The following is a 72,089-nucleotide window of genomic DNA, read 5'->3' as shown; positions in this document are numbered from 1 at the left end:
TGAAAAGAACACACACAGAATGGGAAAAAATAATGTCCAATTCTAATCTGATAAGGATATTATCCAAAATATATAAAACTTATTACAGCTCAACAATGAAAAGAGAAATAACCCTATGAGAAAATGTGCAAATGATTTAAATAGCTATTTCTCCAAAGAAGATACATAAATAGCCAATAATCATACGAAAAAAACCAAAACCTCAATATCATTAGTCTTCAGGGAAATACGAATCAAAACCATGATGAGATACCACTCACACTCACCAGGATGGCTGTTATAAAAAGGGTGGATAAGAACAAGTATTGGTGAGGATGTGGAAAAATTTGGAACCCTGAATACTGCTGGTGTGAATGTAAAATGGTGTAGCCACTTTGGAAAATAGTTTGGCAGTTTCTTAAAAAGTTAAACATAGAGTTATCATATGACCTAGCAATTCTACTCCTAGATATATATACCCAAGATAATTGAAAATATATGTCCATGAAAAAATTTGTACACAAATATTCATAGCAGCATTATTCATGATAGTCAAAAAGTAGAAACAAACCAAATATTCATCAACTGATGAATGGATAAATAAAATGAGTATATCCATGCAATGGAACATTATTCAGTCATAAAGGAATGAAGTACTGATTCGTGCTATGACATGGATGAACCTTGAAAACATTATGCTAGGTGAAAGGAGCCAGACCCAAAAGGCCACAGAGTACATGATTTCATTTTTATGAAATGCCCAGAATAGACAAATCCATAGAGGTAGATGGCAGATTAGTAGTTGCCAGGGAGTAGAGGCGAAGGCAAAGGGAGAATGACTGCTAATGAGTATGGCATTTCTTTTTTAGGGTGATGAAAATGTTCTAGAATTCAATAGTGGTGATGGTTGCACAACTTTGTGAATATACCAAAACCAATTGAATTGTATACACTTTAAAAGGGTAAATATTATGGTGTTTGAATTATATCTCAATAATATAAAAGTACACACACACACACACACACACACACACAGGTTTAGTGAGCCTGCTCTTTGCCTAATCCCTCTTCTGTCTCTCCAAAACAGAAAAATAAATATAGGAGTGAATGGAGTTTAAAATAGTAATTATGTTATAGATAAAGCTGAATTGAAGTGTGTCATTTATATATGTGAGCGCAATGAACTTCTAATCTTTACCCCTGAATTAAACAGATTTACCCACCCAATCATAGGTAGAGTTCTTATTGGGACACCTTCCTCAGAGATGCATTGTGGGAAAGCAGATTGGACAGCATCCTCTCTGCAGGTAGACTGAACTAAAAGAGAAACCCTGAAGGGGCTGAGCCAAGCATACTAGGTTTCTTCTTGCAAATGCACTAATTACATAAGGAGCAGAGAGAGAGGCACAAGTGCTAGCTAAGTGCTTTCACGTGGAAACATGAACTCAGGAAAATTGAGTCCTCTTTGAACACATGAAGAACAGATTTGAGAGAATGATGTTTAGGTTTTGTGCATATTGGATTTTGTGACCATAAAACTTTTCAAGTGAAGGTGTTGGTAGAAAGATGAGTATACAGCTCTGGATGTGATAGCCCCATACGACTCTGGACTCTTAAAATCTGCCTTAGGAAATGACAGGAGGGATGAGAATGAGTCTCACAAGAGCTGTCTTTCCCAAGCACCAAGTCCGGCCCATAACAGCTACGAAAGTAGTTTAATGGAAACGGCAATCCTCTGCTTAAAAGGATGGGTAGATAATGTCCAAAAGTGAAAATTTGTGATGGATGGCTGCTATAAATTTTAATAGTTCTTATTCCATGAAGTTTACTGTTTTCCTAACATTTATAGTTTTCAAAATGTAGACCTTTAATATTTGTTTTGTTTTGTTTTGTTTTTGGCAGTGAGAAGAATCCTACTATGTAAATCTGTTGCGTGGAAATGAGAACAAAAATTAAAAGTCATGATGCCTCAAAAGTTTTCTTAAAAATGTTTGTTTGAGCATTTGTAGTATAGTAATAAAATGAGTAGACATCATTTTATTACTATAAAAAAGAGGGAGGAAAAAATAAAAATTATTTCAGATATGGTCTACCTTTTCTGCAGATTATATTGTACTGAATGGACTGTTTTATTATGATAAGCTAAATAATCCAAAAGCTTCCACACACTGAGAAACTTAATCGTTTGTAAAAGAAAGGTGTCATGGGAGATGAAATAAAAACATGGATACAAAAGCAGATAGATACTTTTGCAGATAGGCCCTCACGTTCATAGGAAATTATCCAATTCATTGAATACTGATTGCCGTTTTATTATCTGAATCAATACCAATGCAGTTAATGTGGCACTTAGAATCATAAAAATAAAGATGGGATAATTGTTCCCCCAAACAGAAGCCTTGCATAAATATTTTAAACTTCATATAATGAAATCATATTAAAATTTAGAGAAACGTGGACCCACATAAATGCTACTGGCATTAAGCAACTCGAGGTTTCCTTTGCTCTTCAATAGACTTCATTTATAGTTTAATCAAAATGCAACCTATTGCCAAGGCCAAAGGGATGGAGAGTTTAACACATTATTTTTCCCTTTTGGTAAATACTTAAGAGATTATTACAATTAAATTAAAACATTACATTACCATTTTATAATTTAATTGCATTAAAAATTTAAGCATTTTTAACTATTATATCTGTCTTGCAACAACAGATCCAAAGAATTTTAGAGGTAGAAATAACCATGAAATTATCTAGTATAATTCTCTCATTTTATAGGTGAAAATGCTAAGGTCTACAAACATTAAATAATTAGATAAAAGTTATATTTTAACTAGAGTCAGGGCCAGGAATCGAATGGCTCATGAGTCCAGCTCCAGAATTCCTTTTATAAAACCCTGTTGCCTTCAAAACTTTGTGGCAGATATTTGAACTAATCGATATGTTAAAATTATCCATGAGCTGTTTGCTTTTTTAGGTTAGGATGTTGAATATCTCTTTGCATTATTTAATATGCACCTTCACAAAAAGTTTTTTTAAAGATTGGATTGAAGTGTAAGTCCATATATTACACATGTAGAGCCTGATAAATTTCCATACAGACTGCTCTCGAGTTATCTACAACTTGATCAAAGAAAGACACTTTGTGGTTCAGCACTCCATTATGCTCCTGTAATCACTCTTTTTCCTTCTCTACTGCAATTCATGACTTGCCTCTTTATGGTATAGATTGGCTTAATCAGCTTTTGTACATTGTATATATGATATTTTGTACATTATATGATATATGATACACACTCTTCTGTCTGACTTCTTTTTTTTTTTGGTGAGGAAGATTGTCCTTGAGCTAACATCTGTGCCAATCTTACTCTATTTTGTATGTGGGACGTCGCCACAGCATAGCTTGGTGAGCAGTGAGTAGGTCCGCGCCTGAGATCTGAACCCACAAACCTGGGCTGCCGAAGCAGAGTGCGCTGAACATAACCACTATGCCACTGGTCCAGCCCCTATCTGTCTGACTTCTTTTGCTCAAAATTATGTTTGGAAAATTCATCCATTATGTTGTATGCAGTTGCACATCATTCATTCTCATTATTTTATAACACTTTGTGTGAATATATAATAATTTACTTATGTATCGTACTTTCGGTAGAATTTGACTATTTTCTAACTTTTGGCTTTTATTAATAGCGGTGCCATAAATCTAGCAAATGGCTTTTGGTGACCATATGTATGCATTCCTTTTGGGAATATATCCAGGAGTAGAATTGCTTGGTTATAGGAAATTCATGTGTTCAACTGCCAGTTTTTCAAGGTGGTTTTAGCAATTTACATTGATACTGGTAGTGTTGGAGAGATCTAGTCGCTCTATTTCCTTATCCAAAATGGATATTGTGTTCTTTTTCATTTTAAACATTTTCTTGGTCACGGTGTTATCTCATGTTGCATGCAAGCACACATGTGCGTGTTTGCCTTCTCCTTTTCCATTGCATCCTATTCTCTATTAATTGATAACTTGTATGTGATAAAACGTACCTATTATAAGTATGCAGTTAAGAGTTTCAACAAATGTAATAACCCATGAAATTGTGATCTCAATAAATATGTAGAACATTTTCATCACCCAAGAAACTTTCCCTTTGTCCTTTTGCAGTCAATCTTCTCTGCCCCAGTGGCAACCACTACTCTCACGTCTATTACTATGTTACCTCTGTCTATTCTTCAACTGTGAGTGAATGGAATCATAGAGATTTTACTCTTTTGAATCTGTATTCTTTCTCTAAATGTGTTTTATAAATTCATGCATGCTGTTGAGTATGTCAATAATTTTTTTCTTTTGATTGCTGAGTAGTATTCCACTGTATGACTACTGCACAATTTGTTTTTATACATCCATTCAGCATTTGGGGGACATTTGAGTTGTTTCTAGTTTGGGGTTATGATGAGTAGAGCTATAATGAACATTGTTGTGCAAAACTTTTTGTGGTATTTTTCTGTAGAAGTAGAAATGTTAAGTTATGGAGTAGGATTATATTCAACTTTATAGGAAATAGTTTTCCAAAGTGGTTCTACAATTTTATATTCCCAACCAATACACAAGAGGACCAAGTGCTTCACCAGTTATTCCACATTGTTGACAAGGTTTGGTATTGTCAATCTTTTCAAATTTAGCCATGCTTGTGGTTTTGAAATAGTTTCTTGTTGCATATTTTATTTGGGTTTCCCAGTTAACTAATTATGTTACATACCTTTTCATACGCTTATTTACTCATCACTCATGTGTCTTCTTTTGTGAAGTATCTGCTCAAGGCTTTGGCCCATCTTATTGAGTTGCTGCCCCTTTTACTATTGAGTTATAGAGTTCTTTACATATTCTGGGTATAAGACAAGAATATTTATATATAATATATATTATATTATATGATATATGTTATATTTCTTTTACTCTTTTACTCTGTGGTTTACTTTTTCATTTCTTTTTTTTTTTTTTTTAATTTTTGTTTATTGCAGTAACATTGGTTTATAACATTGCAAAAATTTCAGGTGTACATCATTGCACTTCTATTTCTGCATGGACTACATCATGTTCACCACCAAAATACTAATTACAACCCATCACCACACACATGTACCGAATTATCCCTTTCACCCTCCTCCCTCCCCCCTTCCCCTCTGGTAACCACCAATCCAATCTCTGTACCTATGTGTTTGTTTATTGTTGTTATTATCTACTACTTAATGAAGGAAATCATATGGTATTTGGCCTTCTCCCTCTGACTTATTTCACTTTGCATTATACCCTCAATGTCCATCCATGTTGTCACAAATGGCTGGATTTCGTCGTTTCTTATGGCTGAGTAGTATTCCATTGTGTATATATACCACAGCTTCTTTATCCATTTGTCCCTTGATGGGCACTTAGGTTGCTGCCAAGTCTTGGCTATTGTGAATAACGCTGCAATGAACACAGGGGTGCATGTACCTTTGCAAATTGGTGTTTTCAAGTTCTTTGGATAAATACCCAACAGTGGAATAGCTGGATCATATGGTAGTTCTATCGTTGACTTTTTGAGGAATCTCCATACTCTTTTCCATAGTGGCTGCACCAGTTTGCACTCCCACCAGCAGTGTATGAGAGTTCCCTTCTCTCCACATCCTCTCCAACACATCTTGTTTCCTGTCTTGTTAATTATAGCCATTCTGACGGGCGTGAGGTCATATCTCATTGTAGTTTTGATTTGCATTTCCCTGATAGTTAGTGATGTTGAACATCTTTTCATGTGTCTGTTGGCCATCTGTATATCTTCTTTGGAGAAATGTCTGTTCAGGTCTTTTGCCCATTTTTTAATTGGGTTGGTAGTTTTGTTGTTGTTGAGATACATGAGTTCTTTATATATTTTGGAGATTAAGCCCTTATCCGATGTATGGTTTGCAAATATCTTCTCCCAATTGTTAGGTTGTCTTTTCGTTTTGTTGATGGTTTCCTTTGCTGTGCAGAAGCTTTTTAGTTTGATGTAGTCCCATTTGTTTATTGTTTCTATTGTTTCTCTTGCCCAGTCAGATGTGGTGTTTGAAAAGATGTTGCTAAGACCGATGTCGAAGAGCGTACTGCCTATGTTTTCTTCTAGAAGTTTCATAGTTTCAGGTCTTACATTCAAGTCTTTAATCCATTTGGAGTTAATTTTTGTGTATGGTGTAAGGTAAGGATCTACTTTCATTTTTTTGCATATGGCTATCCAGTTTTCCCAACACCATTTGTTGAAGAGACTTTCTTTTCCCCATTGTATGTTCTTGGCTCCTTTGTCAAAGATTAGCTGTCCATAGATGTGTGGGTTTATTTCTGGGCTTTCGATTCTATTCCATTGATCTGTGTGTCTGTTTTTGTGCCAGTACCATGCTGTTTTGGTTACTATAGCTTTGTAGTATATTTTGCAATCAGGGAGTGTGATACCTCCAGCTTTGTTCTTTTTTCTAAGGATTCCTTCAGCTATTTGGGGTCTTTTGTTGTTCCATATGAATTTTAGGATTCTTTGTTCTATTTCTGTGAAAAATGTTGTTGGAACTTTGATAGGGATTGCATTGAATCTATAGATGGCTTTAGGAAGTATGGACATCTTAACTATGTTAATTCTTCCAATCCAAGAGCACGGAATATCTTTCCATTTCTTTGTGTCTTCTTCAATTTCTTTCAGAAATGTTTTATAGTTTTCGGTGTACCGATCTTTCACCTCTTTGGTTAAGTTTATTCCTAGGTATTTTATTCTTTTTGTTGCAATTGTAAAAGGGATGGTATTCTTAATTTCTCTTTCTGCTACTTCATTGTTAGTGTACAGAAATGCAACCAATTTTTGTATGTTGATTTTGTATCCTGCAACTTTACCATATTCATTTATTACTTCTAAAAGTTTTCTGGTGGATTCTTTAGGGTTTTCTATATATAAAATCATGTCATCTGCAAATAGTGACAGTTTCACTTCTTCCTTTCCAATTTGGATCCCTTTTATTTCTTTCTCTTGCCTGATTGCTCTGGCTAGGACTTCCAGTACTATGTTAAATAGGAGTGGTGACAGTGGGCATCCTTGTCTGGTTCCTGTTCTTACAGGGATAGCTTTCAGTTTTTCACCATTGAGGATGATATTAGCTGTGGGTTTCTCATATATGGTCTTTATTATGTTGAGGTACTTTCCTTCTATACCCATTTTATTCAGAGTTTTTATCATAAGTGGATGCTGGATCTTGTCAAATGCTTTCTCTGCATCTATTGAGATGATCATGTGATTTTTGTTCTTCATTTTATTAATGTGGTGTATTACGTTGATTGATTTGCGAATGTTAAACCATCCCTGCATCCCTGGAATAAATCCCACTTGATCATGGTGTATAATCTTTTTAACGTATTGTTGTATGCGATTTGCTAGTATTTTGTTGAGGATTTTCGCATCGATGTTCATCAGTGATATTGGCCTGTAATTTTCTTTTTTGTGTTGTCCTTGTCTGGTTTTGGTATCAGGGTAATGTCAGCTTCGTAGAATGAGTTAGGAGCTTCCCCCTCCTCAATTTTTGGAAGAGTTTGAGAAGGATAGGTATTAAGTCTTCTTTGAATGTTTGGTAGAATTCACCAGGAAGCCGTCTGGTCCTGGACTTTTATTTTTGGGGAGGTTTTTGATTACTGTTTCGATCTCCTTACTGGTGATTGGTCTATTCAAATTCTCTACTTCTTCTTGATCCAGTTTTGGAAGGTTGTATGATTCTAAGAATTTATCCATTTCTTCCAGATTGTCGAATTGGTTGGCATATAGTTTTTCATAGTATTCTCTTATAATCTTTTGTATTTCTGAGGTATCTGTTGTAACCTCTCCTCTTTCATTTCTGATTTTACTTATTTGTGCCTTCTCTCTTTTTTTCTTGGTGAGTCTAGCTAAAGGTTTGTCTATTTTGTTGATCTTTTCAAAGAACCAGCTCTTGGTTTTATTAATTTTTTCTATTGTTTTTTGGTCTCTATTTCATTTATTTCTGCTCTGATTTTTATTATTTCCCTTCTTCTACTGATTTTGGGCTTTGTTTGTTCTTCTTTTTCCAGTTCCTTTAGGTGCATTGTTAGATTGTTTATTTTAGATTTTTCTTGTTTGTTGAGATAGGCCTGTATCGCTATAAACTTCCCTCTTAGAACCGCTTTTGCTGTATCCCATAAATTCTGGCATGTCGTATTTTCATTTTCATTTGTCTCCAGGTATTTTTTGATTTCTTCTTTGATTTCTTCGTTAACCCAGTCGTTGGTCAGTAGCATTTTGTTTAATCTCCATGTATTTGTGGCTTTTCTGATTTTCTTCCTATAGTTGATTTCTAGTTTCATACCGTTGTGGTCAGAAAAGATGCTAGGTATTATTTCAATCTTCTTAAATTTATGGAGACTTGTTTTGTGGCCTAATATGTGATCAATCCTGGAGAATGTTCCATGTGCATTTGAAAAGAACGTGTATTCTTCGGTTTTTGGATGGAATGCTCTGTATATATCTACTAGGTCCATCTGTTCTAAGGTGTCGTTTAAGGCCAATGTTTCCTTATTGATCTTCTGTTTGGATGATCTATCCGTTGGTGTAAGTGGAGTGTTCAAGTCCCCTACTATTATTGTGTTACTGTCTATTTCTGTTTTTATGTCTGTTAATAATTGCTTTATATATTTAGGTGCACCTACATTGGGTGCGTAGATATTTACAAGTGTTATATCCTCTTGTTGGATTGTTCCATTGATCATTATGTAATGCCCTTCTTTGTCTCTTTTTACAGTTTTTGTTTTAAAGTCTATTTTGTCTGATATGAGTACTGCTGCCCCAGCTTTCTTTTCATTGCCATTTGCATGGAGTATCTTTTTCCATCCCTTCACTTTCAGTTTGTGAGTGTCTTTAGGTCTGAAGTGTGTCTCTTGTATGCAGCATATATATGGGTCTTGTTTTTTTATGCAGTCAGCCACCCTATGCCTTTTAATTGGAGCATTTAGTCCCTTGAGGTTTAAAGTAGCTATTGATAAGTATGTACTTACTGCCATTTTGTAACCTTTTTTTTTTTTTTTTCCTCAGTGTTTTAGTAGTCCTTCTCTGTTCCTTACTTCTTCTATACAGAATTGATGGTCACTTTAGTTTGACCTCTGTCTGAAAGCTGTACTCTTTAACTACCCTCCTCCCTCCTTTTATGTTTTTGATATCATAGCTAACCTCTTTTTTGTGCATTTGTGTCCATTACGTTCTAATCGTGGAAATAGATAATTTTTCCTATTTGTGGTCTTCTCTTTTCCCCTTAAATCAGTCCCTTTAACATTTCTTGTAACACTGGTTTCTTGGTGACAAACTCCTTTAATTTTTGCTTATCTGGGAAAATTTTGATCTCTCCTTCCATTTTGAACGATAACCTTGCTGGGTAGAGTATTCTTGGTTGTAAGTTTTTTCCTTTTAGCACTTTAAATATATCGTGCCATTCTCTTCTAGCCTGTAAGGTTTCTGCTGAGAAGTCAGCTGATAGCCTTATGGGGTTTATGTAACTTGACCTTCTCTTGTGGCTTTTAGGATTCTCTCTTTATCTTTAATTCTGGACATTTTGATTATGATGTGTCTTGGTGTGGGCCTCTTTGGGTTTATCTTGTTTGGGGCTCTCTGTGCTTCCTGTACCTGGATGTCTGTTTCCTTCCCTAGGTCAGGGAAGTTTTCATCTATTATTTCTTGAAATAGATTCTCTGCCCCCTTGTCTCGCTCTTCTCCTTCCGGGACACCTATAACACGGATGTTAGTGCGCTTGATGTTGTCCCAGAGGTCCCTTAGACTGTCCTCACTCTTTTTAATTCTTTTCTCTTTTACCTGTTCACCTTGGGTAATTTCTTCTAGTCTTTCTTCCAGCTCACTGATCCGTTCTTCTGTATCCTCTACTCTGCTTTTGAGTCCCTCTATTGAGTTTTTCATTTCCAGTATTGTATTCTTCATTTCTGATTGGTTCTTTTTTATATCTTCCATTTCTTTGTTGACATTCTCACTGAGTTCATCTATTCTTCTCCCCAGATCAGTGAGCATCCTTAACACTCTTAGTTTGAACTCTCTGTCAGGTAGGTTGCTCATTTCTGTTTCACTTAGTTCCTTTTCTGGGGTTTTGTCCTGTTCCCTTACTTGGAATGTATTCCTTTGCCTCCTCATTTTGCCTCTTTCCCTGCGCTTGTGTCTACGTATTAGGTAGGTCAGCTACGTCTCCTGCTCTTGGATAGGTGACCTTATGTAAGTGATGCCTTAGGAGGCTTCCAGTGTGCTTCCCTCAGTTCTCAATGTTCCAGGGGTGGCCCCTATGTGGGCTACGTGTGTCCTTCTATTGTGGCCTGTTAGCTCTCCCTGTAGGCACCCAGGGAGGCTGAGTTATGCTCCTGGCCAGCTGTTGTAATGCTCAGCTGCTTGTAGTTGTTGTGGGCCCTTCAGTCTCTTTATCAGGTGTGGGGAGCCCCAGCACAGGTGGCTGTAAGTTCTAATACCACATTTGTGTTGCAGTATTTCTTTTAAGTGAGTAGGCCCCCAGTGTGGCAGGTTGTTAGGCTCAGGGCCTTACAATTGCTGTAAACCTCTAGCCTATTAGGTCTCTTGTCAGCTCTCTGAGGATTGCAGCTGGGTGGGGCTGCCCTCAGGCACAGGAGCACCCAATTGTTTCAGGCTTTGGAAGGTGGGGCAAACCTCCTATGTGGGTCTTTGAGAAGCACAAGTCTTCTGCAGCTGACAAGCCCTGCTGCCCACAGGTCCACACACACAGTCAACACAGTCCTGCCCTGTGTGAGCGCCCCGACCTCCCCAAGCGGACCCAGTCTCTCCACGGCGGGAGCCCCACACACTCCGCCACCACCCCACACTCTCCACCCGCTCCTTGTGCACACCCTGCCCCGCTCAAGTCAGCTCAGTTGCCAGGCTGCAGAGAATCCAGTCACCAATCTATGCAGGACCACACGTTGCCTGAGGGCTTGTTGTTGGGTGGGGCCAGTCTCTAGGGTGGGCTGCCTGCCCTGGCTGAGGAGGATTAAATCGGTGCTCTAGCGGGTGGGGCAGACCCTGGGCTAGCAGGTCTCAGGGAAAACTCCAATGGCGTCTGTGTCAGCACGCCCACACCAGGCCACAACAATGGCCGCCGCCAATGTCCCAGTCCCTGGAGAGGTCTCACCCCTCACCGAGACGCACTCAGGGCCTATTAGGTGAGTCTCTTGTCCCCGAAGCAGTGTGCACCTTTCTTTCTGGTGATTTTAGGATGCTTTCTGGAACGGGTGAGTTTGCACGCGGGCCCTTTAAGAGCCAGTTTTAGTTTCTTTGTGAACCGGGTTTTCTGGGTGTACTCCCCAATGCTTTAGTAGCAGGCACAGTCAGATATTATGCCGCTGGTGTCGATTGTGCTGGGCCCACAAAATGCCCACAGCTGGGGCGCTCCCGGCTCAGGACCCTGCTCCTCCAGGGAGGCTGTGTACCTGTGAGCTGCTCCCAGCGGCCGTGAAGCTGGCGGCTTGTGAAGGCGGCGTTTTTCCTCTCCAGAAGGGAGTCTCTGCCTCTTCCACCTCAGTTAGGATTGTCCGTTGTTGCAGGAGTTCCTCCTATGCAGTTTTCAGTTCTGTCTCAGGGGTAATTTTTCCACAAGTAGTTGTAAATTGGCTGTGTCCACGGGAGGAGGTGAGTTCAGATTCTGCCTACGCCGCCATCTTGACTCCGCCCCCCCTTCATTTCTTTAAAGTACAATTTGATAAACCAAAATTTTTAATTTTGAACAAATCTAATTTATCAGTTTTTTTATGGTCAGTGCCTTTTGTGCCATTCTAAAAGATCTTTGCTGACCCAAACAATGGCAAAGATTTTCTTTTATGTTTTTTTCTCAAAAGTTTAAAGTTTTAAATTTGTGTTATGTTACCCATCATGAATTAATTTGTGTGCATGTTGTGAGATAAGGGTCATGATTCATTTCATTTCCATATGAATATCTAGTTTTTTATATATTTATCTTAAGAAACTAGCCTTTTCCCATTGAATTTCCTTTGCACCTTTGTTAAAAATTTATTCACCATATACGTGTAAGTCTAACTACTATAGCTTTAAGTAAGTTTAGGAGCACAATACCAGTCCTCCAAATTTGTCCTTCCTTTTCAAGATTGATTTGGCACTGAATCTGAATTTTTTGATTTTCCACATATATTTTAGAATTGACTTGTAAACTTCTATTTAAGAAAATGCCTGCTGAGATTTTGATTAGACTTGCGTTGTTGATACATAGCTCAATTTGGGAGTAATTGGTATTTTAAAAAAATTTAATCTTCTAATCCAGGAACTTGGCATATATCGCCATTTATTTACATCTTTCTTTATTTCATTCTTGAAGTTTTCAGTGTTTTTCAACGTAGAGTCTTATATATCTGTGTTAAATTTATTCCCATGTGTTTTATGAATTAAAAAAAAAACTATTGTAAATGCAATCTTAAGAAATTTCTTTTTAAGGAGTGATGTCAACAAGATCACTGAATAAGTCATCTCTCATCATATTGCCCCTTCAACAACAATATGGCATCTATCCACAGACAAAAGTGCCTTTGTGGGTACTGTAGGATCCCAATAGGAGATTGTGAAACCCTGGCACAGTCCAAGAACAAGGGAAGAAGTTTTGAGAAGACAAGCTTACACCCAAGTGACTGACTTGCTAACTGTGGTCCTGGCTATAGAGCCAGAAACAGCTTTGTATCCCTGAGGACTCCACAATAGCACAATTTGGCTTTGGTTCTGCCACTAGCACCATATTTCAAGGAACCTGGAAAGAATCTCCCCACTCGTGCAACAGGTAATGAGTATACAGATCTCGATCCAGGCTGTAGACCCTGAAGTGCCCCATGAACCAGCTTCAGCCCCTCTCAACCATGACCCAGAAGCCCCTGGAGACACTGATTTAGACAATCATCCATGGACTAGAGAGTTCTTGTGGAAGTCCAGGAGTCCAGTGGAGAAGTTCCAGCACACAATTGGAGCAAAAATATCAGATTGGAAGCATTGGAGAAGGTAAGAGGAAGAGTTTGACTTTATCCATATCATCCCTCTACTAAAGCAGCACAACTCAGTGCCAACAGAGCCCTTCTTGGCCTATGACTTCCCCTTCAGAGAAAGTAGGAGCATGTGAATGAACATCTGGCTTTCCTAGCTATGCAGAATGCTGCCAAACAGGCACATTTATCTCTCACTCCATTCGGGGTACTGAGTCATAAACTGAATGACTGGAGGATGTGAAGAGGCTCGGATAACAGCACCCAGAGCTCAGAATAGAACACATCAAAAGGACATGAATCCTACTAACCATGTCACTTACTCCATCAGGAGGTCCATCCATGAGCTGCTGGGGATATCTCACCTGTAGATCCCCTCGACTGGTACATGGGCATCCCAAGCACTTTGCATGACTCACCCACACACCCTCTCATCCTATTGCCAGCTCCCTGTGTGTGCTCCTGATGGCAGTAAAAGCAAGCTTTTGCAGACAACTAATGAGCATGCACAGAAAGCTGGCTCTAATCTGCAGGCCTGGGACAGACCATAAACTTGAGAATATAGCACCATCTTTGGGAAAGCAAAAGGGAAGCTTTTAGCATGAAGCATGGTGCTTTGCAGGATGGAGAGAAGGCATATAAGCTCCTTGACAAGAAGAAGCAAGAAATGTGGAGCAGGCATATCCATAGAAGGCCTGAGAAAGCCTCAGAATCCCTAGCAGGGCTGATGGAAGGTATTGCTCTCCAAAAATTAGTCGGCAAAGACTGGAGGAGGTGATTACCACTTCAAATACAAAGACAGCAATGCACAACCTAAAGGAATATGAAAAATCAAAGAAACATGACACCACCAAAGAATCACAATAATTTTTCAGTAACTAACCCCAAAGACACAGAGATATGTGATTTACCAGAAAAAGAATTCTAAATAGCTGTTTAAATGAAGCTTAATGAGGAACAGGGAGCTACAAAAAATAGCCAGAAAACAATTAATATGATGGCATTAGTAAGTTCTCACCTATCAACAATTACTCTAAATGTAAATGGTTTAAATTCTCTAATAAAAAGGCATAGAGTGGTGGGATGGATTAAAAAACAACAACAACAAACATGACCCAACTATATGCTGCATATAAGGGACATGCCTCAGCTTTAAGACCACACATAGGCTAAAAGCAAAAAGATGGAAAAAGATGTTCCATGCAACTGGAAACTAAAAGAGAGCAGGGGTAATATATCAGGCAAAATAGACTTCAACTCAAAAACTGTAATGAGAGACAAAGAAGGTCATTATATAATGATAAAGGGGTCAAATGATTAAGAGGATATAACAATAAACAACCTAACTTTACACCTTTTGCTAGTTAGCAAAAGAACAAACTAAGCCCAAAATTAGCAGAAGGAAGGAAATAACAAACAAAGTAGAAATAAATGAAATAGAATGTCAGAAAAACAATAGAAAAGATCAACAAAATGAAGAGCTATTTTTTTAAAAGATAAACGAAATTGACAAATCTTAATTAGACTAAGAAAAAAGAGAGAAGACTCAGATAAATGTATTCGGAAATGAAAGAGCTGTTCAGTTTTGTGTGTTTTATTATTATTATTATTATTATTTTTTTTTTTTAAAGATTTTATTTATTCATTTTTTCCCCCCAAAGCCCCAGTAGATAGTTGCATGTCATAGGTTCACATCCTTCTAGTTGCTGTACGTGGGACTTGGCCTCGCGTTGGACGGAGAAGTGGTGCCTCGGGGCGCGCCCGGGATCCGAACCCGGGCCGCCAGCATCAGAGCACGCGCACTTAACCGCTAAGCCACGGAGCTGGCCCTGTGTTTTATTATTGTACTGGACATTTGGATATTCTCTGTTGAGAAATGTTCAAGTTTTTGGCCATTATTTTTAGATTGTTTTATTAATTTTTAATTCTTTATATATTCTGGATTGAACTTTTTCGTTAGGTGCAATTTACCCCATTTTGGGGTTACATTTTCTAGTGTCCTAATAGCATCTTTTAAAGAACAGAGTTCTTGATTTTAATATAGTACAATTTATCATTTCTTTCTTTTATAGTTAGTAGTTTTTATGTTTTGTTTAAGAAAGCTTTGCCTACATCATTTTCATAAAGATATTTTCCTGTTACCCATTAGAAGTTTTATTATGCTAACTTTTTTATATGGAAAAATGCATCACTCTGGAAAGGTTTATTGTTTCCCCACTGGGCACTAACATCTACTTTACCATGACATCAAAAAATAAATGTCCATATATGCTTCCACAGCACTTGGTACCTTCCCTTTTATAACACTTCATTTTCTTTGTTGTAATTGTATAGTGTCTCAGTTTCCTTCTAGACACTAGACTGTTTCTGCATGTTATATCTCTTTTTTTTTCACTCCTGAATTCTAAGCATGGATTTTGCATACAGTATACCCTGAATAATATCTGTTAAAAGAATAAATGGATTTATTTATTGTTGGGCACACAATGTATGTCCAGTTAATAGTTTTATATAATCTGCATATTTTATCCATGATGAAATTGGATTCGTTTATAGTACATGTATAACATTGAATTTGTGATTTCTAAAAAAAAAAATCCCATCAGGAATTATTAAGGAATTGTACCTAATTTTGCATATATAAAAACTGATGCCAACTAGCTGGGCTATTTTTGAGAAATATCTTTTCTTTGAACTTAAACAAAAAAAAGCAGTTCTACAACCATGCATGTATAAGAGTCCATTATGATAGTAGAACTCTTTCTTTGTCACACATGGTTAGACTTTTGTATATTTTCTTTCCTTTTCAATTTTTTTTATATTTTTCACTGCATATGAATTATTATATTTATTTTAAGATGATAGAACAGAAATATTTAAGATGATAAGACAATATTTACACCAATACTAGTGACACTAAAGCCTCCACTCTTCCTCTTCCTAATGGTCTACAACTTATAAAGGCAGAAAGTAGAGGGTAAGACAAGAAGGTAGTGAAGGGAACCAGGAGGAACAAGATTGAGAAGGGAGAAATGTATATGGATCTGTTTTTATGGCTGAGGTTACTGTGTAACACTGAATTTCTGTAATACACTGATTTAATTTTTCTTCTCCTTTTGCGCCTGTGTTTTCAGAAATACCTAGTAATGGATGTGTTCAAAATATATCTCAGTTAAAGGAAAACATTGTACATAATTTTCAAATAAATTTTACACTAGTTCTGAAGTTACTTGATTGTTTATATCTGCCATTTAGGATTTTTACTATTAAAGAATTTAAATATTTAACATCACTTGGTACTTTTATTTCTATTATATTATTTTTATGATGACAAATACTTTAGATTTTAGACTCTACCATGAGTTCTTTAGACGTTTTTAGCTAATTCCTTAGATAATGATATATAATTATATTTTTTTGTGATAGTTTAAAATTAATATCTTATTCCAAGCTGTTTATCCAATCATATTATTTTAATTTAAGGTAGATATTTGATGTATAGTGTTTTTTTAATTCTAGCTAAAATGTACTACAGATCATGTCTTTGTGTGTGTGTGTGTGTGTGTGTGTGTGTGTGCATGAGACTGTAATAAAGTGGTAGTGAATTTAGGAAAATGAGTTTATACTTAAGTAAGAGAAAGAAATTAATAAATTAGTACACTCTAAATTAATTTACATTGTGGTTTGTGTTGGCATCAATAAACACACTTTAAAAACCTAATACAGTGAAACAAAATGATCAGGGGTTCTTTATGCCTATGTAACTACTTATGTCAGAAAATAGGATTGTGGTTAATGTAGAAAAGAAATTCAAACCACAGAAATGCTAGGAAAAGGGTATTTAGAGGTACATACATGTCAATCAAAGCAACAACCATAAATCAAGGAGGACTAATTAGGAACATGTTTGAGAGAAAGAACCATGAAGAAAACATGGTGAATTAATTTCTTAGAATAAACTGGAATTCATACAAAAGGAAATGTGTTCAATGTGTTGATGAGCAGTGACTATTTAGTAATGCAAGATGTGTTTGTAAATCAATATATAGAAGACTATCATAACATATTTAAAGTCAGCTTTCTGGTAGAGAATATACTCCCCCCAAGGCAGCCAAAAGAAATCAATTTTAAAAGATTAAAAAGATACGAGTTTAAAGAAAAATATAATAAAAGTTTTTAGAAAAAAAAAAAAAAAACACCACAAAAACAAACCACCCAGAAAGATGGCAGAGTAATCTGATTTTGGTTGCTAAATTTGATTCAGCTTAACTGAATTCGGTTTAACTGAGTCAATTTAACTCATGTCTAAACTTGTTAATCATTAATTTCTGAAGATAATTCATTCATGTCAGTGGCTAAGAGGGGATCTGATTCCCCAAATAAATTTAATTAGAAGAAATCAACATTCTGATGAGGAGATAGTTCAACTATAAGTATACGCATTGCTATATTCCCCATGCAACCAAAACATCCTGATATTGTTTTAAAACATCACTATTCTGGTTGGTGCACAGGAGAAAGAGAAACAAGGTTGTTAAAAGGAAATCAAAACATCTGAAATAACCAAGAAACCAGAGGACTTTGTGTGAGAAAAATCAGAAAAGATAAACTATTCAGTAAGAAAAGATAAACTATTTAGTAAGAAATCAGGAAGAATAATCCATATTGCCCAAGCCTTTCCTACCAGGAGATATGTTTTGAGAGGATAACAATAACAAGCAGAATAAAATACTTCACTAAGTACATTTCTGCCTTTCCTGTAGAAACTTCAGCCTACCTCAAATTCATCCCAAATTGCTCGGGAAGTCCCCCGGGGTTTATTTGTGCTCTGGAACTAGTCTTTTTAGCTATTATGTAATAGACACCATCTTCTCTTCTTACCAATCTCACTGGTGCTTTCAAGGTAAATGATCACCATATTCACAAAAGAAGGTAGTTTTACCTTCTGCTTCATAGAAATTTTATTCTTTTTTTATCTAATGACATCTGCTGTATGCTTTAGTATACAATGTAGAACACCAATGATAATAAGATTACTAATCTGAACTGTAATGTTTTCAGGTTGGAGTACGACATCAGTAATTAAGTTTGGAGTCTAACCACACTTTTTCCACCAAATATAACGACATTTGTTAGTCTGAGATAGAAATCCTTTATCACATTAAGGATATATCCGTCTTTACTTAATTAATTTATGAGAATTGGACGTCAATTTTTAACAATTCTCTTTCAAAGAATATTTAATGAGCACCTGTGTATATACCAGGACAATTCAAAGCATTTGTATACAATAGTAAGCAAAAGACACAAAAGTCCCTGTTCCAATGGTACTAACATTCTGTTAAAATCACAGGCTTAAATAAATAAAATATACAGTATGTTAAAAGGAAAGGCGTATGGTGAAAATAAAGAAGGAAAGGAGACAGAGAATGTCTGGAAGGGTGGACTGAATTTGCAGAATCAGGGAAGTGACCAATGACATGGTGACATTATAGTAAAAATATGAGATGAATAAGGATGAATAAGGGAAATTTGAGGAAAGAACATTCAAACAGAGGGAAAAGCAAACGGAAAGGCTCGGAGGCAGACTTAGATGTGGCATGTTCAAGAAGGCTAGTGGACTTCGGATGGAAATGGAGAGAAGGTGAAGAGTAGATGAGATAAGAGAACAAATGTAGACCCTGTAGACCCTGTAGAGCACCATAAGAAGCTAGGATTTTATTCTGTGTGAGATAGAGTACTATTACAAAGTTTGAACAAAGGAGTGACATATTCAACTTACATTTTAACAAGATCACTGAAAACTTTTTGAGACGATCATGGGAATGAAAGGCTATAAGCAGAAAGACCAGTTAAGAGGTGTTTGCAATAATCCAGACAAAGGATAATGATGCCTTGGCATATGGATGTAGCAGTCAAGTTGGTAATAAGTGACTGGGTTCCCATCAGGTTAGGAATTTTATCATGATGTGAATTGTACATGAAATTCTTCAAGAGGGTTATGTAAATTTCTGTTGTGTGTATTCTTTTTCAATAGCAACATTTTTCCTCTCAAAACTAGGCATATGTTGCTAAATAATCCTCTGGTTTTCGTGTGTTTTAAGAGAAAAATAAAGCCACTCTGGATGATTATTTCTTATATGGATATACTCTGTGTGTCTGTGTGTGTGTTTAATTTCTCCCTGACAGAATATTTGTAAGATTTAAGTCTTAATAGAGTTTAATTTCTTTGGATAAAACTAGAACAATAGTTTGTTCAGTAAATTGAATCATTTGGTCTGAAAACTCAAGTCTTTTGTAAACTCGAAACATATTTTATCCTCCTGCATCTGTTGTTTCTCTATATAATTTGGAATTCTTGTATGAATCCTCCTTTTAAAAGATATTTTCCTCATATTTTTTTTTTAAATTTTTTGTTTATTGCAGTAACATTGGTTTATGACATTGTAAAAATTTCAGGTGTACATCGTTGTACTTCTATTTCTGCATAGATTATATCATGTTCACCACCAAAATACTAATTACAACCCATCACCACACACATGTACCGAATTATCTCTTTCACCTTCCTCCCTCCTCCCTCCCCTCTTCCCCTCTGGTAACCACCAATCCAATCTCTGTCCCTATGTGTTTGTTTATTGTTATTATCTACTACTTAATGAAGGAAATCATGCGGTATTTGACCTTCTCCCTCTGACTTATTTCACTTTGCATTATACCCTCAATGTCCATCCACGTTGTCAAAAATGGCTGGATTTCATCGTTTCTTATGGCTGAGTAGTATTCCATTGTGTATGTATACCACAGCTTCTTTATCCATTCGTCCCTTGATGGGCACTTAGGTTGCTGCCAAGTCTTGGCTATTGTGAATAACGCTGCAATGAACACAGGGGTGCATGTACCTTTACAAATTGGTGTTTTCAAGTTCTTTGGATAAATACCCAACAGTGGAATAGCTGGATCATATGGTAGTTCTATCCGTGATTTTTTGAAGAATTTCCATACTGTTTTCCATAGTGGCTGCACCAGTTTGCACTCCCACCAGCAGTGTATGAGAGTTCCCTTCTCTCCACATCCTCTCCAACACATCTTATTTCCTGTCTTGTTAATTATAGCCATTCTGACGGGCGTGAGGTCATATCTCATTGTAGTTTTGATTTGCATTTCCCTGATAGTTAGTGATGTTGAACATCTTTTCATGTGTCTGTTGGCCATCTGTATAACTTCTTTGGAGAAATGTCTGTTCAGGTCTTTTGCCCATTTTTTAATTGGGTTGGTAGTTTTGTTGTTGGTGAGATGCATGTGTTCTTTATATATTTTGGAGATTAAGCCCTTATCAGAAGTATGGTTTGCAACTATCTTCTCTCAATTGTTAGGTTGTCTTTTCGTTTTGTTGATGGTTTCCTTTGCTGTGCAGAAGCTTTTAGTTTGATGTAGTCCCTTTTGTTTATTTTTTCTATTGTTTCTCTTGCCCGGTCAGACGTGGTGTTTGAAAAGATGTTTCTAAGACCGATATCGAAGAGTGTACTGCCTATGTTTTCTTCTAAAAGTTTCACAGTTTCAGGTCTTACATTCAAGTCTTTAATCCATTTGGAGTTAATTTTTGTGTATGGTGTAAGGTAAGGGTCTACTTTCATTTTTTTGCATATGGGTATCCAGTTTTCCCAACACCATTTGTTGAAGAGACTTTCTTTTTCCCCATTGTATGTTCTTGGCTCCTTTGTCAAAGATTAGCTGTCCATAGATGTGTGAGTTTATTTCTGGGCTTTCGATTCTATTCCATTGATCTGTGTGTCTGTTTTTGTGCCAGTACCATGTTGTTTTGGTGACTATAGCTTTGTAGTATATTTTTTTTTTTTTTTTAAAGATTTTATTTATTCATTTTTTTCCCCCCAAAGCCCCAGCAGATAGTTGTATGTCATAGGTTCACATCCTTCTAGTTGCTGTACGTGGGACTCGGCCTCGCGCTGGACGGAGAAGTGGTGCCTCGGGGCGCGCCCAGGATCCGAACCCGGGCCGCCAGCATCAGAGTGCGCGTACTTGACCGCTAAGCCACGGAGCCGGCCCTTTGTAGTATATTTTGAAATCAGGGAGTGTGATACCTCCAGCTTTGTTCTTTTTTCTCAGGATTCCTTTGGCTATTCGGGGTCTTTTGTTGTTCCATATAAATTTTAGGATTCTTTGTTCTATTTCTGTGAAAAATGTTGTTGGAACTTTGATAGGGATTGCATTGAATCTATAGATGGCTTTAGGAAGTATGGACATCTTGACTATGTTAATTCTTCCAATCCAAGTGCACGGAATATCTTTCCATTTCTTTGTGTCTTCTTCAATTTCTTTCAGAAATGTTTTATAGTTTTCCATGTACAGCTCTTTCACCTCTTTGGTTAAGTTTATTCCTAGGTATTTTATTCTTTTTGTTGCAATTGTAAAAGGGATGGTATTCTTAATTTCTCTTTCTGCTACTTCGTTGTTAGTGTACAGAAATGCAACTGATTTTTGTATGTTGATTTTGTATCCTGCAACTTTACCATATTCGTTTATTACTTCTAACAGTTTTCTGGTGGATTCTTTAGGGTTTTCTATATATAAAATCATGTCATCTGCAAATAGTGACAGTTTCACTTCTTCCTTTCCAATTTGGATCCCTTTTATTTCTTTCTCTTGCCTGATTGCTCTGGCTAGGACTTCCAGTACTATGTTAAATAGGAGTGGTGACAGTGGGCATCCTTGTCTGGTTCCTGTTCTTACAGGGATAGCTTTCAGTTTTTCACCATTGAGGATGATATTAGCTGTGGGTTTCTCATATATGGTCTTTATTATGTTGAGATACTTTCCTTCTATACCCATTTTATTCAGAATTTTTATCATAAATGGATGCTGTATCTTGTCAAATGCTTTCTCTGCATCTATTGAGATGATCATGTGATTTTTATTCTTCATTTTATTAATGTGGTGTATTACGTTGATTGATTTGCGAATGTTAAACCATCCCTGCATCCCTGGAATAAATCCCACTTGATCATGGTGTATAATCTTTTTAACATATTGTTGTATGCGACTTGCTAGTATTTCGTTGAGGATTTTTGCATCGATGTTCATCAGTGATATTGGCCTGTAATTTTCTTTTTTTGTGTTGTCCTTGTCTGGTTTTGGTATCAGGGTAATGTCAGCTTCGTAGAATGAGTTATGGTGCTTCCACCCCTCCTCAATTTTTTGGAAGAGTTGGAGAAGGATAGGTATTAAGTCTTCTTTGAATGTTTGGTAGAATTCCCCAGGGAAGCCGTCTGGTCCTGGACTTTTATTTTTGGGGAGGTTTTTGATTACTGTTTCGATCTCCTTACTGGTGATTGGTCTATTCAAATTCTCTACTTCTTGATCCAGTTTTGGAAGGTCGTATGATTCTTCTAGATTGTCGAATTGGTTGGCATATAGCTTTTCATAGTATTCTCTTATAATCTTTTGTATTTCCGAGGTGTCTGTTGTAACTTCTCCTCTTTCATTTCTGATTTTACTTATTTGTGCCTTTTCTCTTTTTTTCTTGGTGAGTCTAGCTAAAGATTTGTCAATTTTGTGGATCTTTTCAAAGAACCAGCTCTTGGTTTTATTAATTTTTTCTATTGTTTTTTTGGTCTCTATTTCATTTATTTCTGCTCTGATTTTTATTATTTCCCTTCTTCTACTGATTTTGGGCTTTGTTTGTTCTTCTTTTTCCAGTTCCTTTAGGTGCATTGTTAGATTGTTTATTTTAGATTTTTCTTGTTTGTTGAGATAGGCCTGTATCGCTATAAACTTCCCTCTTAGAACCGCTTTTGCTGTATCCCATAAATTCTGGCATGTCGTATTTTCATTTTCATTTGTCTCCAGGTATTTTTTGATTTCTTCTTTGATTTCTTCGTTAACCCAGTCGTTGTTCAGTAGCATTTTGTTTAATCTCCACGTATTTGTGGCTTTTCTGATTTTCTTCCTATAGTTGATTTCTAGTCTCATACTGTTGTGGTCAGAAAAGATGCTTGGTATTATTACAATCTTCTTAAATTTATGGAGACTTGTTTTGTGGCCTAATATGTGATCAATCCTGGAGAATGTTCCATGTGCATTTGAAAAGAACGTGTATTCTTCGGTTTTTGGATGGAATGCTCTGTATATATCTACTAGGTCCATCTGTTCTAAGGTGTCGTTTAAGGCCAATGTTTCCTTATTGATCTTCTGTTTGGATGATCTATCCGTTGGTGTAAGTGGAGTGTTCAAGTCCCCTACTATTATTGTGTTTCTGTCTATTTCTGTTTTTATGTCTGTTAATAATTGCTTTATATATTTAGGTGCACCTACATTGGGTGCGTAGATATTTACAAGTGTTATATCCTCTTGTTGGATTGTTCCATTGATCATTATGTAATGCCCTTCTTTGTCTCTTTTTACAGTTTTTGTTTTAAAGTCTATTTTGTCTGATATGAGTACTGCTGCCCCAGCTTTCTTTTCATTGCCATTTGCATGGAGTATCTTTTTCCATCCCTTCACTTTCAGTTTGTGAGTGTCTTTAGGTCTGAAGTGTGTCTCTTGTATGCAGCATATATATGGGTCTTGTTTTTTTATGCAGTCAGCCACCCTATGCCTTTTAATTGGAGCATTTAGTCCATTGACGTTTAAAGTAGCTATTGATAAGTATGTACTTACTGCCATTTTTTAACTTTTTTTTTTTTCTCAGTGTTTTAGTAGTCCTTCTCTGTTCCTTTCTTCTTCTATACAGAATTGATGGTCACTTTAGTTTGACCTCTGTCTGAAAGCTGTACTCGTTAACTCCCCTCCTCCCTCCTTTTATGTTTTTGATATCATATGTAACTTCTTTTTTGTGTATTTGTATCCATTACATTCTAATCATGGAAATAGATAATTTTTCCTATTTGTGGTCTTCTCTTTTCCCCTTAAATCAGTCTCTTTAACATTTCTTGTAGCACTGGTTTCTTGGTGACAAACTCCTTTGATTTTTGCTTATCTGGGAAAATTTTGATCTCTCCTTCCATTTTGAATGATAACCTTGCTGGGTAGAGTATTCTTGGCTGTAAGTTTTTTCCTTTTAGCACTTTAAATATATCATGCCATTCTCTTCTAGCCTGTAAGGTTTCTGCTGAGAAGTCAGCTGATAGCCTTATGGGGTTTCCTTTGTATGTAACTTGAGATTCTCTTGCGGCTTTTAGGATTCTCTCTTTATCTTTAATTCTGGACATTTTGATTATGATGTGTCTTGGTGTGGGCTTCTTTGGGTTTATCTTGTTTGGGGCTCTCTGTGCTTCCTGTACCTGGATGTCTGTTTCCTTCCTTAGGTTAGGGAAGTTTTCATCTACTATTTATTGAAATAGATTCTCTGCCCCCTTGTCTCGCTCTTCTCCTTCCGGGACACCTATAACACGGATGTTAGAGCATTTGATGTTGTCCCAGAGGTCCCTTAGACTGTCCTCACTCTTTTTAATTCTTTTCTCTTTTACCTGTTCAGCTTGGGTAATTTCTTCTAGTCTTTCTTCCAGCTCACAGATCCGTTCTTCTGTATCCTCTACTCTGCTTTTGAGTCCCTCTATTGAGTTTTTCATTTCCAGTATTGTATTCTTCATTTCTGATTGGTTCTTTTTTATATCTTCCATTTCTTTGTTGACATTCTCACTGAGTTCATCTATTCTTCTCCCCAGATCACTGAGCATCCTTAACACTCTTAGTTTGAACTCTCTGTCAGGTAGGTTGCTCATTTCTGTTTCCCTTAGTTCCTTTTCTTGGGTTTTGTCCTGTTCCCTTACTTGGAATGTATTCTTTTGCCTCCTCATTTTGCCTCTTTCCCTGTGCTTGTGTCTACGTATTAGGTAGGTCAGCTACGTCTCCTGCTCTTGGATAGGTGACCTTATGTAAGTGATGCCTTAGGAAGCTTCCAGTGTGCTTCCCTCAGTTCTCAATGTTCCAGGGGTGGCCCCTATGTGGGCTACGTGTGTCCTTCTATTGTGGCCTGTTAGCTCTCCCTGTAGGCACCCAGGGAGGCTGAGTTATGCTCCTGGCCAGCTGTTGTAATGCTCAGCTGCTTGTAGTTGTTGTGGGCCCTTCAGTCTCTTTATCAGGTGTGGAGAGCCCCAGCACTGTTGGCTGCAAGTTCTAATACCACATTTGTGTTGCAGTATTTCTTTTAAGTGAGTAGGCCCCCAGCGTGGCAGGTTGTTAGGCTCAGGGCCTTACAATTGCTGTAAGCCTCTAGCCTGTTAGGTCTCTTGTCAGCTCTCTGAGGATTGCAGCTGGTTGGGGTTGGCCTCAGGCACAGGAGCACCCAATCGTTTCAGGCTTTGGAAGGTGGGGCAAACCTCCTATGTGGGTCTTTGAGAAGCACAAGTCTTCTGCCGCTGACAAACCCTGCCGCCCACAGGTCCACACACACAGTCAACACAGTCCTGCCCCATGTGAGCGCCCCGACCTCCCGAAGTGGACCCAGTCTCTCCAAGGGGGGAGCCCCGCACACTCCGCCACCGCCCCACACTCTCCACCCGCTCCTTGTGCACACCCTGCCCCGCTGAAGTCAGCTCAGTTGCCAGGCTGCAGAGAATCCAGTCACCAATCTATGCAGGCCCACATGTTGCCTGAGGGCTTGTTGTTGGGTGGGGCCAGTCTCTAGGGTGGGCTGCCTGCCCTGGCTGAGGAGGATTAAATCAGTGCTCTAGCGGGTGGGGCAGACCCTGGGCTAGCAGGTCTCAGGGAAAACTCCAATGGCGTCTGTGTCAGCACACCCACACCAGGCCACAACAGTGGCTGCCGCCAATGTCCCAGTCCCTGGAGAGTTCTCACCCCTCACCTAGATGCACTCTGGGCCTATTAGGTGAGTCTCTTTTCACCACAGCACTGTGCACCTTTCTTTCTGGTGATTTTAGGATGCTTTCTGAAACGGGTGAGTTTGCACGCGGGCCCTTTAAGAGGCAGTTTTAGTTTCTTTGTGAACCAGGTTTTCTGGGGGTGCTCCCCAGTGTTTTAGTAGCGGGCACAGTCAGATATTATGCCACTCGTCTCGATTGTGCTGGGTCCACAAAATTCCCACAGCCGGGGCCCTCCCCAGCTCAGGGTCCCGTGCCTCCAGGGAGGCTGCGTACCTGTGAGCTGCTCCAGGCGGCCGTGAAGCTGGCGGCTTGTGAAGGTGGCGTTTTTCCTCTCCAGAAGGGAGTCTCTGCCTCTTCCACCTCAGTTAGGATTGTCCGTTGTTTCAGTAGTTCCTCTTATGCAATTTTCAGTTCTGTCTCAGGGGTAATTTTTCCACGAGTAGTTGTAAATTGGCTGTGTCCACGGGAGGAGGTGAGTTCCGAGTCTGCTTACGCCGCCATCTTGACTCCCAACCCTCTTTCCTCATATTTTAAATTTTATGCTCCTTTAGGATTTCTGTGGATTTTTATCAAGTTTTTCTTTTAATTCTCCTGTTTAGTTTTCTGTTATTATCATTATGGTGTTTTCTGTTAACCACTGTGTATTTTCCCCTAATTTTTATTATGAAGCATAACTTATGTAGATAGAACAATGAAACACAAATGTCCAGTTTAATGAATAACTAGGAAGTACTACTACTCTAGTCATATAGTAGATATTTCTTGAATGAATGAATAAATGACTGAAATATGTAAGTTTTTTTTCTTCTCTGTTTGCTGGGTGTTACTTGGGGCACAAATAGAAATCTAAGTAGCAGGCTGCCCAAATGTTCCAATTCCAGACCACCTTATACAGGTCATCAGGACAGTGGATCTCTGCAGTTACTCCATCCATGATTCTTTCTGTGGATTTTTAATGTGGTGAACTGGAACAGGTGACACAACATGGATTTGCACTTACATGATTCATAGCCTGTGATGATGTTAACAAAGTAAGTGGGAGAATCAACAGGTCTGGAGAATCCCAAAGCTCTCTCAAGCATATAAGCTTAAATCAACCATTTGATGTATCAAATTTTCCATTTTCTGGAGTGTGGAGCTTCCTAGAGTATGTCTGCTTCTATCTCAGTCTAAATATTATTTAACTCATTTACGTGTATCAGCCCAGCCATTAGGGAGTCTAATTCCATTTGGGTAAATTTTTAGGGTTGTTGATTCCTTTTACTTTAAAAGTTGAGGGAGGGGCCGGCCCCTTGGCTTAGTGGTTAAGTGCCCGAGCTTCGCTACTGGCTGCCTGGGCTCGGATACTGGGTGTGCACCCATGCACCGCTTGTTCGGCCATGCTGAGGCCGCGTCCCACATACAGCAACTAGAAGCATGTGCAACTATGACATACAACTATCTATTGGGGCTTTGGGGAGAAAAAGGGAAAAAAAAGAGGAGGATTGGCAATAGATGTTAGCTCAGGTCCGGTCTTCCTCACACACACACAAATAAAAGGTTGAGGGAACCATCCATGGTTCTGTTGTTTCCCCTTCTTGAGTTATTTCTTTCTCTCCATAAGTTTGTGGCAGAACTATATGATTTCTTTTGAATTTACTAATATATCCACTTGTACTTCTACTCACTGAATTTGATACGTAAATTCTTCCAATAAATTCTCTCTGTCCCCCAAGGTCAATATATCTCACACAACTGATTGAATGCACGAAGAATAGCAGAGATGTTTTAGTGTGTTTGATTAAACTCTTCTTTCAACACAGCACACTGTTTACGACAACTTGCACAAAGTTACGTTCAACACTGTTGAAGATTGTAAATATAGTGGAAATGGCCATTTCAACCGCCAGCGTTGTAAGAATGTTTGACCCCTCTACTTTTTGATGCTCAAGACCTCTGCAGATTGCACAAAATGGAAAGTAACCATAAAATCCTGATGTGACTAATGTAAAATAACATTTAGTTCCCACCGAGAAGACTTTCTTCAAAATCTCTGTTAAGGTTAAACGTCTTTCAAAAATTCAACAAAGAACATGGCATGAAAATTGACTCTTAGTAACGCCTGTTAAAGGGAAAAAAGAGAAGAATATTTTACACGAGGGAGTGAGAGGAAAAACTGAAAGTGTGACTAAAAAGCAATATGAAAAACTCTTCTGTTGATGCCAACACTGATTTCACACTCCTGTGTTAGCTGTCAATTCTATTTTAAATGATTGGGCCTCTGCTGTTAAAGGAGTAGATGGAATCAGTACTGCGGTATCATGAATACTGCAGTCTTACATGTTGTTGGGAGTTGATATATCCATGATGTATACTACCGCTGAATGTCACTAGAAATTGTCCTTGGGGTAGAGATGAATAAGCTGGTGAGATGTTGGAAAAATAGGGCTAAAGTATGATTATTGCAAAAAGAAGACTGAGCTAGAAATGAGGATATTTCGAACTACTTTGAAACATTTTATAAATACGGAAATCTTTATCTTTTCTTTAGCACATCCTAAAAAATTAACAACAGGGGCTTGCCCAGTGGTGTAGTGGTTAAGTTCGGTGTGTCCGCTTTGGTGGCCCAGATTTGTGGGTTGGGATCCCAGGCGCGGATCTACACCACTCATCAAGTCATGCTGTGGCGGTGACCTACATACAAAATAGAGGAAGAGGGCACAGATGTTAGCTCAGGGCCACTCTTCCTCAAGCAAAAAGAGGAAGATTGGCAACAAGTGTTAGCTCAAGGCCAATCTTCCTCACCGAAAAAAAAAATTAACAATTCTTGACTAGCCTTCTTGGCATGTTCTAAGGAAATTTATATTTCTATAGATCAGAGAGAAGACATTAGCAAATAAACTAGACAAATACTATCTTCCTATAATATTTAAAATATCAGGACCAATTGTCTTTCTCTCACTCTTTCTCTTTACGTATTTTACATATATATGTAAAGTGATATAAAAACATATGGAAAAATAAGAATTAAGCTCATAACTCCAATGTTTCCTTAGAGGAAGAAGCTGGGGTTGGGGTGGTACAAATAATAAGGATATTTGATCTTTAATCATACACTTCTGTATTATTTGCATTTTTGTAGTTTAGGTATGTTCATATATTATGTATGTAGTTTTTAAGATGAAGCTACTCAGCTGCAAAAATGTGTTACCCCTCATGAAAACAGAAGGATGACTCTGAGGGCAGAGCCATGGGCCCAGAGGGTGGTGCCCTGGCCCACAGAGGATTATTCCCAAGTCTTGAAACCTAATAGAGTTAGCCCTGTTAGATTCTGAAATTGCTTAGGACTGGTGATTGTGTTGTTCCCTTCATGTTCTCCTTTTGGAATGAGAACATCCATAACTATTATTCTGTGCTTGTCCCACACTTTTATTTGGGAAACAAATAAATTATTTTTTAGCTTCACAGGTCCACAGATGGAAAGAAGTTTATCACCAGGATTCAATATTCCCAGAGACCACCTCCCTAACTTGAATAGTTAAGATGGGATTTGGGACTTTTGACCTAATGATACCTGCGTGAGATATTGGACCTGATACTGTGATGTGTTCAGATTATTTGGGACTTTAGGATGGAGAGAATGTATTCTGTATGTGAAATGGATGTGAATGCTTGAGGGCCAGAAGGAGGACTGTGGTAGGTTCAATAATGGCCCCCCAAAGATGTCCAAGTCCTATTCCCTGGAACCTATGAATATGTTACCTTATGTGGTAAAAGGGACTTTGTGTATGTGATTGAGGATTTTGAATTGGGAGATTTTCCTGGATTATCTGAGTAGACTCAATGTAACCACAAGCGTCCTTATAATCACATGATTGCCTCTTAGCTTAGTCAAGGAGGGGGAGATTTTGCTGTAGCAAACACTTCTCGCTAAACCTCTTGAAGTAATACATGTCAAATAGAATAGCCCATGACTGGGCTCAAGGAAAAATCCACCTCTAGAAGAAACTCAGCTGGATTTTCAGACGTGTTTTCATTGCCATTTTTGATCATCTAGTTCCCTCATTTTGGGGCTTTTTACAAGAACTAATACAACTATTTTCTTTCTGATATTGGCCTGTGTTGCAGTTAGCCTAGACATCCTATCTAGAGCCTTCAATGCAACTGCACAGCCATTGTCAAGTCATATGAGTAGACAACATCCTGCAACATAAGGAGCAGGAGGGACTAACTCCAGGACAAAAACAGACATATTATCTGTGCAACCGCCTCATCAGCAAAATTTTGGCAATGCTAAAGATGTAGATGTCTTGTGTTAATGTCCTACATTCTGACTTTGGCCTCAGACAAAAGAGGGGAACTGGAAAAGGACAGGGTTGAAAATAGCCCACAACCGTGCTCGGCAGGAAGCTGCCCTGGCTCTAACAGCTAGGATATAGTGTTCTCTTGTTGGACATAAATGATTTCACAGAACACCAACGTTAGGCAAGGTTATTCTAACCAAGATAAAGCAAGGCAGAAACAAGAACATTCTGTAATCATGTCTGAGCACAGAAAAAAAAAAAAAAACTGTGCAAACCATGCTCTTACTCAAACATCCTCCTCACTTGGCTAGCTATGTAACTCCTGCTTCTTTACCCATTATAGTTCCCCTCTGTTCCTGCCTTCTGAATAAAAAATACTGAGATACTAAATGATAGAATTGCCCCTGCTTACTGAGAACACCCAATCCAGAGCAAAACCTGCTTGCTTACTTGAAACCTTCCCAAAATTACCTAACATGAGTCCAAATTCTACAAACAGGTCTCTCCTAAACCTCTGTACTGACATTCCCCAGAGTTCTCTGTTGTGTATGGTCTCCTTTTTTGCAGAAAGCACCCAAAACCCCAACTTCATTTAACTATGGTGGGTCCTCATCATCTTTGACTGGATGGCACTGACATAACAATGTCAAAATTTCAAGGATGTCAAAGAACAGATGTTTATTTCTCATTTATGCTACATGTCTATTGCAAATTGACCCAGAAGTTTGCTTCACGTTACCCTCAATATGGGCAAAATGATAAACTTGCCACTCTTTTACACATTGGTGTTTAACGTGGAAGGGGGAAAGAGGAGGTATTGAATTGTGCATTGGCCCTTTAGGCTTTTGCCTGAAAGAATGTACGTCACCTCTGCACACATTTCATTGGCTACTGCAAATCCCATAGCCACACCTAACACCAAGGGAATGGAGTATACAATCCTACCACTTGCGTAGAGAAGAATCTAAAATATTTGGTGGACTGAACTCACAACTATCATAGGTTTGCTTTTTGTGGAAAAAAAAAGTAATGTTAGGTAGGAGGGTTTCTGAGGCATGGCACTCTTCCATTTCTGGTCTGGGTCTTACTTTCATATATACTCTCTTTATTATTGTTAATTATAATGTACATTTTTTACACTTTGCTGTATGTATGCTATATTTCACAATAAATAAAGTAATGACATATAGGATAAAACTTACTTAAATATATAACCTGGAAATAAAAAAATGGAAAACTGAACAAATTATTTTATTAGAGAGTTTGGCATCCTTATGTGTCCACCATTATTTATTATCTTATGAACACATCAAACAATGCATAAAAAATTATCTAAACAGTTCTTAAAAACTGGAATCTTAATATTTGGGAATAATGATAATTTTTACTTCCAAAACCCGACTGTATTTTAAATTTTGTTAAATTTATCTCTACTAATTAAAACTCTTGCTGTATCACTATCCACCTTCCATTGCAAAGATGAGGAAGAAGACAGAGATGTAAAATAGCAGAGAAACAAAAGAAAAATAAGGAACAGTTTAAGATACCCAACATCCAACTACTATGAGTTCCAGAAAGAAAAAGAGAAAATTATAAGAGGAAATTACCAAAGAAATGATAGAGAAACTTCCCCAGAATGGAAAAATATTAATCTGTACCACAATGAGTGAAAAAAGACCTATATCAAATCATATAACATCAAAGTTTTCTAAACATCAAATCAAAATAAAGAAAATATAGCAAAACCTTTCAGAAAGAAAGAGTAAGAAAAATATGTTATAGGTATCTCATATGTGTGGAAGCAAAAATTCTTAGTAAAATTACAGCTAATTGAATATAACAGAATATTCTCAGAAATCAACCAAAGAATGGTTTACCCCAGAAATGCAAAGGTGCTTCAATATTAATTAAAACTATCAATGTAATTTACTTAAGTTGAATAAGAAAATTATCTTAATAAATAGTGAACAATCATTTTAATTTCAATATCTGATTTAGGACGATTAGAATTTCTCTAGGAAACAAAAGCAGATTTGTGAGCAGGAGTTTATTGGAGAATCATTTCAAAAATATACCTGAAGTAAGTGCAGGCATTAGGACTGGGCACATGGAGAAATTGAATTGCAATGTAATTGCAAAAGACTCCACAGCCACTTCTCTGGGAAGCTCTGGAAGTGGGATGGCCATTCTGAGTTGAGACAAGGGGCCCAGGTTTTGTAGCCCTATATTCAGCAGTCGTAAATGATGCATTGGCTCCTCTTGGCTGAATCCATTCCTAAAGAGGGAATTAGCTGTTAGCCATCAGTAGCAGCTGAGGAAATGCTTGGTTTAGTCCTAAAAGCGGCATCTGGTTGGTACACCATAGCTTCTGCTACATTCCAACCCTTTTGCCACTCATACAGTAAGTTCACCTCATCTGGGAACAGCTCTTCTGGGAGTATGGTTGGTTTCTTGCTTTTGCTTTGAGGAAGCTAAGATGAGAAAGGCAAGTAAGATGAACTACAACACTCACTACTCCAACTGGTTTCTAGGGGTGGTGTCTTATTCAGGTCCTGGAATTGGTTCCAGTTGCTAGAAGTTTGGACATTCGGCATTGGCAGTAGCTGGTGTAGCCTTGGCAAGTGAGCCGATATTATTAAGCCCATGCCTAGCCTCCAGCCATGTCACTACACCATGACTACTCCATTTAAGAAGAATTTGCCAACACTGGCCATGACTGATGACAGAGACTGGCTGACATCAATTGACCAAGTCATTTTGTCTATTTAATGCTGCTTTTGTGGTGGATGCACACTAGTAAGTGTTAACATGCAGTAACAAGATCTTCCCCCTTTATGCTTACTCTCATAAATCCATTTACATGTCAATTGATGCAGTTCATATAGTTATATCTTGTCACAGACTAAGGTTGAAAGGAATGGAAAGTATATTGGAAGGGGCAAATGAAAAATACAGAACTCAATTCACCCCTTTTCCTTTGGCATCCGCTCTTATCATTTCTCGAGGGAAAAATGTGTCCCTCTAATACAAAAGGTACATAAAGTTCTAGAAATTACCTGGAATGTGAAATACTAGCTACCACTAGAAAAAGGAGAGAAAAGAAACAATTACCATAAATACAGATGCTGTCGTCCTCACATCATTAGGTAGTCATGAGGTCTAAGTTGGTAATCAGAGGTGCCTCCTTCTACCATAATTTATGTGCTCCTAATCTTTAACCTCACCCCATTTGAATGGCATAGTTTATCTGGTGGAGTAACTCTAATCCTGATTGCTATAGGATTTGTCTTGGGTTATCCTCCTGCATCTTCCCCTTGACCTGAACTATAGGTCAAGGCACTGCTAAGGGGAGCCTGTGTGAATCGTGAATCACTTGGGTTCCTAACATTGTCCTTCTTTCCTCCATTGTGTTTCAGCAGGACATTTTCTCCTCGGAAATCAAGATCAGTCACTTCATGTAACACATGATCCCTTCTCTGCCTCTGGGATCAAAAGAATAGGAGTGAACACAAACTGATCAGAGCACAGTCTCAGCTTCCAGTATAATGAAATCACGATGGCGTTTCCTGGTAGAAGTATTCCTTTTGTGAGTACAGAAATCTAAATACCCAGAGAGCCCATATTAATGGAGATGTGGAGCTGAAATCCTTCTAATAGGTTGTGATTTTGTGTGTGTGTGTGTGTGAGGAAGATCGGCCCTGAACTAACATCTGCCAATCCTCCTCTTTTTGCTGAGGAAGACTGGCCCTGGGCTAACATCCATGCCCATCTTCCTCCACTTTATATGGGATGCCGCCACAATATGGCTTGACAAGCGGTGTGTTGGTGCGCGCCCGGGATAAAAACTGGCGTACCCTGGGCCGCCGCAGTGGTGCGCACGCACTTAACCGCTTGTGCCACTGGGCCGGTCCCAGGTTGCGATTTTAATAGTGAGAGAAATCACTCCTAACTCTATTCTTTGTTTCTTAAACACATGAATCCCATCTATGGCATAAATTGCACCATATATTGGCCACTGATTTAAGGCATACAGTACATCCTTTTGATTGACTCCCTGATCTTACAGACTACTAAATATTCTATCAAACATGTTGTGGTGATGAAAGATGTGATAAGACCTATGAATTCTGTGTGCCATCTTTGCATTGTTACAACATGTGTCTCTTGATCAGAGGATATTTTGTATGGGATACCACGGCAATTGATAAGGCATTCTGTAATTCCATATATGGTAGTCTTAGCAAACTGTGGGTAGAGATGGTAAATATGTTTCTAGAATATATGTCTATTCCTGTGTGTATGTACGGGGTGGGGTGGAGTGGTTTCCTCTCATTTTGTGGAAGACTACATTATTGTCACAGATATCAGCTCTTTTCCTTGTCAGAGGATTGTATTCCAATGCCCTTTGCTTATGTGATTTCCCCATCCTCTGAGAAATATGGAGTATACTTTCCCTCCCCCATTGCTGGGCTTAGTCATGTGAATTGTTTTGGCCAAAAGAATATGAGTGGATGTGATTTGTGCCATTTGCACACAGAGAGAGGAGACTTTTAATGAATTCTGTGATTGATTTGTTTCAGCTTCCTCTGATTTTGTCCTCTGTCACAATAGCAGGATGTCCCAAACTGGAGTTGCTCCATCACCATGGGTCCCAGAGTAGAATAACAGAATAGAAGCCAAATGGAGCAGACCCGTAGTCAACACAGGTAACGTGAACAAGAAGTCATTTTTGCTACTGTTGTTATTGTTTTAAGCCACTGATAGTTTGAGATTGATTTTTACTGTAATAAAATCTATCTAATAAATGCCTCTATGATATAAAGTATCCAAGCTAATCATGTATCACCAGGTGGCCAGTTAGCACCCCCAGGGAATGAAACAAAATTGGGGATGAAACACTGGCGTTTACTTTTGGGAGGTTGACCACAATAGTGGTAGCCAAGTCAGCCTGGGAGAGGAAATACCTCTTGTTCTATCCATACACAGCCCCAGTTCCCACTGTCAATATCCACTTTGTAAATAGGCCCATTGAGAAAACACCTGGATGACTGGCAGTCACAAGGTAGTCCATATTCTCCAACCATTTTTGAGAGTGCCATTCATAGCGGCAGGCCACTGGTAGGCATTTAGAGGGGTCAAAACTATTTTCACATTTTTTGCTTGTTTTGAAATGTCCATACCTCGCTACTAAATTCCTTGTCACTAATCTTCCAATTTTATTCCTCCCAAGTCCCTGATTAGCCACCAAACCCATTAGCCATTGCCCATGAATCAGCACAGATCTACATTTCAGGCTATCTCTCCTCTTATATAATGTACACCCACTTCCCAAAAGTCTGCTGACGAGAGGGATATCCTTACACTACAGCCTTTCAAGGACATTCCTGAATGGGGCTGTAATGTAGTAACCATTCAATTCTGACTCTTCCTTGCATATGGTGCACATTATTCTCTAAACTAAACCCATACGTTTTCTTTATTTCATTTCTTTCTTTGTCAGATGGTCATAAGTAGAGTGATGATAGATCCTGGCTTGCCCAGAACACTCCTGATTTACACCCACTGTCCCATCTTAATTATTAATAGTGCCACTTTTCACTCCCCAAAGTGTCCTGGTTTGGGAGTTAACTATGTGGTCACATTAATCATAGATGTAGGCTGAGAGAGAGGTGGTACAGCAATGAAGGCATGTGCATCTCAGCCTAATTCTTCTGCAGTTTATCTGTGCATTCCAGACCTGCTCAGGTCCAGGCTCATAAATTCCTTTTCCATTACACAGTGGCAGATTACTGTACTTATCCAATTTTATGATTCAGTAGATCAGCTAACATCCTGTTGATTATGTGCAGGTGGGGATGCATGATGCCTTGCTGTCCCATGGTCAAATATTTTTTTTTTTCTATTGGGAACCAGTACCAGGTCACTGGGTGCTTTTCAAATGAAGACGAGTTAGTGACTGAAAGGGCCAGGACTAACTCTTCAACCTTAGGATTCTGTGCTAATTCTCCTGTTGAGGCTTTCTAAGGGTTCTGTAGAGCATCTCTGTCTGCTATAAACACTTCCGATACTATTGGGTCTGCTAATTGAATCCAAATTGCAGGGCATCTTTTCCCTGCTGTAGAGTCTTTCCTTATTCTAGGCACCATTCAAAACTGGCAGATTTAGGGTTATACAGAAACAGGTCAGAGAAGCACACGTAAATATGGTACATGTCTCAAAATCAAAAGAGTTCCTACAAGCGTTGAGCCTCTTTCTTCATGGTGGGCAGTGCAAAGTATACCAACTTGCTTTCACTTGAAAGAGGATATTCTGAGATAGTCCCTACACTACTGAACCCATGGAAATTTCTCTGAGGTGGAAAGTCCCTGAAATTTTGCAAGGTTTATAACCATTCTCTTAAATAAATGTATGTTGCTATAGCCTTTTGAAGGCTTATTAATTTCTCACAATCAGGTTCAATTAGAATACTGTCATCCATATAGAATAACAGTAATGAGATATCAGCATGAGCAAGAGATCTTTCAACTTTATTATGACATGGCCCTAAGTCAGGAGAGTAAGGGTATACTGATAGCACTGCTGATGAAGGCAAAAATGACTCACGTTAATTTATTGATAGGGATGGGAAAAAGAGAGCTCCTGTACCCAAGCAACTGTGTGTGTTGATTGACTCTAGTAGGGACACTAACTTCAGCAAGTTAACTGTGATTGTCATCATCACCTGATTAATTTTGTGATAATCTATAGTTTTTCTCCATGACCTGATTCTCTTTTGCACTGGCTAACAGGCAATTAAACGAGGATGTGGTAGGAATCTCTATCCCTATGTCTTTCGAATATTTGCAGTTGGTACTAATCTCTGCAAATCTGTTCTAGATCAACTTGGCTTTTTATTTCCTCTCTTGGCAGGAATGGACAGATTCTATAGCTTCCACTTGGCTTTTTCTATCATTAACAGCCTTCACTATACAGATCATAAAACGTGTGTTGGGATTCGGTCAGTAACTAAGTATATCCGCTCCCACTATAAGCCCAGACATTGGGAAAACAGTCACAGGAAGTGGCTGACATAAGTCCCCCGCTACAACTTGTGTTAGATTTCTACGCAGTAACCCTAGAATTTTCCACTTGAACACATTAAACATTTCTAGGCTGCCAATCTATTTTATTCCTAGTAACTTCATGATCAATTAATCATTGCCACAAACCTCTGTCTCTCAAAACAGATTATCACCCAACTCAGTGGCTTATTATTCTAAATGCACTCACATGATCTATGGTAAATCAAATTGTCACCTGACCTGTGCACCTCTAGGTCCCTATTATTCCTGTTGAGATGATGGAGCCCAATTTTATTGCAGAATCCCTCATTGTTAGCTCCGGTTTACTGAGAATAGCCACTGCAGAGCTTTACCTGCTGATGCCCCTCTCACCAATATGTTTCTTAACAGTTTAGTGAAGGGAGTCTCCTTTGGACTATTGCAGAGAAGGGGATTTTTATAGCTGGATGAGCATTTTATGCACAACAGAGTCAGTCTAACATTCACTCTAAGCCAGTGAAGTTCTGGTGTTTGATCCTTGGCTACTGTGGAGTTCAACTTTCAATTAGTCAAAATAGTAAAGGATGTTGGCAAGGTGAGTTCAGGGGAATTTGGGGGGTTAAAGATCTCCTACTAACACCATTCCTAGGTACTCAACTCAATACAGTAAATCCTAAATCCCAGCTAAGTATGCCTATCAATATATTCATCCCAATCAATACTTTTATTTTGCCTTTTCTGGTTTAATATCAGTAGGGTCCACTCATAAAATGCTCCCGAAACTCTTGATAGAAATTAGTGACCTTATACAACATATTTGGAGTATAGACTATGTCCTCTTGAGACGTGCCATGAATTTTCCAGTCTAATCTAGGAATACCTAACTTTTTACAGACCTGAAGGCAAAAAGGTGAGGTGGAGGTGTGCTCTGAGATGGATCAGCAACCTCTTCTGAGGAAAAAGCATGAGGACTGTTTTAAAATATAGTGTATTAATAGAAAACTTGAGGTATAGTAAGGCCAACAGATCAGGAAATGACCGCCATTGAAAATATAGTTTATTGCTCATAGTTCCCAAAAGGAGGCGGCATGCCATGCCATGCAATGGTTGGGGGAACACGTGGGAAAGCACAAGGGTTAGTTGAGAGACAGAGGGAAAGGAGGGAACTGTGGGCAAGAACATTTATTGTAGTTTCTGTGAGAAGGAATGGGTAAAACAGGGTAAGCAGACTTAGGATTGGCTAGTTTGAATCATTTCAGCGGGCTCTGGGGCAGAAGGCCTACCCCTAGTTGTCTGGTACCTGAACCTGGAGTGATTAGGACAGAAGGATATTAGATCAGAGAGTAAGAGCCCAATAAAAGGAGGTGGTTGGGGTGTGGGCTCTGGATTGGCTGTGTTGTATTTGAAAAGCACACTCACGTTTGAGTTGTTTCCTGTCTCTAGGAACCTGCTAGCCCTGGGAGGGCAGTCTCTCCAGGGTCAGCAAGACTCCAGATGTCAAAGCACCAGAACACAGAAAAGAAAAGATCTGGTTAATACAAGGATCAACCACCAAATTCTTTTATGCAGAGGGATGCTGGTTCTTTCAGTGTGTGTGTGTGTGTATGCGTGTGTGTATTGGGTGGCTGTGGGCATTGAGGGAGGATATCTTTGCTGGCAAGTTGATTCAGGAGAATTCGGCTGTTCAAAGGTTTTAGCATTGACCGCCTCTGCTCAAAAGTCCCCACCTCATGCCTCAGAGTTTATCTTCTTTCTCTTAAAAATTTTTCTTTCTCTTTTTCTTTTAAATTAATGACCTTAATGTGGCATAAATTTCTTTCAAGATTGGATATTTAAAGAGTGCTATAATTTAGCAGCTTTTAGCATATATTTGCTGCAACTATAGGAGATGAGAGCCTCTTCAAAATAGCCCTAAAGATTGTCTGATTTTTTTCTCAGTTCTTAGCTGGGCATTCAAGGACTTCATTTTGTCTTTTTCACTATTTATGCTTTCTGGGTTATTGAGAAAAAGCCAACTGACTCCACAATCTTTATAATCACGATCGTTACCATAGTTACCAATTTCTCTAGCCACTTGACCTCCATCTGCACAGCATCCTTCATCCCATGCTACCAGTGGGGATAATTTGAGTTATCATGATGCCACCACATGCCGTGGAATTACTATTGGCCCATTACTCCCAGCAAAGAGGTTTTTTCTTCTCTTCTCAAATATATGAGCAGCTCAATAGCAGAATCTTATTTTGATATGATTCTACAACCCTGAAAGTTGGAAAGCCCTGTTTCCTAAAACTACTCTAAAAGCCAATTACTGTATTAGTCAATGTCCCAGCTGGAAAAAGATGGAACATTCACAATGAGTAACTGAGAAAAGTTTAATAAATGGATGCTGTACTGAAGTCTGGGCAGGGTATAAAGAAACCATCAAGGGATATTGTAAGACCCTGAGGCTAGCAAAAGTGGGTAGCCTTTTAATACCTCGATCTCAAATGGCAGCATGGAAAGCAGTTATCTAAACCCAGGGTGGGTAGATGTATTGAGAGGACCTTCTGACAAGAGCTGCTCTCTCTCTGAGAGGAATGCAGGTGTCTGACAGTGACCCTGAAGGGAGTCTGTAAAATAAAAACCTAACCTCAATTTCTTCCTATCCTCTCATTTTCTGCCAGAATTTCCCATTGGCTGAACCTGAGGAGAAACCCAAGCATATGAGAGCAGGGAAATACAGCCCATATAGGCCAGCTTCCAAGGACGCAGGAGGACAAGTTTAGAGGGTGGATTTGGCAGGACAAAAACAAAATACCACCACAAGTAGCAGCCCAAGAGGAGAAAAATTAGAGCTGGTTCTAACATCTGGATCTTTTTCCTTCTAAGCCTCTAATGGGTTCCTTCCTCTTTCTGTAGCTGCAATGACGTTAAACATTAGTTGTTGACTTTCTTCTTTTCTAAGAAGGTCAATTCTTCTTCTGTCCCCAGATATTTTTGTCTTCCAAATGAGAAGGCCGATGTTTAATGAAATTTAGGAATGAAAATTTTTCTTCTTTCTTACTTTTCCTTACATTTACATCTACGCAATGTAGGTTTAAGTTTCTAAAACAAGACTAATATACAATTGGCATTCCTCCCTTAACATGACTACTTCATTTTTTACCTAAATATGCAAGGAAGAAAAATGTAATCAAATAGAAAGATTGCAGTGGCGTTTTCTGCCCAGAAAATAATTTCATATACCTAAGATCAAATCCAGGCTTTGCCTCTTCTTAGCTTTATTGACTGGATAATTTTTAAAAATTTCCCTGAGTCTCAGTTTTTCCATAATTAAAATGGGAGCTAGAAGATGTAACTTGAAGAAAAAGTGTTATTATTAGAGACAAAGGAAATAATGCTCCTGGTCCAGTTGCTGGTACATATTAGGCACTGAGTAATTGGAGAGGATTATTAACAGCACAGACATAGAAGTAAAAGAAGAGAAAACACTGATTTAGGTGTCTAAAAGATGAATGAATATCCATGAAGAAATTTAGAAATGAATGCTAAAAACATCCTTAATAACTCTTAGAACTCTAACAAAATAGACAGATATTTTTATATACCTGAGGTCTGATAGGAATGTGTAACCACTAGCCATGTATTTGTACTAAGACACAGTCCTTTTCTTTTCTTTTAAATTTTAGAGTTATCACCACATCCACATGGATTTCCATGCCACAAGGGAATTAAACCCCTGTGAGCCACACAGTTGAGAAATGTGTGTGGTCCAATATATTGACTACTTTGGGGCTTAACAAAGTGAATCGAAAACATCAATGATTAGTGGGAAATGAAGATGCCAGGCTGAACTGTGTATTACAAAGCAGGGATAGCATTTGGTTAAAGCCAAACCCTTCGAATTTTAGCAATCCCTAAAATCAGCTCATATGCAAAGCTCCTTATACTAAAATGAGCTTAATTTCTGGTTGTAAACAGTTCTGCTGAACACCATAAATTTCAGGCTTTATGAGGATTCCTTGTTCGATTCAGATTAGCTTAGGAAAATCTTTAGTTACATTAAAATCTTATATAGTGGATTTACTCCTTCAATTTATAGCAACAATTTTCCAGTGCATTTTTTTCTTCTGGTATAATTTTTCCACCACTGTTTTAGAACGTTAAGTTGAAGAACTAGTTATTTAATGGGTAAAATCCATTCTTTCTGCTCTGATATATATTTTTCCTATTTGAATTGAGTACAATTGTAGTATCTCTCTATTATTTTTATATAGACTCATAATACTATCCACACCTTCTCCTTCAAGAATTATAGGATATACTAATACTTAAAAAATATATAGGAAAGTCACTTATTGGTTTGGACTGGCCATCATTCATTCTCCTTTCTTTTTGGTAACATTTTCTGAAATTGCTTTTCAGGTGTTTACCCCTTCCCCAGGCAGTCCGTGTAACTTTGCGGAAGCTGGACCTATTCTCAAATCTTTCTTCCAAGGTAGTCAGCACATCCCTTCAAGCTGTTCACAGTTTTTTTGTTCAGGGATGGGCTCATGCTTACATTAAGGTCAATGAGTAGAGTATGTATTCTCTATACAGTCTTCTTGGGAACAAGCATTCTTGTTTTTCAATAGAAGTTATTTGGAGAGAATCATTTCATTAGCTGGAATTGAATGAGGAAGCCTAAATCAATTTGGAAGCTGCTGGCAGCCATTCTGTGACCATGAGGGTTTCCAAGCCTTTGCATGAAGCAGACACAATAGAATATAGAGAAGAGAAATGCAACAAATTGCAGAATTTGAGGATATTCAAGCCTAACTGAAGCCTTCCCAACTTCTGGACATGTTCCAGTTTTAGGTACATGTACCACAAATTGCCATAATTTATAAGCTCAAATATGTCTACTAGTTTATTATTTAGGTTTATTGCTTGCAATGCAGAAATTTCTAACTAATGTTAATATACTTTTTTCCTCTGTCTATTCAATCAACATTTCCATCCAGCTGCAATGTGCCATTATAAAGGCTCAGAGCTTCCTGGCATCCTTTTTATGTGCATATGGAATTCAAACAGAATTTTTTCCACTTTCAAAGTTTTCATGAAAAATTGTCTTGGTTTGATTTAGATATCTGAATGTATTTTGGTTAAAATTTCAAAATGAACTTTAATTGTGTTTTTCCTACCCTATTTACTTAGAATTGCCAGATAGCTTAAACAAAAATGGGAATACTTAATACATAAATATATGCATTTTATAGATAATATTCATATATAAAAATAATACATAATATATATTATTGTAAAAGAGAATAACGTATACATATTTGTAAAAATATTTAAATTAATTTATATTTCTTTTCATTTGGGTAAGATAAAAAGATTATGCAGATATCTCATATTATTTAAATTTTTGACAATATCAGTTATCATTAAATAATTAAAAGATATTTTAAAACACACTCATAATACAAAATTTACTTATTACTTTTGTATCAATCGTGTTGTATTCATCAGTTTATAACCTGTCCATAAAAATTATGTTCACAGCAGCATTTGACACAATAGTTAACATGCTATTAAATGAATTTTATCACTTGTTAGAAATAATAGCGCCCGTTTCTTTTGTTAAAAAAAAGTAATTTACAGAAAGTTCTTTATTCCCCCATCATATCATCTTCTAGATTTGAGTAACATTATCAAAAGAAAATTTATCATTTTGTTCAATCTGAAAATATTCAGCAGAAAATATAATTAATTCAAAGTACTAAGTATTCAAAAGGAAGACCTTACCTAGATGTTTGATTCAGAACTGAATCCATTTGCTATATGAACTGGTAAAAAAGCTCTTTTACTTAAATATTACTTTCATACTGAAACATGCCATCCATCTTTTTCTCAATAAATTTCATAATTGAATAAAAGAATTAAAAGGGAAAATGCAAGATTTTATGGAGCTATCTAATATTTGTGTCTAAAAACCAAAATGAACATGGCATGAGCATGGCAAAGACCTGGTCAAAATGAGAGAGAGAACTAGAGCAGTAATTTTACAAATAACATGTTTATAAAACGAGTATGTTAAACAAGAGTTGCTACCACACTGATATAAATGGGGAACCATGTGCAATTTTTATTCATTCAATTTTCCAGCAAAGTTTGTAGTTTATCCAATCAGGGAAACAAATGTGAGGGAGCAAGAGATACTTTTCTTATTGACAATACCCTGTGAGGTAGGTGTAATTTGATAGATGAATAAACGAAGAACAGGGAGATCAACTAATTTGCCTCAAGTTACAAAATGTGAAGTTAGGGTTCAAAACCAAGCATTCAGACTTAAATTTCATTTTATTCATTACTAAATTTGACTCACTGATCATCATCATCACTACCATCAAAATAATAATAGTAATAATTATGTATATATACACACACACATATATACATTAATGTCTAGTTTTTTTTTAAATGTGCCTTCTAGATAGCTCGCCAACCTTCATTTATTTGACAACAGAGATAACTCAATGACAAATAAAAAGCCCTTCAATCTGAGTAATTTTATCTGCTGCCATATTTACCAAACTTTAGTTCTGGACTACTATATTATGTAAATATTCTGTTTGCCTAACAAATTGAATATGTGAATTAAACAAGATAACCTTAGATATCTTTCTTTTTGTGGAAGATTAGCCCTGAGCTAACATCTGTTGCCAATCCTCCTCTTTTTTGCTGAGGAAGATTGGCCCTGGGCTAACATCTGTGCCCATCTTCCTCTACTTTTTATGGGACGCCACCACAACATCGCCTGATGAGCAGTGGGTCAGTCCACTCCCGGGATCCCAACTCGTGAACCCCAGGCCATGAAAGCGGAGTGCATGAAATTAACCACTATGCCACCTGGCCGACCCCGCAGATATCTAATTTTTATCTGGTGTTTTGAATCTCGATCCATTAAGGAACACACTAAATAAAGATGGAGGTGAGCACTACGAGTTGCTTTGCCTGAATTCCTCATGACTTCAGAACTTTCTTCCCATAGCTAAGACAGATGTCTCTGAAAAGTGAGAGTGTGTTCAGAAAATTCATTCAAAAGCACTGTTAAATTCCCAGTTGAAAGTCTTTGGCGTGCAAACACAAAAACCAAAGTAAAATAAAACTCAAAAAGCTGCAGGGAACCTTTTGAAATTGAGCAGCTACTAACACGCAAATCAGATTGCAGAATATTTTTCTCTAACGGAAGTCACTGTTTTCACTTTACTTTCGCTTAAAAAGTCTTTAAAAACAATCTGTCAGAATGCGGGATGTATTTTTCTCATTACTTTTTAAACAGACAATTGCTGTCCAACCACGAGTGTTTCCAAAGCCATTAATGAGCAAGTTGTTAACTAAACAATAAGATGGGGATACACAGAGTTTGCTTTGAAGGATTTTCCACGATTAATTGGGCTGAAAGGACAGAGTTACGATTATCCGCTTCCCTCTGCTCTCCACACGTACACACCACTAGAATACAATTGGAATCTTTAACAATTAGAGCAATTGTCAAATGTGGATGATAGGGTTAGGTTAATGACTATTTTGTTATTATTTCACAGAAACACAACCACCATCTGAGTCAGGTAAATTATATATTGTCAATTCCCCTACTTCCTCAGGAAAAGACACTCAAAATCTACGCATGGTCTAAGAATGACATTTTCTGGAAGTTACAGTTGACAAACACTTTTTCCTCTGAATAACTATTCAAAATCTGAAAAGAAACACTTTTTTGACTGCTCCTCTTTTCACTTTCGATTTTTCTCATGTTTTTGTTCGTTACTATCATATATATAACAGACAAGAGCTAACTTAGATACAGTGAACTAAGTGAAATATGTATTAATTTTTCAACTCACACTTTTAACAGGATTGAATAGTTTGAGACTAACGTGATAAGTTTAAATGACAAAATACTTACACCCTGTGGGCAAAGAATGTTCTTCAGTTTTATAATTAATCTTTGATATCCACATAAACATTGGCACTCTCATCACAGGCAGAGGCAATGCTACACCTTCTCTAAGTGAGTTTGTAGGCAGTGCACATGGGAGCCGGAATAGTAAATAGAGTCAATGCTGCATGATAATTACAGCCAAGAAACAGGTTTCTGAGCGTATGTATTGTAATTGTCAGAGGGTCCCAAAACTGACTTTGGAACCCTTTGGAGGGGAGAATAAGCTTGGCATTGACTTTAGTGTGTTCCATGGAACCACAAGACATTTTAACAACATTATCATTTATATCTTCTTAAATATTTGTCAACCTTTGGGAAAAATAGAATACGTGTTTATGATGGTTAATGTTATATGCAAACTTGTCTAGGCTATGGTGCCCAGTTGTTTGCTCAAATAGTAGATGTTATTGTGAAAGTATTTTTGTAGATGAGATTAACATTTACAATCGGTTGACTGTAAGGAATGATTATCTTTTTTTTTTATAGCAGTAACATTGGTTTATAACATTGTATAAATTTCAGGTGTATATCATTGTACTTCTATTTCTGCATAGGTTACATCATGTTCACCACCCAAATACTAATTACAATCCACCACCACACACATACATATTCCTAATCATCCCTTTCACCCCCCGCCTCCCCGGTTCCCCTCTGGTAGCCACCAATCCAATCTGTGTCTCTATGTGTTTGTTTGTTGTGTTTCTATTTTCTACTTATGAATGAGATCATATGGTATTTGACCTTCTCCCTATAACTTATTTCACTTTGCATAATACCCTCAATGTCCATCCATGTTGTCACAAATGGCTGGATTTCATTGTTTCTTATGGCTGAGTAGTATTCCATTGTGTATATATACCACATCTTCTTCATCCAGATTATCTTTGATAATATGTCTGGGTCTCATCCAATCAGTTAAAGGCCTTAGGAATAAAAACTGAGATTACCTGGAGAAGAAGGAATTCTGCCTCAAGACTGCAACACAGATATCCTGCTTGAGTTTCCAGCCTGCTGGCCTGCCCTACAGATTTCAGACTCAGATGCAACACCAACTCCTGCCTGAAGTTCCAGCCTCTGCCACCCTATTGAGCATATTTATATACATATAAATATGTATATATATACATATATGTATATATGTACATATCTCCTATTGGTTCAATGGGCCTCAGAAGAGTAATTTATTTGTCTAAATCATCAAATTGTCTGTCTAAAATTATTTGTTTATAACTTAGAGAGGTAATTATAGTGTCAAGACATGTTTTATTGGGATGTTGATTCAAAACTGGGATAAATGTGCACTCATTACATGTGCCAAAAATTTCAGAGACAATATTACATTGTCATTAATCAACTAGCTTAATATTGCTTCTGCCAAAGTTGTTTTGTTGTATTATTTTAAAAGGATGAGCTCACCCTAGATAAAGAATTTCATTTAAAAATAATCCAGACTTATTAAAGACATACCATATGATAGCCAGCATGAAAGGCTATGAAATCAGGATCACTGCCCTAAGAAGCTCTTGTTTCTTTTCAGGAGAGAATTTAAAGGACTATGGAGAAAACAAAACAAAACAAACAAACACAAGAAACTACGAGATATGAGAAAGTTGAGTCATTGATTTTTCTGTAATTTGAAGGTAATTTAATCTGTGATCAGTTCTATGTTACATTCCCGGTTTAACACACTGTATTCTGTATGCCAAAATACAGATTTATTTAACAATTCCCTGGGACAAGTGTAAAATTTCTAGACTTGTTTCCAAGGATGAGAAGACTTTAAGATAGGAGAATTTATATGGTATGAGTCAGTTTTGAGCCCTCAGCAGAGTAAATGTTTAAATAAAAGTAACACTGTGGGTCAAATTGGGAGTAATGACAGCTTATAAATATATAAACTGAGCTGTTTCAAAGTGCATGTCAGAGTTTGGATGAGGTCTTAGGATATCAATAGTGATAAAATTTCCTAGAATATAGCATGGAGTAATTTGGACAAACCTTTCAGCAATTCATGAATTCTAGCCTAAAAACATGTAACTATTCTTCTCTATAAGGGTTTAGTTTTGTTGCCTTAGACATTTACAGGAGAAAGCTTCCAGGACATGACTTTAAGTATAAGTGCCGAAAACAAAAAGTAGAGAGATACCAATGGGCCTTGCCATTTACAACATGGAAGGAACCTGCCTTTTCTCTTCTTTTTCCAGTTTTATTGATGCATAATTAACTAATAAATATTATATATATTTAAGGTACACAATGTGACATTTTGATTTATGTATACATTGTGAAATAATTACCACAATCAAGCTAATTAAGAAATCCATCACCTCACCTAATTACCATTGTATGTGTGTGGTGAGAGCACCTAAGATCTACTGTCTTTGGAAAATTCAACTATATAATACAGTATTAACTATATTCACCATGCTGTATATCAGAGCTCCAGAAATTATTTATCCTGTAAAATTGAAACTTTGTACTCTTTGGCCAACATCTCCCCACTTTTTCCACTGCCTATCTCCTGGCAATCACTGTTCTACTCTTTGCTTCTATGAGTTTGAATTTTTCAGATTCCACATGTAAATGCAATCATGCAGTATTTGTCATTCTATGTCTGTTTTATTTCATTTAGCATAATGTCCTCTAAGTTCATCCATGTTGCCACAAATTATAGGATCTCCTTTCTTATGGCTGAATAATATTCCATAATGTATATATATATACACCACATTTTCTTTACCCATTCATCTCTTGATGCACACTTGATTGTTCCGTATCTTGGCTATTGTGAAGAATACTACCTCCAGCTTTGTTCTTCTTGCTCAAAATTGCTTTGCCTATTTGGTTTTATTGTGGTTCCATATGAATTTTAGTATTGTTTTTTCTATTTTCATGAAATACCACTGAGATTCTGAAAGAGATTGCATTAAATCTGTATTTTGCTTTGGGTAGTATAGGCATTTTAACAATATTATTTCTTCCAATCCATGAATGCAGTGTGTTTTTCTACATCCCATGAATTTTCATTTTCATTCATTTTAATGTACTTATTTATCTTGAGACTTCTTTTTTTCACTCATGGATTATATAGAAGTATGTTGTTTAGTTTCCAAGTGTTTAAATATTTACTAATCTTTCTATTATAGATTGTTGTTGGATTCCATTTTGGTCAGAGAACATACTCTGTATGATCTTAATTTTATTGAATTCATTAAATTTTGTTTTATGGTCCAGGATAAGGTGTATTCTGGTATATGTTCCACGGACACTTGGAAAGAGTGTGTATTCTGTTGATTTTGGATGGAATGTTATAAATGACAATTAGATCTTATTGGTTGGTATTGTTGAGTATTTCTATATCCTTGTCGATTTTCTCTCTTGTTTTATGAATTGTTGGGAGTCCAATGTTGAAGTCTCCCAGTATACTTCTAGATTTGTCTATTTCTTTATTCAGTTCTATTATTTTTTGCTTCCCAAAAATTGCAACTCTGTTATTTGGTGCATCCACATTTAGGATTTCTATGACTTCATGGTAGATTAATTCTTTATGTACTATCTCTGATAAATTTTGCTCTGAAGTTGACCTTATCTGAAATAATACAGCCACTCCTACTTTATGTTGATTAAGATTTGCATGGTACATCTGTTTTCTATCCTTTTGCCTTCAACCTACGTATATCATTATATTTGAAGACAGTTTCTTGAGGATAGCATATAGTTGCTTGATTTTTAAAATACGTTCTGCCAATCTCTGTCTTTTAACTGAGGTTTTTATACCATTTAACTTTAATATTATTATTGATATATTAATGCTTAAGTCTTTCATTTTATTTTCTGTTTTTTGTCTGTTTTCTCTGTTTTATTCCTCTATTTTTGTTTTCCTGCTTTTCTGTGGATTACTTGAATACTTTTTAGAATTCTATTTTTATTCATTGATAGTAATTTTGATTATAACTCCCACAGTCTTTTTAGTTGTGGGTCTAGGTATTACATTATATGTATGTAATATTTCATAGTCTAAGGGTATCAATGTTTTACAAGTTCAATGAAGTATAGGAATTTTACTTCCCTTTAATTTCTTCTACTGTTTTCCATTTAAAATTGTCTTAAGTATTTTCTCTATATGCTTTAGAACCACATTACACTATGCTTTAATTTTTGCTCCAGCCGTAAAACATAATTGTAAAAAAATTATGTGGAAAAGGAACATCTATTGTATTTACCCATATTTTTGCTCCTTGAATATTTATTCTTTATTGCTCATGTTTCAAGATTCCTTCTTTTACCATTTCTTTTCTGTCTAGAAAACTTCCTTTAGGCATTTTTTGGATGTGTATGCTCGTAACAAATTTTAACTTTTCTTTAACCTGTGAATGTCTTTTCTTCCCCTTGAAAAAGGAACTCTCACTCTTGAAAGATATTTTTGCTGAATATAGGATTTGGGGTTGACAGTTGTTTCCCCTCAGCAGTTGAAAAATGTTGTTCCACTTCCTTCTGGCTCCATGGTTTGTGGTGATAAATCTAGTGTCATTTGAATCATTTTTCCCCTATTGGTAAAGTGGCATCTCACTGCTTTTAGTATTTTTGTCTTGGTATTTATTTTTCAGAAGTTAGACTATGGTGCATCTTGGCATGGATTTCTTTGCCTTTATCCTACCTGGGATTTTCTTAGCTTCTTGAATTTGTTGGTTTGTGTTTTTAGCAAAATTTGTGAAATTTTCAAAGATTATTTCTTTAAGTACTTTTTCAACCCTGGCTTTTTTCTCCTCTCCTTTCAGAACTCCAATTACACAAATGTTACAGTTTTTCTAATAATCTCAGATATCTCTAAGGCTCTGTTTCTTCCCCTCCTATATTTTTTCTCTATTGTTCAGATTAAGGAATTTCTATTGTTTTATCTGATCACTGATTATTTCATTCTGCTATTGAGTTCATCCATTGAGTGTTTTATTTTGGATATTACATTTTTTGTGTGCTAAAATTTCCATTTGGTTCTTTTTCACATCTTTTATTTCTTTGCTAAACAAATTCCATTTGTTTTAAGCATGTTCTTAGTCACTAATTGAAGTATTTTTATGGTTTCTGCTTTAAAATCCAGTTAGAAAATAACATCCATGTAATTTCGGTGTTGGAGCCAATAGTTCATCTACTCTCATTCAATTAGACAGTTTCCTCATTTTTCCTGATTTTTTTGACTAAACCTGGATATTTGAGATAAGACTCTGAGTATTATTTAAAGTGTGTGTTTATCAAGCCTTCTCTGATACCTCTGCATTGGACGAAGTGTGGGGATGCCTTCTCATTACTGTCAGATGAGCGTAGAAGTGCAGATTCTCTACTTGGCCCCCATTAACATCTGAGATGAAGAAAGTTTCCTTGTTACTACTGGGTGGGGTAAGAGCTCAAGCTTCCCATTAAACTTCAGCTGATACTACCCTGGCTCGGAACAGGAGACGATCCTCATTACTGGTCCCCATCTCCGGCCTCCACTAACACCCCGGGGGAGGAGATAGCCTCAGAATCACTGAGTAGTGTTAAAATGCCAGCCCTAATGGTCTAGTGGTTAAGATTCAGCCCTCTCACCACTGTGGCTTGGGTTCATTTCCCAGTCAGGGAACCATACCACCCATCTGTCGGTTGTCATATTGTGGCAGCTGTGTGGTGCTGTGATGCTGAAGGCTATGCAATCAGTTTTTCAAATATCAGCAGGGACACTCATATTGGATAAGTTTCAGTGGAGATTCCAGACTAAAACAGACTAGGATGAAGGACCTGACCAGCCACTTCCAAAAAAATTGGCTGTGAAACCCTATGTATAGCAGCAGAGCATTGTTTGATATAGCCAGATGGTAAGAGGATGGTACAAAAAACAGACCAGGTGGGGTTCCATTCTGTTATTGTTGTTGTTAGTGCCATCAAGTTAATTCCACTTCCTAGAGACCTAGTGTATGCAAAGCGTTAAAAGTCTTGACTGCTTTAGGCCTCCCCTGATACAACCCCAGTGAGGAGGTGGAGGGATACCTTTTTATTGCTGGGTAGGGAGGGATGTCCAGACATCTTCCTGGTCTCCACTACACCATGGAAGGGAGGACTTGTTACTTTTTCTCAGGTATGATAATCTTAGTTCCCCACTCAGCCATTTCTGATCTCACCCCGCCAGAGGGAGGGTTAGAGTGCCTCATTGTTGCCCAGCAAGTGTACAGGTCTAGTCTTTCCACTCAAACTTTGCTGGAGAGAGCAGGGTTGGGACTGTGGTTTTTTTCTGCGGTGTTAGGCTGAAATAGAGCAGTTACTGTCTGACGTTTTCTGTTTTTCAGGCTTCCATTTTCTTGGTCCTTTGGCTAGAGAGAGGAGGCTTTTTTGAGGTTCTTTTGTCTGTTCCTGTTGGTGTTTGGGGGCTGTCAGCTTCTCTAGTATCCATTCTGAGATATATGAGGCAAAAAAGAAAACCCAGGGAACTCACCAACTTGTCATTCCTCAGGCCCAGAGTTCCCTAGCCTGTCTATTTTCTCTCCAACTTTCAGTCTTCCTATACTTGTTATATATATATATATATATATATATATATATATATATATATATATATAATGCCCAGGTTTTCGCACTTTACCTAATGGTTGGAATAGGGAAAAGTACATCTGCCCCATCTTTCCAGTGCAGAATTTTTCCCACTCCTCCTCTTTTAAAATTTGATGAAATTCATATGGTTCTGTATTAAAAGATTAAAACAATCACTAAAATGTTTGTTATAATATTGACTCACAAGACATGCTATTTAATGTGATATATGCCTCTATATCATTTCCTTTGGTATTTGGCATTAAAGGAGGGTAAAATCTCATACACATGTCAATTATTACCCCCAACAAAAACTATTCATATCCCTTTGGTCAAATGCAAAAACTAACCATGAGGTTGGATACTGTAGACACATTAGTATTTAAGAGATTTTCACTGGAAAGGAAGATCAAGAAATAAAATCAGTAATTGCGATGGAGTGATGTTGCATTCTTTTTAAATTCCCATTAAAATATTGGGGGATGATGGGGTGTGGAGGGAGAAGTGAAGAGAAGGCCTAGGGTGACTATTCCTGTTTATCTGGGACTGTCCTGGGTTTGACCTTGAATGTCTGCATCCTGGGAAATCCCTTAGTCCTGGGCAAACAGGAAAAGTCGTCACTCTGACTGAAGCACTGTGCTAACTTATAGACACTGTATAATCTTAATCTTATAAGTAGCTATTTTACTAATGGGACATTGAAAGGATCACTAAATCACTTGGAGAACATCTCCACATTCTCCTACCTCATCCACCATTGTACCTATGTGCTCATGACTTATTAAAACAGTCATTTAATTGGATTTTCTGCTTTTGTCCTTCACTTCCTAGAGCCCTCTCTACTTCCAAACAGCAGATGTCTTAAGAATAGTTGCAGTAGAATCATATAATTGGAAAAATATGTTTATCATTAGAAAACTTTAATTATTAACTAGAACTAAATTTATCTATTTATTATATTATCCGTAGACTCACTGAATGCCATTTTTAAATGAATCAATATTGTAGGTTACTAAATTTACTAAAATTATACTGAACCAATTATATATTGGAATCTTCATTAACAGGAAATAGTAGTGAAATAGAATTATCTAATATTTTATTTTTTTATAAAAACAAGAAGAGAAAAAGCATAAAAATTTTCAATATTCATTTTTTTTGTTTTGGTACGTATACTTCTTTTAAGTAATTAATCTACTTTTCACAATGTGTTGTCTAAATTGACGTATGTTAGGGATATGGTATATAGAATTTAAATCCTCTAAGAAGACTAATTTTTAAATGAATCTAATTTTTCTTTACAGTAATAAACCTTTTGGTTATGTCTATAATCAATCTTCAAAAATGTTTGTTTTTAATGTGTTATATCATTTTATAGACATTTTTCCTAAAGTTAAACACACTTTTACTTTTCAAATAAATCAGTGAACATATGTAAGTTTACTTTTCCTTCTAACTCAGCCACACAGTAAATTTAAGTATTATGAGTATATTTCTAAAGACAATTTCTGTCTCCATTTTAAAGCTTCAAGTAAATTTTTAGTTAAAAAATATCTTCCAAATTACTCAGACTCCTGCTAAGGAAGGATGTGCACAGTAGCAATTAGGACAGTTAATCAGTTGGATTTGTCATCTAAAGGGGAAAAATCATTAGCAAGACACTGGGTGGCCAGTGACAGCTTAAATACTTATAAATCACAAAATTGTCAGCTCCTTCATTTAAAAGGGATAGGTTGAGCCTTTTTCAATTTAAACTTTTGATTTATGTCACTTTGCCAAAAACCTAAACACTTGGAACCTTGTCATGCAGAAAACTTTTGACAAAAGTTAAACAAGCAAATTGTCCTAGAAAAAGTCACAAAACTCTTGTCTGCATACTACATCAGAGCCTCATTAGACATGAATGACCATTATGTAGACTCCCACACACTAGAGGCCAGCCACTGAACACTTACTGTGCATCTGCAACTGATTGGGTCTATTTCACAGAGTCGAGTGAGACATGGATCCTGTCGTGAAGGGGTTTATATACCAGTGTCCCAAAATATCCTTTGAAACAAAACAATAAAATATTACAACTGCCACAAAATTAATAGATCTATTCTTTCAAATGGCTTAAATTACAAAGCCACACCTGTGCTAAAAAAAAAAAAAATGCAGCCAATTAGACTTGTTGTTTGAGAATCAACACATCTCAGGTGACAAATTGCCAAAAACCACCTTTCAATTGACCTTAACTAGAGAAGTATCTGGAAGACCTCTAGTAAAAATACTATGCGTACTCTCTTTAACATTAACTTCTATCCATTGATGTCCTAGACTTATCAATACTCAAGTCATTGAATCAACTCTTATTTCATTCAATTTTCAAGGTTCTCTTCTGCATAATCATCAGATTAACCATGTGGTTGATCCAATTTAGTTAGGATACTCTAATGTGTACTAAGATTTCCTAAGCTTTCTAAGGAGATTGTGAACTCTTTTTCAAAACATGTTCTTTTCTTTATAATTTTATTTATAACAAAGCAGAATTTGAAAGTCATTGGAACCCATAGGATACAAATTAGCATCTAGATTTTATTCTAATAATCGTTGTAGCCTTGTCATCATTGAATTAACTACAATTAATTTCTGAATTCCTGAACTATGTTAGTACACACACACATACAGACACTTACATGACCAATTTGATTTGCACAATTTACTTAAATCGTACTTAAAAATAAACAGTCAGCAATGAGTACAAAAGTGCCACCACTGCAATTCTCTGAAGAATCCTTTAAAATTAATTACTCAAATGACATCATTATTTATTTACCAAATATTGCAGGGAGCTTACTGAGCTTTTCACAAAAGAGTTAAGGGTCAACGAAGCTTTGGTCAAATAAGTAATACTCAGTCAATAATCTATTAAAAATGGTAATGCTACTTTATAGACTTTTAGAGCTGGGATACAGCTAAGGTAGTCATTAAATTCATCCACATTACATGTGTAGTGGAAGTGGTGGAAGCTCTTGTTTGAGAATATAACCTTTTGCCTTAGTATTTAGAAGAGTTTGGAAATCAATGAAGTAAGGGAACAAAAGTTCTGAGAAAGAGTTCATAGAGAAAGTGGAGATGTAACAAGACACACCTGTGATGGTCTAAGCAACCTAGAACAGGAGCAGAAAGAAAGAAACATTGAATGATATTACGTCTTAGCTAAGACTTTATGTGAGAACTTTAGAGAGAAGTGGAAGTTAAAAGGTCCAAAGAAGAACTTTTTTTCTAAAATCTTTGTGAAACATTAAAAATTCTATGCTGAAAGCACAAGGGACCTCTGCTTTATTGCCTTTGTAACATGCTATAAAACTCAAGGTGATGGGTACTTGGCATACTATTGGGTAACATAAGGGGACAATGCACAGGGCAATAAGCAAGACCCTCCTACATTTGAAATGTAAAAAAATCAGGAGAAAAAGTCAGCAACTTTAGAAACAAAGGAAAAAGGCAGTGGGAATGCATATAGTACATATATTTCGTAAGTGAAAATTTGATGATTTTTCATTAACTGAACACACTTGTGGAACTATCACCCAGATTCAGAAAGATTAATCCTAATTCTCCTTACTGATACAAGTGCCTCCCAACCAAAGATAACCACTAACCCAACTTCTAAAAGCCTATATTGATTTTGCATATTTTTGTTCTGTATATAAATGCTATTACATATGATGGAATCTTGCAGGACATGCTTATTTTAGTCTGTTTGGACTGTTATAACAAAAATACCATAAACTGGTTTATTAACAGCAAACATTTATTTCTCACAGTTCTGGAGTCTGGGAAGTCCAAAATCATGGTGCTGGAAGATTCGGTGTCTCGTGAGGAGATCCTGCTTCCTAGACTGTTGTCTGTTTGCTGTAACCTCAACATGACAGAAAGAGCAAAGTTGCTTTCTCAAGCCTCTTTTATAAGGCCACTAATTCCTTTATGAGGGCTCTGCCTTCATGACCTAATCACTTCCCAAAGGCCCCACCTCCAAATACCATCACATTGGCAACTGATTTTCAACATACGGATTTTGGGGGGACATAAACATTCAGTCCATTGTAATGCTGTTTTGTGTGTGGTTTCTTTTGCCTCTTTAGCACTAGTGAAATTTTTCCATATAATGCATCTTACTGTATTTTATTCTCACTGCTGTATACATAACAGAATTTTCAGGGGAAAATTTGAAAATAATAACTAGGTATTTATTTTTATTTATTAGAAAAAATATAGCTAGCAAACAAAGCCATGATTCAGAGATATGAATGCTTAGGTTAAGGCTGCAGCATATGTACCTCGGAAAATCAAGAGTAAATTTTAAAAAATATGTTAAATATTAGTGCAAGTTGTCCACAGTAATGACAAAAATTATGAGTTATGCTTAATTGACAGTGTAATGTTGAACAATGATTGGAGCGTGAGTCTATGTCATATGATTTCCAGAAAGCAAAAGAAATGAGTTTATAGTCAATTAGTGGAGGATGGTCTCTCCAAGTAAGATAACAGGTGAGCAGTAAAAGTCATCTGGATTAACTGGTCATCAATTTCTTTGCTGAATCTCCTGAAGTCACATGAATCAATGGGATCATCACAAGGAATCCAGTGGTTCCACCAGTTATTTCTTTGTCTAGTTTTTCTAGTTATTCTCCCTGGGTCAGAGAAAGAATTGCAATGTCTCTTCTTAGAAAAGAAAGGACACAGTCAATGAGGTTGAAAGATCTTGCCAAAATTGATCACCAAGTGGCTGAAAAACATGGGTTGAAATGGATTCTAAGGCTTTTAAGCCAAAGAGAGCTAAATATAAAGCCTGATTTGGCTGAATTTATCAGTTTGGATGCACTCAATCAGAACTTATTGTAAATACTTTGATTCAAGTCCCTCGAGGACTAATAACACTCTGAAAGTCTGATTAACTGAAGCCTGGACTCACAGATCTCTTATTGTTAATGAGGTTGAGATGTTGGGACTTCCCTGACATACCACAGAGGAAGGAGTCCAAAGTCCCTGAAATAAGGAAATATTTAAGTGCATCTACTATGTGCAGACTCTTAGCCATATGCTAATCGTAGCATTCAAGTGGGCCTTTTTTGAGGGCATTTTTTTTTTGCCAATGAATAAAGAAACATATTGGTGAAGGGAGCATTAACATCTTAGAAAAGCTCTAGGAGATGCTACTATGGAATTAAGTTCGTGATTTCAATGGACATAATTGGATCCTGGGATAGTGGTGTTTTTAACTTCAGAGGCAGAGTGGGTGCAATTGTCATAAAAAGCATGGGAGGAGTGTAAAACAATACGTTTTGATTCACAGGAATCTGTTGTCACAGCTAGTTGATGATAAACTTCTCTCCAGACGAATCTACAGAAGAATTGATTGATCTATATAATTACAACACTTCTTTGTCTAGAGGTCAGAAAACAGATTCTTGTCAACATAGTAGGTATTCATGGCTACTTACCTAGTTCTTAGATTTAAGTTCCTTCACAGACCAGTCACTCCTTTATGTAGGGAGCGGTCAGGTCCTTATGAAGAAGAAACTCGGAAGAGGACCACAATGTATACTATACATTTTCTTCCAAACCTTTTCCAGGAAACCTGCTGTCATGTACTGGGTTGAATGTGCCCTGAGAAAAGGAAAATACCTAGGCATTTCAGAGGTTATTAGATACTGGCTCTACACTGACACTAAATTCTAGAAACCCACAATTCCACTACTGTCCTTAGGTCAGATTTGGAGGGAGGGAGGCCATGGAAGTCTGGCAAAGAATGGAGATACGACCCAGTCTGTTGCACAGTTTGAATTAAAAATTGTGGTTATTCCCCAGTTCCTGAATATATACTCGGAATAGATATACTTAGTAACTGGTGGAATCCATGGAGTAGTTCCCTGACCCATAGAGTAAAGACTATTTGATAAGAAAGATCAAGTGGGAGTCTGTGCAACTGTCATCCCTAGCCAAACAGTAATCCAATAGCAGAATTTAACCCCATGCAGAAATTAGGGCCACCATCAGAGACTAGAGAAATGCAGAGCAAATCGTTCATATCATATCCCTGTTTAACTCACCTATTTGGCTGGTTCAAAAATTAGAGATTATTGTGGGTTATAATAAATGTTAATTAATTTTGATGCCTTTGTGGTATCTTTACTGGAGGAAATAAGCCACATCCCTTGTTATCTAATACACAGAAATTTATATATATATTATATATATGCATGTATGTATATATTATATATGTGTATATATATTATATATGCATGTGTGTATATATTATGTATGTGTATATATATATTTTGAGGATATATGTATTCATCTATTCTAAATATATATGTATTCAGAAATGGTTCACCTTCATGTGGCAGAGTAAATCTTCAGCGTCTTGTTTTATGGCTATAACCTGTTCTCTAACCTGATGACAAAGACGGAACAAGCACCTGGATGCTTCAATAAGTCACAGGTTTGCTAGAGCTTTCTTATGAAATGGAAAGCTGTCCTGTCAAGACGTTTCCAATAATCCAGTGGTCTGACATATGTGGGGATATACCCTCTAAAGTTAGAAACATTAACTGTCGATTGCACCACCATGAAGAAAGAGGCAATATGTTTGGTGTAACTATTTGGATTTTGAAGACAACATACACCAAATTTGAGTGTATTGCGCTTCCCACTTACTGGATAACTTAGAAGGCCACCAATTTTGTGTGGGATCCAGGACAAGAATGGACTTAACATGAGGTCCATGCTGAGGTACAAGCTGACTTGAGGTCTGAACCTTAAGGTTGAGCATCCAGTGGTATTTGAAATGCCTGTGGCAGATGGGGAGTGATACGAAGCCCTAGAGAGGAATCACAGTACAGAACCCTAAGAGATTGAAACAAAGCTATCATAATCTTTTGCTGCCTAAAGCTATTCTCTGTTCAAAAAGAAGCTCCTGGCTTGCTACTGGGCCCCTGACCACTGTACGCTAAGCCAGTTGGCAACAGCAGCTTGCCAAGTAATCTAGTAACTTTTTGATGCATCCAATCATAAAGCTACTGGTGTGCAGCAACATTCCATTATTAGTAGAAATGCTATGTACAAGATCAGGCCTGAGTAGGTTTGGAAGACACAAGTAAATTACAAAGCACAAGGCTTACCCGCTGAATTCCCTTCAACTGCTTCACTGTCACACCTCTATCCCCCTAGCCGTGGAATCAGGATCAGTTTTTGAATAACAGAACAGGAGGCGATTAACCAATTAACAGATGAAGAATTCATTGAGGCCTGGCTTGCCAATGAGTCTGCATGGTGTGCAGCAATCACCAGCTGGAAGCAGTCAGCTGCATTATAGCTCTACATAAAGATATGTAGTTACACAGCTCTACATAAAGATAGTCTTGTCAGATAGAAGGGAAATTGCTCCAGTTGGCAGTGATTTGAGCAATAAATTTGACTGTTCTCTTTATTTGGAAAGGTCAATTCTACACTAACTTCTGAGCAATGCCTAATGAATTGGCTGGCTGGTCAAGAACTTAGAGAGCCAGCCCTGATAGTCTGGTGGTTAAAGTTCTGTGCTCTCGCCCCTGCAACCCGGGTTTATTTCCTGGTCACAGAACCACACTACCCATCTGTCGGTTGCCATGCTGTGGCAGTGGCTCACATAGAGAACTAGAAGGACTTAAAACTATGATATATAACCATGTATTGGGGGGCTTTGGGGAGAAGGATAAAAGAGGAGGATTGCTAACAGATGTTAGCTCAGGGTGAATCTTTCCCTGCAATAAAACAAACAAGAACTTAGAAAGGACAAGATTGGGAGATTGCTGACCGGCAAGTCTGAGGTGGTGGGAATTATGTGGATGGACCTATCAAAATAGGAACATGGTGCAAAGATGTTTGTATCATATTTAAATTCCCTAAAGAGCATCTACGACAGAGAAGGATCTCAATAAGCAGATAGACCAGAAGACCTGTTTGTGATCTTGTTCTTTGTGTACTTGTGAAAACCAGTACACTTGTTTTTAGATTCCTGGTTCTTGCTCAGTGGGCCCATATTCCAAGTGGCTTTGTTGGCAAGATAGAGACTATGCGTGAGCTCAATAACATGGACTTTTCCTCATCAAAGAGGATCTGCTTTGTGCCCAAGTGACCAAGAAAAGGCTAATGCTGAGCCAATTTGGCACCATTTTCCAGGGGACTAACCAGCCATAGGAGTAAAGATTGATTACACAAAATGGCTTCCTTCATGAAAGGAGTAAGTGGTTTGTTCTCACAAAAATAGAGAGTTATTCTTGATATAGACTGACCATTTCATCCCACAATACTTCTGCCAGTGCCACCATTCATACATTGACAGAATGCCTACTCCTTGTCATTTAGCCAACACAACATTGCTTCTAATTGAAGAATTCATTTTACCACTAATGAAGGGTGCCAGAGATCCTGCCATAGAATTCATTGATCTTACTATGTGTCTGTCACTCAAAATCAGTTGCCCTGATAAAAGGGAAATGGCTAACTGATGACTCAACTGCAGTGCCAACCGGGGGGGGGATGTAACCCCCCCCTGGATTGAGGTCCTGTCCTATAGGTTGTGGCATATGCCTTACAATAGTAGACCATATATTGTGCTGTTTCCCCCACAGTCATTACATCAATGGATGTATTATCTCATTATAGTACCTAATAATCCATTTACAATATTTTTCCACAAACTTGAGCTCAGTTGGATTGGCAGTCCTAGTATCTAAGAGAGAGAGATGCCTATGCCAAGGATCATAGTCAGGGTTCCATTAAACTGGAAAATGAGACTGCCAGCTGGCTATTTTGAACTCCTCTTCTATTGAACTGACAAGCAAATGAGGGGATTAATTTGTAAGACATGGTGATTTGTCCAAATTACCAAGAGAAAATTCCTATTACAAAGCACAGAGGGAAGATTATGCTCAGACCTAGGGGCTTCATAAGGAGTTTCTTTTTATTCCCATGTCCAATAATAATGTCAGTGGCAAACTAGGACAACTGAATAAGGTCAGGACCAAGATGGACATGGATTTCGTATAAGTAAATTTTTGGTTTGCCCAACCAAGTAAAGAACTCCAACCAACTAATGTACTGGGTAAGGTAAAGGGAATAAGGAATTAGAGAAAGAAAGGAACTATGATTACTGATTTTGACCTTGCTATTGGCTAAAGAGCAAGGGACTACAGTGATGTCTTATGTCAAATGATTTGTTTCCTCCATTTTTTTAAACCTTATATGGCTAATCTGATAGTTTAGGATCCATGGAGGGTATGATAAATTGACATCACCCTGTGATAATTTGGTGACAGACGGGGTTTTGTGATTTGCTCTCTGTTGAGCAAGAATGAATGCTGAGTTGCAAAATGTGTGAAGAGTGTTGGTTAATATCCATTTGCCACTTTCCCCTTCCCCATAGCCTTATTTTCTGCTATTCTTTTGTCTGTTCTGTGTATTAAGGAGTGGACCCCTGTGGACTGCATTACCTGGGCTTTCTTGCCTTCTGGCTTCAGGTTGGATTCAGCCAATGGAGGGCAGCAGCAGTAGATTATAGAATGGGACGAAAGAGTGGTATGAGTATTTCTTCTCTACATCCATCCTCAGTTCTAGTAGTGGCTGGTCACAGAAGCCATAGTTCTGGTAGTAACTACCTTTCTCTGTAACTGTGGTTCTGCTGAGCATCCCCTCGTCCTCTGTCCAGCTTTCCCTCAGAAACCCTCTTCCCATTGCTAGAGTGGCCTAATGATGTATCTTCCTGCTGTTGTTAGTCTCTGGTTTCTGTAACATCTCTGGTTGGTTACTTTAAACCTTCCCATACCCTTCTTCAAATTCTCTTAGTGATCTCAACTCAGCATGCCTTCTATTTCCTTCAAAGAAGCAAACTGATATACCAGTCTATAACAAGAGAATCCCTGTTAACAGAGTGACTCTAACAATCTTCAAACTTTTCTCCCCACAAAATGCTTGTTTAAATTGTTCTTAGAGATTCACTTTGTAAAAGAGATCTAGATGCAATGGATGGGAAAATGAAGGTAGTGATCCTGATGGGTGCACCTGGAAAAGCATTCATTTGCCTGTGCACTCACAATCTCCTAGGCAAGCTCTTAAAGTATATCCAAGGAAAAATTAAAATTTTCTGGATTGTATGATGGCTTGAGGTTATATAAGGATAGATTTTACAGTATTGGGCTTCTCTAATAATTATTCTTTTGGTCTACATGAGACTGTTTAACTTAAATCCTGCGCTAATATGGAGGTTGCCTGGGATACCATCCCCAGCTCCCCCAAGCCTCGATGCCCTTATTATTACATGAGGAAACTAATAGATCCTAATGTATAAACTTGTTGTGAGGATTAAATGCAATGATGCATGCAAAACATTCAAGACAGTGTTTGGCTCTTAGTAAGTGATCATTAAATAGGAGCTGCCGTTATTCTACACATTCGCCTGCGCTCTATAGCCAAGGATGCAGCTGCATTTACTTTAGTCCCCATGCAGCCCAATCCTCACACAACTAGGGAAAGGCTTTACATGAGGTCAGGGGGCAAACGGAGCAATGAGTTCTCAGCATGACTTTTCAGCTACTCTCTTACTTGGGACTCTTCTCCTATTTATCCAGCACAGTGAAATTCCCTAATGGCAGGTGTTATACCACTGGAAAGTATGAGTTGCAATATAACCATCTAACTCTCACAAAGCTTAGTTTATGATTATACCACATTTCTCTTTAACTTCCTTCAATATTACCTCATTAGACTCCCTCATATGATTAAGCTTAATTTTCCTTCTTGTTTACCTCCTGAGATAGCATCATCATTCAAGTTAAACCTTACAGCAACGTATTTAATTGAAATTTCAGTAACTAATGGTACTAAATATTTCTGTAAAAGAGAAAGTATTTCAAACACCTCGTTCTACCCACATTCATGCTATGTCTTCATTTTATCTCTACTTTCAAAGTGAAAATTTAGCAGAGGAATCCATAACTGCAAAATGAAAAATGAATCATAATTTGGCATTGTGTACCACTGGATTTGAATTGCAGGACCTGTTCACAGACTAAAGAGTTCTGAGATGAGAAAGGTATTTGAAACGACAAGGGACTTACGTCAAATAACCACGGGAAAGTTGATGGCTCTGAAAGACTTCAAGAAAGTACATTAATTAAAACGTACACTCAACCTCCTCAGCAGTTTGGCAGTTGGCAAAAGCACTTCAAAACAGTTTGAAGAGATTACGTGTTTCAGGTTAGGGAGCAACTGAAAAGTCAGTAATACCTCAGTCTTTTGAGATAGAAATAGTACAATCTACGTTGGCCTCTAGAAGCATAGATAAAATAATCTAAAGTATAGGCATTATAATGTTCTTTTCACTGGCAAGCTGACAAAGTCTAGCCTCTACTGACATAGTCACAAAGCAGGCCAAATCAAAGGTAGATTTATTCTAGACTTTGTTTCCATCACTTGACTTAGGATAGAAAAGTATGGAAATGACTTCCAAACTAGAACAAAATTACATAGAAGTTATGACTAACTTAAAACAAAGGTAAAACAACACCACAGTTACCCAGCATTGTCGAGGATTTCAGTTAAAGAGATTGCTTGTCAACAGTGGAATAAACAGAATAAAGAGACTTATAGATAATTGGCTTATTTTCATATTTTGCATATTCTACATATTGCAAATGGTTCATTTGAAGCAACTTCAATTTACAATGTAAAATATAGATGTCACATTCTTTCAGGATTGCACAGTTCACTGAGGGATTACAGCACTGGTTGGATGTCCTATTGTATTTTATAATGATATTGGATCACTTCTGCCTAGCATACTCAATATTTTCCAGTTTCCTGAATTTTTAATTAGTACTATTTGGAAAAGTCATTGGACCATCAAGTTAAAACTCAGTAGAGAAAACTGGTTGGACTTGAATCCTTCCATGAGAATCAGGTTTAGTAGACAAGGAGTTCAATTTACCAAATGAGATATTAGTATTTTGATCTGAACTACTAGAAATAGGATAAGATGATAAGTGATTTTCCTTGTTTCCTTATTGTTTTGGCAGAAGGCATAAAGGATGAGATTATTAAAACAGCTATCAGATCACCCGTGCAAGACACACTTACAGAATGAGAAATCAGTTATGAGAACTTATGCTCAACACTCATCTCCAGGGTATACAGCAAAAATAATTTATTAAAAGGTGGAAGAAGTTAATAGTGAGGATTTCTTTGGGAAGAGGTCTCAACACCCTGTTCATTAATCCTCAACGTGTCCCTGTTTTCCAAAGTGGCAACCTCAGTAATGCACACAAATATTTGGTTCTATTTTCTCTGTCTTATTCTTCCTGAACTCTCTCCCCTGTTTCCTGACATTACCACCTACCATTGATTATTCCCATATGGGGACATAGTATTTCTCACTAGTTATTTAAGTTTTCTCAAGTGTTTTTTAAAAATGCTATCATTGTCTTTATAAAAGTCCTATAAACTCCTCAGATTTAGTCCACAAGTATTTACGTTTGATGCTTATATTATTAAAGATATCATTTTTGCTCAATTGCAATAAAGTTTTATTATGAAACATTGCAAACATGCACAAAAGAATGAAAAACATAACCTCGACATGCCTACTACCCATATGCCAAAATTATATTTTTCTTTTTCTGAATTCTTTTAAAGCAAATTCCAGATGTTATGCCATCTCTAAAAATATGAACATTTTCATACATAACCAAAATGCTATTAACACATCAAAGAAAATTATAATAACTGTTATTGTTTGGCACCCAAATATTCAAATTTTGTCAATAATCTAAAAAATGTCATTTTATCATCTGTTGTGAGAATCAAGATCCAAATAAGATCTACCCTTTATATTAGACACTTAAGTCTCTTTATCCTTCTTTACTCCAGATAGAGCTTGCAACTTTATTTTTCTAATTCATGCTTTTTACTTGTTGAAGAAACCAGGCCAATTGATCTGTAAAGTGTCCCACAGTCTGGATCTACTCACCTCTTAGAGGTGCCATTTATTGTATTCTTCTTTTCTCTCTCCGTAATCTTCAAATTAGTTCTATAAGTTTGATTAGAACCAGTTCAAACTTTTTTTGACGGGAATACTCAATAGGAAGGAGGTGCTGTGTACCTCATATGTATATCAGAATGTACTGGGCCAGCCCCGTGGCTTAGCAGTTAAGTGCGCATGCTCCGCTACTGGTGGTCGGGGTTTGGATCCCGGGCACGCACAGACGCACCGCTTCTCCGGCCTTGTTGAGGCCGTGTCCCACATATAGCAACTAGAAGGATGTGCAACTGTGACATACAACTATCTGCTGGGGCTTTGGGGAAAAAAAAAAAAGGAGGAGAATTGGCAATGGTTGTTAGCTCAGAGCCGGTCTTCCTCAGCAAAAAGAGGAGGATTAGCATGGATGCTAGCTCAGGGCTGATCTTCCTCACAAAAAAAAAAAAAAAAACAGAATGTACTTAGTACTTGCTGGTGGCATTCTTAGTAATGCTGAAATTGATAAGTGGTTTCAGGTAGCGATATCCTTGTCCCCTTCATCGTAAAATTCCCCAGGAACATGTCTTCTGTTGATTTCATCCATTGATTAAAAATTTGCTTAAATCAATTATTTCTAGTGATATACTGGAGCCTGCTTCCATCAGCTCATAAGAGACAATTGTGTAGGTTTCTTTGCAACTCCACGTTCAAAGACTCCATGTTGGTAGCTTGAAATTGACTGTGGTAGGAGGATTTACTCCACGAAAATCAACAAGTCCTAGAAATCAGAGCTTTCTTTTTAGAGAGCCAATTTATCAGTGCATCATTAATGACTTCAAAGATTAAAAAATCATGGTCTTATAATTCTGCCATTTATTACACACTCACAAGCTCGAATTCTCCTGTAAAGAACAATTTCTCAGCATGGCTATTTGGTAACCCTTGAAAATATTGCTTTATTATTGGTGTCTCAGTGTAGACAACTCATTGCCTTTTAGAACTAATCCCGGTTTAGAAAGACTTTGTTTCTCTATTTTGAAAATCTCTCTCTTTAAAGATTAATGTATGCATACACTTAAAATTATATTTTTATCTATTTTTTTCTTTTGATGCTTATACTCAAAATATTTAACACTGGTATGCATGAGCATAGAACAATCAGAATTGATAATTTTGATATAAGGTATAAATAACCAGTAGAACCTGTCTACTCTATATCAAATAATAATAACTCTTACTTTCCTTCATCAAGTAAACACCTCAGCCTGCTTTCAGTTTGTCTATTTCTGTCACATCATATTATAAGAGGATAATCTATTATTTTATGCAATGGTTGTTATTTGAAATTATTATTTAACAGCTCCTGGACTATAACATACTTTTTAAAAATCAGTGTTCTGTGCCTCTTGTGTCATCTTCTTGAACTCATCTTTGTTCTCTCAATTAAGATTGTCTTGGCACTTATATCGTGCTAAAAATTTGAAATTGGCTTGTTGATCACCACAACAAACTGAGATTTTATTAGGATTGCAATAAATTTATAAATAAATTTTAGGAGCCTTCCCAACCTTTTCAGTATTGAGTCTTCCAATCCATAAATATTTATAACTTTCTCCTTCTCTTTCTTTTTTTGAGAAAAAAATTTAGATCTTTTATAATTTCTCTCAATAATATTTTATAATTTTCTGTGTAGAAGTCTTGCACATCTATTATAATTCCAAAGTATTTTATGATTGTTTTGCTGTTGTAAATAGAATTTTAAAAGCTTTATTTATAAATTATTTGTTGCTAATATATATATAATTCCTACATGTGTTCATTCATTCTAATATATATCTGTAGATCATTTTATATTTTCTACATGTATAATAACATTGTCTTTAAATAATGACAGTTTTATTTTTTCCCTTTAGTCTTTTACCATTTTTCCTTGCCTTATTGTAGTATAATAGTGGTGGTCATAGCAGACATTCTTTTTTGTTTTTGATCTCAGTAAGCAAGTTCTTAATATTTAATCATTAGGTATAATGTTTCCTGTAGGTTTAGTGTAGAAATTCCTTATCAGATTAAGGAACTTCCTTTCAATTTCTAGTTTTCTGAGAGTTTTTTCTTTTCGTGAGTAATAGATAAATAAAATCTCTTACATTTCTCTGCATCTATTCAGGTGATTATAAGATTTCCTCCTTTATTCTGTTACTTTGAGGAACTACACTGATAAATTTTTCTAAGTGTTATCCCCTCCTTACATCCCTGGAAGCAACATCCTTGGCCATAATATATTATTGTTATATATGATGGATATAGATTACTAATATTATATTTAGGAGTTTTGTGTTTATGAAAGAAATTAGCTTGTGATTTTCCCTTTTTATAATGTTTATTATTAAGATTATTCTGGCTCTCATAAAAATGAATTGATCAGTATAATCACTTTTTCTATAATTGTGAATTTATCTACTCCATTTATTTCCATCATTTTGTACTTTATATATTTTGAAGCTATGTTTTTAACTGTGTTAAAAATTACAATAATTAGGTCCTCCTGGTGGAATGAATATTTAATTATGAAATATGTTCCTTAAAGTAAGTTTATCTATTATTAGGATAGTTATGCAAACTTTCTTTTGATGAGGACTGGTATATTTTTTCATCATTTTATCTGCAACCTATTATGGACTAAATTATGTCACTCTCAAATTCATACATTGAAGCCCTAACCTCAAATGTGATGATATTCAGATATAATTAGGTTTAGATGAGGTCATGAGGGTGGGGTCCTCATGATAGGATTAGTGTCCTTATAAGAAGAGACACTAAACATCTTCTCTCTTTCTCTCTCTGCCATGTTAGGACATGTGAGTAGGCAGCTGTCTGCAACCCAATAAGAGAGGCCACACCAGAACATGACCATGCTGGCACCCTGATCTGGGACTTCCAGCCTTCAGAACTGCAGGGGAAAAAAAATTCTGTTGTTTAAGCCACCAGAGTCTGTGGTATTTTCTTGTGGCAGCCCTAGCTGACTAATGTACAATCTTTCAGCATACCTAATGTAAGGGATATCTCTTGTGTGCAGTTTATAATTAAGTATCATGTCTTTATCAACCTAACATTATTTGCCTTTAATGAGTTTTTAGTGTATTACATTGAATATAATCACTGATATTTTATATTCTAATATATATTATAAATAACTATTTTTACCATTATCTAGAATATGTATGGACTTTAAAGCACTTTAACTCCATTTATCTCCCTCGATTTCATGCTTTATTTATTTATTTAATTTCTACATATATTTTAAACCCCACAAGACATTATTGTTATTAATATTTATGTGGCCAAAAGTCAGAAAAATTAATTTTTGGTATTTTCTTTCATGTTGGTCTGCTGGTAAAAGTTTCTTTTTCTGAAAATGCGTTTATTTTGCCTTCATTTTTGAAAAAGATTTTCACTGAGTATAGAAACAATGTATAGAAAGCTCTATGAAGATACTATTCTATTATCTTCTGGCTTCCATCATTTCTTTTAAATCAGCTGTCTTGTTATCCTGTGAAGGTACTCTGCCCATTTTCTTTTTTTTTTTTTTTGTGAGGAAGATCAGCCCTGTGCTAACATCTGCCAATCTTCCTCTTTTTTTTTTGCTGAGGAAGACTGGCCCTGGGCTAACATCCGTGCCCACCTTCCTCCACTTTATATGGGACGCCACCACAGCATGGCTTGACAAGTGGTGCGTCAGTGTATGCCCAGGATCCAAATGGGCAAACCCCAGGCCGCCGCACTGGAGCACGCCCACTTAACCACATGCGCCACCAGGCTGGCCCCTGCCCTTTTCTTTTGACTGCTTTAAAATTTGTCTCTTTGTCTTTGGTATTTAGCATTTTTAGTATGATGTATGACTCTCTTTGATATATATTGCTTAGGTTTCTCGAATCTTTGGCTTCATATTTTAAATCACTTTGGAAAATTCTTGGCCTTTATATTTTTATAAATTGCTTCTGTCCCATTATTTCTCTTTTGTGCTTCTATGAGTCTAGTTACGCATCAGTTAGGATTTCCCACTTCCTTTTCTCTGCATTCTTCAGTACGTATGTTTTCTTCTGCCTTGTCACATTGAGCTTCTCTTCAGCTTGTCTAATATGTGAAACTAAACTAGTAATATCTTTATTTCATTAATTATATTTTTTATTTGTAGATTTTCCATGTTATATGTATATTATTATATTATAATACATATTATATATTATATTATATATGATACATATAATATATAACATTCCACTTGTATATAGTCAGCATATTGTATATGTTGTATACATTAAACATATTGGTCAAAGTTGTGTTAAAGTTTATGTTGCATAACTTCAATATGTCTGCTTCTATTTTTAACACTTGCTATTTTTCAATATTAGTCTTCTGGTCAGGTGTCCTGGTATATTTAGTTATATTCTTTTGAATATCAGGTATGAAATATTCTATAGCTAATTTGAGGCTGTGGATATTGTTATTTTGTGCCAGAGAGGATTTACTTTTTCTTACGGTAGTATTAAGAATATGGGCAAAATGTCTTAATCAGCTCTGGGATTGAACTGATTCATAGCTAGTTTTCAGTCTTCGTGAGGATTGGTTTATTTCTAGTTTATCTTTACTCCTAAAAGATAGTCCTTCATTGGTACCTGTGATAATTTGTACATTTTACCCAAGTCCCTTCTCTTTGGAAGGTCTGAAGTCTGAATTTTGTTCCTCCAGCACCACTAGATTGTTGGAATCTCTTATCAACCTCTCAGCCTTTCAGCCATCTGTTGAATTTACCTCTCTGGGATTTCTTTCTCTCCATTGTTTTGGCTCCTCAAAAAATCTTCATTGTCGGGGGCCAGCCTGGTGGCGCAAGCGGTTAAGTGCGTGCGCTCTGCTGCGGCGGCCCAGGGTTCGCCAGTTCGGATCCTGGGCGAGCACCAACACACCACTTGTTAAGCCATGCTGTGGCGGCATCCCATATAAAGTAGAGGAAGACGGGCATGGATGTTAGCCCAGGGCCAATCTTCCTCAGCAAAAAAGAGGAAGATTGGCATCAGATGTTAGCTCAGGGCTGGTCTTCCTCACACACACAAAAAAAATCCTCATTGTCAAGGTAGCTTTTCCTTGTCTTCAAAAACGTGTTTCATATTTTATCTAGTTTGTTTTTGATGAGAACACTGCTAGTTACAAGGTAGTTGTCATAACTGGAAGAAGTCTATTCAATATCTTGTTTTTTCTTTATAGAATACAAGTAAAATGTTTGTTGTATAAAATTAAGCCTTTTATTTTCAGAACCCACTAAGGTTAAAGTAAGACTAGAGAATCTGATTTAAGTCCTTCAAAAAATACTTTCACTTTTCACTCAAAAATTAGCAAAATATTTTGACCAGATTTTATCAAAACCCAAAGCCAATATAAAAGACTATTCCAAAATGTTATTTCTTGGCCTCTGTGATCTTCAAAGCATGAGATGATCTGATTCTAAATCACTGCCAGTTTTCTCAGGTAGCTCCTGACTGTCTATCATTTCAAATTTTACAAAATGAATTTCATGGCTCCAAGGCAACAAATGTTTGCATTCGTTTGAAACCAAAAAACTGATTAAACAGTATAAATAAGATCAGCTCAGTAGTCTTTCCTTGTAAGTTATTAGTAAATAAAACATAGTTTGGAGGATAATCAGGCACCTGAAGATTTTATGGTGAATTTCCTTGAGTGAGAAGTAAATTTGATGTTCCTTGACCTGGCTTCTTATTTGTATTAATAGCAGGCTATTCCACAGATGGGCTTTTTCGTTTGTCATCAAAAGCGTCATACATGTTAGATATTACATCAGAATTCATTTTTTGCACACAGAATTTGAGGTGGTTTGTCATAAAATGAAAACCACTATAACCATCCCAGGGCATTTCTGGATGAGTCTAGTTCTATAAGAAAGAGCTGCCCCCACATCTTCACAGTCTTCAAAGCAACAATCTCTAGTGTTCTTATTTTTAAATTTTGTCATTCATATCGTTTATATGAATTTTATGATTTGGTTTTGTATCGATATTTTGTGTAAAACTGTCTAGAGAGTGTGAGTCCTACTTCTTTTGTCTGTGTTGAAGTGGTGGAAATGGAACCAATTGCTCTATTCAACTTTTTAAAGTCTCTTCTTAACTACAAATGAAGATCCAAGGAAATCAAGACATTTGAGATAGGCATCCAGTATTAAATACGGAGACTTTAATTAATAGGTTAAAAAAAAGTTAGAAGAAACAGATGCACGACAAGAAGCAGAAGCAAACTTTAAAATGCTAAAAACAATACAGCATAATAACTTACGAATTTCAGAGCACTGAGAATCTAGAGAAGATGATAAAAGCTCTAAAATCATAATAGCATTGACCTTGGCTGCAGAAACAGAATATAACAAGTATTATTGGAAGTCAATAGAAGAAAATCTTCATAATTTTGAGGAAAATTATTTCATTATTAAATGCTATTTTCCACAAAGATGTAATTAAGTGTGAAGATATGTGGAGATTGGATCATTGGTCCAACTGTTTACTTCCTCCCTGTCATATAACCATACATCTTGGCTCTGTCTCATGCGATTTTACAGGGCGTTCCAGGAGAGTTAACAGAATACCCATCCTTGCTTCCACTGATTTCAGACTGCGTGAGCAGAGATGACCTTGTTCTATTTCTGAGCTCTTTCATTTCTGCCATTTTGTTTTCGTTTCTGCCATCTTCCATTAGAAGTTAGCCATTAATACTTCATCTTGGAATGAGGTATATATGGATCACACCAAATATGACCTGTAGCTTGAAGTTAATATCAATCAATTCCAGTCAACTCAATGAAGTTCATCAGAGACACAGCCAATCTCCATACCTTTGAGAAATACATGTTTGTTGCTATAAATCACCAAACTTGGGAGTTGTCTGTAACTAGTATTCTTGCAGTGATATCTGATTAATACAAGGGATAATAAAGTATTTTTGTATATTCAAAGTCTCTAAATTTTTCTTTTTGTGAATCCATTCTAAGGAGGCCACTGGACTATGTCTTTCACCATAGCAAAGAATAAACTAAGGAAGAGGAACACATGGACTCAGGAAATAGATTCTAACACAAAGAGAGAAAGAGAATTTTTCCATAGATGAAGGAAATTCGCAAGGCAACAGCTGACCTCCAGACTTAGAGAAGAAAAGAGGAACTGATAGACTATATAGCATATATCTGTATAGAGAGAGTAAACTTAAATTTCTGATGAAGAGTTTACGGACTTAGTAATAGGTTCACAAAAAATTAAATAAACAAAAATATAATTATTATCTACAATAAGTAGAAA

The 72,089-nt window shown here is 36.9% G+C and overlaps 1 long non-coding RNA gene across 1 annotated transcript; it reads left to right on the top strand.

Moving 5' to 3' along the window:
• The first annotated feature begins 33,598 nt into the window (after positions 1 to 33,598).
• Positions 33,599 to 55,783, top strand: LOC147913337 (uncharacterized). Its single transcript, XR_015548874.1, has 4 exons — positions 33,599 to 33,714; positions 34,709 to 34,834; positions 46,681 to 46,783; positions 55,514 to 55,783. It is a non-coding gene; the product is annotated as an uncharacterized LOC147913337 (long non-coding RNA).
• Positions 55,784 to 72,089: the final 16,306 nt, after the last annotated feature.

This window comes from Ceratotherium simum, chromosome 28 (genome assembly GCF_057802395.1).
Source record: "Ceratotherium simum simum isolate JZ-2026a chromosome 28, ASM5780239v1, whole genome shotgun sequence".
In the NCBI taxonomy this organism is placed as follows: domain Eukaryota; kingdom Metazoa; phylum Chordata; class Mammalia; order Perissodactyla; family Rhinocerotidae; genus Ceratotherium; species Ceratotherium simum.
Note: the sequence above shows the minus strand (reverse complement) of the source record. Positions and strands in the feature narration are given on the sequence as shown.